At 38.7% G+C, this 72,089-nt stretch overlaps 1 protein-coding gene across 1 annotated transcript; it reads right to left on the reverse strand.

Annotated features, from left to right (window-relative positions):
* Positions 1 to 3,435: 3,435 nt before the first annotated feature.
* Positions 3,436 to 46,651, reverse strand: LOC126244045 (dynactin subunit 5). Its single transcript, XM_049948208.1, has 4 exons — positions 46,515 to 46,651; positions 43,469 to 43,656; positions 16,605 to 16,716; positions 3,436 to 5,168 (listed from the first exon to the last, which is right to left on the reverse strand). Exons 1-4 carry the CDS (start codon positions 46,560 to 46,562, stop codon positions 4,974 to 4,976), a joined length of 543 nt encoding a protein of 180 aa, XP_049804165.1. The 5' UTR covers positions 46,563 to 46,651; the 3' UTR covers positions 3,436 to 4,973.
* Positions 46,652 to 72,089: the final 25,438 nt, after the last annotated feature.

A 72,089-nucleotide genomic window follows, 5' to 3' on the forward strand; every position in this document is an offset into this window, starting at 1 on the left:
ATTTAAGTCAATAATTAACAAAAAACTACTGTTGGGGTCAATTATGACCCCAGATAGATTATATGTAACATTCATAGAATGTATAGATTATCAACTAACAATCTCTTTCTTAGGTATTTTGAGTTGGTAACACTGAATTCAGGTGTTATTCAGGTGTTACTCAGAACTAACCTCAAACGGGACGTTCGTTTGTACGTTTGTTGTTGCAGTGTAATTTCAGCATGGATGGAATACGTTTTGCTCCTGGCTATAGTGTAGAACAAGCTACGGAAGACTTATTTCGTAGCAGTAGTGATTCAGGAGGTAGTGACGCCGAAGACACAGGTAGACCAAAGTGATGAAATTTGTTTACATGAATTAGAAGAAAATGATATTCTTGCTGAAAATGATGACAGTGGAGAAGATGAAAGTGCAGTACCGGTAAGCAGGGATCGGGTTAGAATTATGTTTCCTGTTGAGTTGTTCATCACATTTTCTGTAAATTTCAAGCCATTGTGAAACATTTATGAGTGAAACAAATTATGACTTAGAGTAATATTGTAACTTCTGATATGTAATTACTCTGTCATATGTAATTTAATTCTACTACGTACATACCTGTTAAAAAAGCTGTGAAATTTGTCTAAATAATAAATAAAATGTAAACAAACAGTATTAAACGACAGTACGTTGTTCTCTGAATGATTAGTACACACAGTCAATTATATATTGATTGGGGTCATGTATGACCCCAGATGGAGTACTAAGGAAATTTTAGCAGAGTGAGTCCTAGGGTTAAAGCCTCGCACAGGAAACAAATTCTTAAGCCTCATTTACACCAGAGTGACAACAATTTGCCAATCTCCGTAACCATTCAGTCATATGCCTCCACCAATAATAACCATCATACTGATTTAACTCAGTATAACACTAGTCATAGCCATAATACAAAACTGAGATATTCAGACAGGATCATTGTACACGGTGAGTGCACAGTACCTGACAAAACGAACAAAATGTCAAAGTAAAAGAAAAATGCAGTTGTTTGAATTTGTATGTAAGCATGAAATGCATGCAGGTAGTGCACTTAACACTGAGTTTCACCTCCAGCCTTCCTTAATTTATTCTGAAACTTTACACACATGTCAGTTGATACTTTTTGCTGGCTTCTCATTACAACTGGCGAGGAAAATGTAAAAGTGGAACATCAATTACCAGTGAGCAACATAACCTGAAGAAAGGCTAGTTAGCATTTACACTATTAGCAACTGAAGACATCTATGTTAATGATTGTTTTGCATATCAGTAGTGATAAAAGATGTGTGTTCATACTTGTTTAATTTCAAGGAAATTCACTGTATTTATTTTTATTAAAAAGGAACAGCACAAGGTTTGCACTTATTTAGTCAGTTCCTGCCTGTAGGAGCATCTCATGAATTTATTTCTTTTCATTCAGCATGTTGCCATGGAGCTCTTCAGCCTCACAAGCTCTCATTGTATTCTTCTGTCACCAACATAACATTCCCTTCAAACCACTCAACCACTCATGCTACACGTCAACAATAGTTCATGCAAAAAACAGTAGACTAATGTTCTGCATGCTGTTAGCACTGATGCACAGAGGATGTGAACTTCCTTTGATGGCTGAAAGACTGACAATCAATGGAACATGAGTGAGAAACAGTGAATGCGAACTCAATACAGCTGAATGCTGTTTTTTCGCCTACAGTTTACAGCAGGTAAAATGCTCATTTGCTGACACTCATTAGTCTGTGTTTACTTCAGTGCAAACCAGGCTTTAATAACACCTACACAACACTGACAAAACAAAGAACACCTCAGTTGCCTCATACATCAAGTAGTACATAAGCATTTTTCTTACTGTTTAGTAACTCAATGCAGAATGCGCACTTTCATATTTTAATAACAAATGACCTCTACAATTACTATCTCCCCCCCCTTCCCCCCACCCCATACATGCCTTTGAGCACCAGTATAAAATATAATTGTTTTTGACAAAAGACAAGATTAAAGTTGGCAGACTAAAGCCCGTTAATCAATTATTTGAGTTAGCAAGCTGCTAAACTTACTCAGCACAAAGTATTTTTTTTATTTATAGACAATATTTATATTCCTGTATCTAATTTAAATCAGAATTATAATGTTTTATATGGTATTGTTTGAGTTATGAATCAGTTTGAGACCATAGCACGTGAACTAAAATGTAATGTATAAAGCGGATCTCAACACACACGTCTACATACGTATGTTGCAAGCCACCATACAGTGCATGGCGGAGAGTACTCTGTACCACTACTTGTCATTTCCTTTCCTGTTCCACTAACAAAAACTACGAGGGAAATGTGACTATTTACAGGCCTCTGCATGAGCCCTAATTTCTCATATCTTATCTTCGCAGTCCTTATGCAAAATGCATGTTGGTGGCAGTAGAATCATTCTGCAGTCAGCTTCAAATGCCGTCTCTCTGAATTTTCTCAATAGTACTCCTCGAAAAGAATGTTGCCTTCACTCTAGGAATTTCCATTTGAGTTCCCGAAGCATCTCGTATTACTAGTGTGTTGTTCACCAACTGGTAATAAATCTAGCACCCAGCCTCTAAATTGGTTCAATGTCTTCCTTTAATCTGACCTGGTGCAGATCACAAACACTCGTACAGTACTCAAGAGTGCATTGCAGTAGTTACCTACATGTTGTCTCCCTTACAGATGAACCACACCTTCCCAAAATTCTTCCAATAAATTGAAGCTGACTGTTCATCTTCCCTACCACAATCCTCACATGCTTGTTCCATTTCCTATTTCTCTGCAATGTTATGCCCAGATATTTAAACGACATGACTGTGTCAAGCAGGATACTACTAATGCTGTTTCCAAAAATTACAGAATTGTTTTTCACACTCATCTTCATTAACAATTTTTTCTACATTTACAGATACCTGACCTCCTTCAAACCAACTAGAAATTTTGTCTAGGTCATCTTGTCCCTCCTATAGCCACTCAACTTTGACATCTTGCCATACATCACAGTATCATCAGCAAACAACTGCAGATTGCTGCCCACTCGGTCCGTCATATCATTTATGTATACAGAAAATAATAGTGGTCTATTACATTTGCCTGGGAGTGTATATAAGGCATGGATTGTTTTATATAAAATTTTTTTCTATCATAACCATTGTATTTGCAAAAGCCTTCAATTTTATGACTATAGAGAAAAAAGTAAATAAAAGTTCAATGATCTGTGCTTACAAACACACAAAGACTGGCTGCTAAATAGTCGTCATTTGTAACATTTGAAAACTTTGTGTTCAAGCTCCTTAATATAACTTCCTTCAGTACCCATGGTCCTCCACATTTTGTACACTAAGAACACACACTGACTTCAGATCATAAGACTTTCTTTTACAATAGTACTGAAAGGAAAGGCTTCAGCATATATATAAAAAAAATGTTTTATATGTATGCTGCAGTAAGTAGTACAAATAAAAGTAGTATAAATATCAGTTGACTGTTTCATTTTATGATATTTCTAGAGCATGTATATGTGTCTGAACCAGTTTTTTATTCCACTAATTGATAATAATTTATAATGGAAAAATCATTCACTAAATACTCATGAGATGTTAATGGTATGATTCTGATAGAATATTAATGATATAGTTGTTAACATTGTCAGTTTTAGATACTTAAACAGTGTGATTTGGTATGTAAATCAAACATAAGCTCACCAGACAAAAAATTAATCACTCCAACGCACAGACACAGACGTATCGTCACGCCTTTACAGGTGGTGCAGCGGTTGAGTCATGTGCTCAACAGTGCAAGCACTGCCTCTCAGTGAGCTTGAGGTAGTAGTGATCAGTGAGACATTTATGTTTGAAGTGGACACTGTACATAAACATGGGTAAATGTAAGGGTATGACAGAATGGCAAAAAGGGGCAATTGTGTTTGGCCATGCCCATGGTCATATCATGTGTGAAGTTACTGAATTTGTATTTCACAGCAGACTGTTTAACATGCCTACAGGCAGTGGTGTAACAAGTGGCCACAAAACACATCAGAGTTGTGGTCACAGAACGATCCTGACTGAGAGGGATCGGAGACCCATTTCAAAGCTTGTGAATCAAAATGGCTTCCAAACCCAGCAGGAATTGCCTCAGGCAGTGAATGAAGGTCCATCCTAGTCTGTCAGTGAGAGAACCTTCTGACAAGAACTGTATGAAATCAACGTTCAGAGTCTGTCACCTCACAAGATGCCACTACTCACGCAGGCACATAATAATGACAACAGCACAGCACATCAGGCTGAAAGTGTGTGCCACTGGTTTTATGAACACTACCCCACACTATTACATCTCATCTGTCCTGTAAAGTCACCTAACTTGCATCCCATTCAAAATCTGTGGGCTATAGTACAGCACGTAAAATACCGACATCAGCATCCCCACATCTGGTGGAATTGCAAGATCAAATCCTCAGCAAGTGGCTTAACCTGGATGCTGTGTACCCACACAACCCCGTGGTCTCACCTTCTAATCAAATCCAGATAGTTTTTAGGTCCAGGCGTGGAATTAGAGGGTATTAAATTTTGCTTCTTTTGTCCAGTGAGCTTAGTAATCTACAGATTTCTTCCTGCGCCATAAACTGCTCAAAGAAGAAAAATTTCATAACTGATTGTAGCATTCTTTCACACACACCTTTCAGTGTGAATGGACATATGTTAAAGAAAAGAACTAAAATGAAACTACTACAAATAAAGGTAGAAAAACGAAATTGCTTTAACCTGTCAGCAGACAAAAGTATCACAAAATTTTGGTGCAAATTCCTTGTAAGGAGAACTTGCACATCATTCCAATGTAACTGCTGTTATTTACACTTCAACTGTACACTTGAATTATATGAGTAAATATCAACTTTGAAGCAATCTTGTAACAGAAAAAGTGTCACACAGTAGGTTTACACAAATACATGTCTTATTTTGCTGGTAGAAAATGCTGATAATAATTTCGTGTAAATTCTATCATTAAATCCTGTGTACATTCTGGCAATTCACCAACACAGACACCAGGTGATCCAGAGTAGCGCGTAAATGATGGAACAACTGTTTCTGGCGGTAGTACGGTGTCATCTTCAATCATGCAGCAGTCTTTGAGAACACATCGTCTGCCCTGTAGAACACAAACATGAACTTACTTTTCTGTCTTTCAAATTACATTTGCAAGTGAAATGATATACAGATAAAGCATACGTGTGATCAATCATATGAAAAAAAAAAAGATGCAGACCATTGTCACTTTAAAGATCATTGGACAGATGTACAGAGCTATAAGCCTAGACTTAGTATGTCAGTGTGATGTAGAATTATGGGATCACATATTACGACCTTTTTGACCTGCCATGGTAGCCGAGAGCACTAACGCGCCACTTCCTGGACTTGGGTAGGCGCACTGGCCCCAGATCAAATCTGCCCGGTGGATTACTGACGAGGGCCGGTGTGCCAGCCAGCCTGGATGTGGTTTTTAGGTGGTTTTCCACATCCCGTTAGGTGAATACTGGGCTGGTCCCCACGTTCTGCCTAAGTTCCACGGCTCACAGACATCTGCACACCTTCACACTATCCCATCGATACACTGGACACAGACAGATGGGGTAGACTAATTCCGTCCCGGGGGGTACCGGGTGGCGGCAGGAAAGACATCCAGCCACCCCTTAAAATTAACATGCCAAATCAGATTAACCATGGCCAACCCTGTATAACCGCGGAACATGGCTCAAGCGATAAATATATAGATATTAAAACCTTTTTGGAGACCAGAAATCTCATATGTGAGAATCAGCATGCACCTATCTTCTGAAACTCAGAAAGCCATTTTCAAGGGATCCAACAATCCAGTGGATAGTGGTGCCTAGGCTAATACCATGTTCCTTGAATTCTGAAAGAAGTTCCACACAATTCTAGTGAACAACATATTATAGAACATTGGATCAACTTTGTCACTGGATTGCTGAGTTCCTAAAAGATAGAACTCAGCACATTGTTCTTAAGGGGAAAATCATTTTATGTGAAGCTAGCTTTGCTTTTACCCAATGGACAGTTTAAAGCCTTTATTGTACAGAATATATGTAAGTCGCCTGGTGAACACAATCAGGAATTCTGCGAGGTCATTTGTGGATGGTGCTGTTGTACAGAAACTAGAAGACGTGCAGAGAACAAACACTTTGTGAATGGATTGGCACTTGACCTCGAATATTCACAAATGTAACATACCACACATAAATAGGTGCAAAGACTCATTATTGTCTGATTACGTTGCTTGAGACAGTCACAATGGTACAAGGCATCTTGAGCAATTTAAACAGCTGTAGAAATATAAAACCAGTTGTGGAAAAAGCACATGACAGACTGAAATTCAGATGGATTCTAAGGAAAGGTAATTCATATATTTTACAGTGCCCTTGTTTAATCAAATCTTGAATATTGCACGACACTTCGGGACCTTTAATGGGTTGGATTAACAGCAGAAAAAAAAAAAAATACACGTTTCATCATGGGTTTATTTAGGAAATGTGTTATCATTGCAAAGACACTCAAGTGGCTGGTTCTGCTCGAGAGGCAAAGTGCTGCTAAAATTCTGAGAATGCATATTACAACTAAGTAACATATTACTTTCTCCTGTATGTCTCTCACAGAAGGATCACATCAGTACCTACAGAGAAATTTGCCCTCAGCCGTGTATCACACTGACTTAGAAAGAGTATGGTCAAGGCTTTGAACTGTACTTCTTCAGTATTTTAACCATAACATGTCTTGATATCGTACGTAAATTAACCATAAGAAGAGCAGTGAAATGAGGTATACGGAATTGGTACTGATAACTGTAAATACAACAAACTAAAAGTATGTTGGCAGTGTAAGACCTGGCTGCCATGCCTTAGGTGTTACATTGCAATGGGTGCTGAATATTAAAAAAAAACTCAACATTTGCAGATTTTATTTTATTATTTTGTTAATTATGGATGGACACTTTTTACTGCAGTCAACACCAATACAGCAAAGTGTGAATATGTGTAATCAACAGAAATCATTTGATTAAAAGATTATCTATTGAACTTATAACAAACTAAAAAGTGATGTGAAATGCTGCCTTAAGTACCGATATTGAACTCACAATGAAATCATTTACTGACAACTGTAATGGCATATGTTAGGTTTACAGTAAATTACATAGATCAGTGTTAATCAGTCATCTACAGCACTGACATAGATCTGACAACAAAATCATCTACTGCACATTCAAAGGCCATCTTTAGGTTTACGCCAAGTGATGTGGTGCAGTGAGAGTCCACCAATAGAACTGCATTCAAACTGATCTTGTAATCTGCCACAGCTAAGAGGTAAACGTGCAAATGTCTTAAAACTTCAACAGCTGTCAACCAGACTATGGGCAAGACAGTGCTAAGCTGTTCTAACAGTCAACAGCACTCAGGACGCAGCAAGCTTAGACTACTATGGCAGTCCATTGCAGTAAAGTGGAACTAATTTGCAGCATCTGTGTTGAACACATACAGCTTGAATGAGGATCCAAGCAAATAGAGATATGGTACAAAATTCATTTAGTGTTGCTCTCCGAGTTTCTTGTGGCGGTGTGCATGACAATCTCTTCTTGGATTACGAGTTGTGTCACTTCGAATAAAAAAACTCGATGATTTATTCGAAATGACACAGTCTGTAATGCAAGAAGAGTGTTGAAATAATTACTGATGAAACACACTAATTTTGTGTATTACAGGTAACACACTCTGTATTCATTTTGTTAAGCCATAAGAGAGTGGGTTGCTGGGAGTAGAAGAAGCAAGTTCTATTCTGCACACAGACTGGCACAGGAAGAGAAATGGTTCCTGTCTCCCTCAAACAATGCCTGTACTTTAGTCTTGTATGGAGCACCTCATCTCACTTTTCGAAAAAGAGTTGCAGGTAATGCCCTCAATGGAGTAGGTACTGCTTCAGCATTCATTCTGGTAGTAAACATATTACTCCACCCGAACAGGCCTTGGAGAAGGTCGAATGATACTGACCAATCACCAAGTCACCCTCAGCCAACAGGCATCACTGGATGCAGATATGGAGGGGCATGTGGTCAGCACATTGTCCTCCCTGCTGTTGTCAGTTTTCTTGACCAGAGCAACTACTTCTCAATCAAGCAGTTATTCAATTGGCCTCACAAGGTCTACGTGCACCCTTCTTGCCAAAAGTGCTTGGCAGACTTGGACAGTCACCCATCCAAGTGCTGGTCAAGTCAACAGCACAGAACTACTACTGCAGTCCTCATCATGAACACTGATACAGCAATTTTTAAAATCAATGCACCACTGCCTCACTCAGCTTTCACCCTTTATTCCTTTTCCATACACGCCGCAGAGGTCCTGATACATTTCAATTGGTTTGCAGTCTTTTGCCAACAAAAACATGATCACAGAACACACCTCACAAATGGCAGGATTTTCTATTGCAGCGCATATTTTAACACATCACAAGTAGCAGAGACACAGACCACATGCTACCACCACTAGATGCGTACTGAGTGTAGGAACATTATGACATCAACATAGCGGCTGTAGCTCTGTCCAATGCCACACTTGAGCATATTGTCTGTTACTTTATGGATAGCCCTCATATTATTCTTCCATGGAACTGTGTTAAAGACAGAATTATAAATTTCAGCACACACTGGTCATGGTCTGTTTTGAACAAGAAGATATTTTTGCCCTGTTAATTAACTTTAAATAAGAGCCATAATTGTTGGGAAATTTTGAGAATTCAGTTCTGCTCTAGTGCACCAAGTACAGCTTTTATGCTATATTTGTGCCCCACTTATCTATTTAGACTTAATTTCTTGGCAAAACTTTGGTTTCTTTTCAGTTTGTGTTCATAGTAACTTTCTGATACTATCATTAAGCTTTCACTACAACAATTTTGTGATTGACATTTCAGAGTTGGGCACTAGTGACCAGCTACACACCATTCATAGTTGTTCCTCAGCCACCAAATGCTTGCTGTGTTTTGCATGTGCATGCAAAGCCTTGTCAAGTGTGACTGCCTGCATACTGGCAACACTGTCTCCAGGTACTGCAATCTGTCAGTCACAAACATATTTTATTCAAGATATAATTTGCAGTGAATCTTTCTGATTCAACATTGCCTTTTGTAACATACATCTGAAAGTTGGGCCCTTCACGTTTTCAGTCCCGTAGTTGAAAGTTTGTTTTTGGTTTTGTATTTACTAATAAGTTACTTGTTACATTGGATAAACAAAGCTATGTTCTGTACCCATTAGATACCTTTTAATCAAATTTACATTGAGAATGATAATCAAAATAATGAAATTAGAAAAATTCAGACCCAGAGTTCTATAGATGTTATTTCATCTTTAGCACCATTCAAAAGTGGAACAAGAAGAGTAAATGACAACAGTACACTGTACTTCCTGCATCACAGCCACTTGTTGACTTGCAGAACACAGGTGAAGGTGTAGATTAGCCTGTAAACTTTTTATTGACTGCTCCATTCCCAACTTCTAAATCTATAGAAGTTAGGAGACTTTGGTCACATAATGTTTTGTATCTAGCCACTGCCAGCATTGTCGATCAGGCAATGCTGTGTACAGCAGCCCTGTAATAGCCATTGTTGAAGGCCATTTTACAGTTTGCTGTGCTGTAATGAGTTTGGGCTGTTAGTACTGGAATAGGTAATGAAGCAGTATCAGTCCAATGTAGATATTGCCTACAACATTTTTTGGAAAACAAAGCTCATTATCCACAGTGAGGACAGAGGCTCAGTACAAAGTCAAACTACAGGCATTGCCTGAGAGAGACAGGAGGTGCTATCTCTGCACTATACCTCTGCCTGTGCAAGTCCTATGTGTAGGATAGGACATATTTCTTCCACTCCACTCCCTCTAATAGTATTCAACAAAAAATTACATACTGTATTTCCTGTCCTCCTCAGGGGACACCGCCTTAACGTAGCACTGTCCGTTCTCTGGACCCGGAGGGCTATCCAGCGTTAGCTTAGCTACCAGAAAAGTCACCCAAACCGGACAGGCCAAAGGGGAGGAGCCAGACAAAGTGTGTCCCACAACGGCCTATCGCTCCCCCTATCCTATCCCAAACCTGTCCTCACCATGTTCTTCTCCTGTCATTTCCTGTTATATGTATAGGACCTCAACAGCATCAACAGTGGAGAAAGAGTCCTTCGGAATGGTGAAGCTGCCGGAAGAGGCACCTCTTCTCTTTGGGTACAAAAAGAGTACAAGTAGCGACTGTACCCCAGAAGGGTGGCTACAGACAGCGTCTGACTCATAGTTTGTGGCTGATTTTGCGCTGGGCAACCTACTGCCTATGAGGAAAGAAATGAGAAACTACCCCATTACATTCCCAAGCAGTACATGGTATGGCTCTACATGTGAAAGATTGCAGAGTTAAAACTTCCCTCATTTGTATCCCGAGAGGGGAACACATTGAGAGTAGACATATTGAAAGGAAGAAAGGGACAATGAAGGAAGAAAAGATAAGGATTGGTACATGGAATGTGAGGACACCACTGCAAGCAGGAAAGCTAGAGAATGCAAAACAGGAGATGAAAAGGAACAGATTAGATGCCCTTGGTTTGTGTGAAATGAGATGGGGAGAGAATGGGGAGATAGAAAGTGGAGATTATAAACTATTTTACTCAGGGGAAATCAAGAGTGGTGAAAACGGAGTAGGAATATTGATAGGGCAAAAGCTGAAAAATATTGATGGAAGATTGATGACGATACGACTGAAGGGTAGTTCAAAAGATTTGATGTTAATACAGGTATATATGCCAACAAGCCAGCATAGAGAGGAGGAAGTGGAAGAATATTACAAGAAAATACAAGAACTCGCTGAAAAAGAAAATAGAAGTGCCTGCATTATCATCATGGGGGACTGGAATGCAGTGGTGGGTGTAGGAAGAAATGAAGATACAGTAGGAAAATTTGGATTAGGAATAAGAAATGAGAGAGGTGAATGACTAATTAGTTTCTGTAAAGAAAATTTATTAGCAGTGGGTAACACATTATTTGAACACTACAAAAGGAGACGTTACACATGGATATCAAATTTGAATAGGGAAAGATATCAGATGGACTACATCCTGATACAAAAAAGGTTTAGGAGCTGTTTGAAGAATGCCAAAGCTTATTCAGAAGCGGACATAAATTCAGACCACAACCTAGTAGTGGAGAAATAAAAGTGAAGTTGAAAAAAGGCTGGAGAGGTAAAGCAAAATAAAGACTAAACATAGAAAGACTCAAAGAGGTAGGAAAGGCATCAGATTCAGAAAACAGATTTATGGAAAAATGGGACAGAGGTAGTGTTGATCAGTGGCATAGCATGGTTGAAAAGGTTGGGGAGACTCTGCAGTAATTATAGGGAGACACAATGGTACAATACACAACAATTTAAACAAATGAAACAAAATGCATCAAATAAAACAACAACACAACAACAACAACAACAACTACTACTACTACTACTACTACCACTACCACCACTAATAATAATAATAATAATAATAACTTGTTCAAGAAATGATGAAAAATTTGTAGAACTCCAGCAGCAAGAGAAGAAGCACTTATATTTTCTTGTACACAAGTGCAATGCGCCTTTCTATTCTTTCCACAAATATGTCTATAACTCGGTCTACAAAGATATGATCACAGGATAGCTCTCCAAGAAGTGTCTTTTCTATTGCTAACATGCTCAAACACGACAGCCGGATGTTGGACATTGAATTCCTTAAATAATTCTTCACTCGTTTAAGAGTACTCATGCTTCATTTACTGCTTGTTGTAGTTGCAGGTAGGGTCAAAACCAAATGCAGGAGCTTCGTTCTCTCTTCATAAACGGAGTCTAAATAATTGTTGACAATGCACTTTAAGAGGATTCTTGGAGATAATGTTTTTCCTCATCAGCGTATATGTTACACCGTTTATTTTCAAGTTGTTCTTGTTTGAAAAAGGGTACTGTTCTAATAATTGAAGCAGTTTCAACTTTGGGAATTCTTTCTGATAGTTCAGGAAACACTTTCGTTCAAAAGTTCAACAAACTGGTTTTGGGGAAAGTTTTGAAACCTTCTTTCCATCTGAACAATTTGCAAATCCAGTATCTCATAAGTTAGTGTCCTGAGAGATGTCTTTTGACTGTCACTGAATGATAAGTTGCCATTCAAACACAAGCTGCATTTAATGCATTCATCAATGAATGTTTCCGTTCTTAATTGTCGTAAGTTTCTCAAAACAGTTCTTATTTCGACGTGGCAAGCAGTTATACAGACAGATTTTGACTGAAGAACATTAAAGAGATGATCAACATAAACAAAGCACCCTCGGTAGAAGCAAAGCAAGTAGACAAACGTAGGATCATCCATCCGTCGTTTCATTCCCACAGCACAGCTCAAAGATTCTGGGTCCCACTGAGAGTCTGTATCATCAAATATATAATTAAAAACACTATATAGCCCTGAGAAATGACTAGATGTTGTTGAAACTGCCTTAGAATGAAAGTTCCAGTGAGTGTTGCTCGCATGTGACAGTTTAAATCCTTTCTCAGTTAGCAATACAGTTCGTTTTGATGATTTGCTGAAAAACGAATGGAATGCAGTAAGATCACTTACAAACATGTGTACTTGTCATATGATTTTGGAGGCATGTAACAGTACCAAATTCAGTTGGTGTGCGTAAGAATGAATAAACACCGCATAGGGACAGAACTGCTTCACCAATTGTTGTAGTCCTCTTTCTCTGCCCGCCGTTACTGAAGCGCCATCATATGTTTGACTAACCACTTTTCTTCCACATTCCATTCTTTCAATACTGCATGAATAATGTTTGACAAACCTTCAGCAGTTTTATTTCCAGAAACATCGTAAAATTCAACAAATCTTTCCTCAATTTTGTCTGCAATACAGTACCTGAATATTATACTCATTTGACTCTTGCTTGACACGTCTAATGTTTCATCAGCCTGAATCGAAATGAAAGTGCAGTTCTCAATTTCAGATTTTATTTTCTCATTAACAGCCAGAGCTATCATTTCTATTACATCATTCTGTATACCTGGAGAAGTTCCTTTAAAGGTTGAAGATGATGACAGATGGTCTCGGATTAACTGCTCTCCTTGAGCTAGTAAATCCAACAATTTCAGATAGTTACCTTTGTTGCTGGAGGATTCGTCTTCTCGATGGCACGAACGGCTAGTTCTTGTTTACAATGAAATACAATTGCCTGAATAAGATGACCCAATACTCTCCTGCTGGATGAAACTTGTTTGTTGTATTTTATTGCTGTCAGACGAGCGGCTTCAGAAAGGGCGTGCTCAATTCTACTTTGCCCAATAACTGAAATGATTATTTCTTCTGCACATGACGTTTTGATATTTGATGAATTTGTGCTTTCCTGTCAAAGTTCTTTATTGTACAAATGCCCTCATTGCATCATTCCTTTTCACCACCAAACAGAAGACATATATAACAATATAATATATTATTGACGGCATTCGCAGTCAGCCAAGCATACTTTTTGTACCAGACTGTCTGAAAAGTGCGTTTTTGTTTGGCTTCACTTAAAACTTAACTGAGTATAGGAGTAGGTCATTTGTCCTTCGATTCTCACTTTTTTCGTACGTCAATGTAGAAAAAGGTGTTTTTAATAAAAATTCTATAAGGTGTTCAGTTGCTGGCTCACTCATGTTGGTTACACAACGAAAATATGCACTAAAATCATACAAGAATGACTATGAACACAAACTGCGCGACTTCACTTCTGTGTTAAAAGCCAGCATAGAAGCGGCAGAGACTAGTCTCGATACCTGCTAGCAAGTGCAGCGTACCAGCCTTTGTGGAAGAGGGGAAGTGGAGGGAAGCTGAGAATGCCACTAACGCTCAGGTGCGCACAGCCAGGTAAGGGAAGGGAGGCAGAGACTGAGAGCAGTCGAGTCTCAAGCAGGCAGATACACCAATACCTAGGGTGCGGTGGGGCGGGCTACAAAGCTGATATCTTCGCACATTTAGTGCTCTTAGTAGAAAGTTATTTATATTTTTGTTATGAATTACTATTGCATCTTTTTTAAGCATGAATACAGGGGAGACTAAGTCTCAAAGTCTCCCCTCACACTATGCCACTGGTGTTGATGAAAGTGTTAATGACAAATGGATAAAAATGAGGGAAGGACTCATGGACTCTGCCAAAGAAGTACTAGGAATTAGAGTATCCCATAGTACCAGGAAAGAATGGATAACAGAAAACATGTTGAAAAAGGTGGAAGAGTGGAGAAAGTGGAAAAATGTAGGAACTGTAGAAGACAAAAAGAGGTACAGGAAACTGAATAATGAATTAAGAAGAGAAGCTGAAGAAGCAAGGGGAAAATGGATGAAATAGAAATGTGACAAAACAGAGAAAATGGAGAAAGAGGGAAAGTATGAAATGATTTAAAGACTGGCTAGTGAGATAGATTTTGAATGTAAAAGAAAGAGGAATGAGGTGGAAATAGAAAGAGCGGATGGTACTCTAGCAGAAGAACCACAGGTGGTTTTGAACAGATGTCAAGAATATATTGAATGTCTGTATAAGGGGGATGAAATACAAAGCGAAATTAAGGCTGAAGAGGAGCAATATGTGCCGGAAGTTAGAAAGAGATTCACCATCTTGGAAGCAGAAGTAGAAAAGGTGCTGAAGGAGATGAAGAATAGGAAGGTATGAGGAATTGATGATTTGCCTGCAGAACTGTTGAAGAGTCCGGGAAACAAGGCAAGAAAAGAAGCAGTCTACCTCTGTAATGAGATATATGACAAAGGGGAATGGCCTGAGGACTTCCTTGCAACAGGTATGATACCAATAGAGAAAAAGAGAAACACTAAAAAATGCGAAGAGCATACGACCATCAGTCTAATGTCTCATGCAGCTACAGTGCTGCTGAGAATGTTGAATAGGAGGCTATATGGCACGCTGGATAGAGGGATTACAGAGGAGCATTTCAGATTTAAAAGAGGAAATGGAACAAGAGATGTTACTGGCCTGTTAAGAACTATAGGGGAAAGATATATGGAAAAAGATAGAGAAATCTTTGCTGTTTTTATATATTTAGAAAAGGCTTCTGATAGAGTTCAGTGGAACAATCTGGTGGATATTTTGAAGAGGAAAGGTGTAGATTGGCAAGAGAGACAACTGATACAGAATCTGTATCTACACCAGAAAGTAAGGGTAAGGATTGGAAATGAAATGTCAGAAGGACGCAGCACTAGACGAGCTGTTAGACAAAGTTGTTGCCTTTCCCCACTGTTGTTTAACACATATCGTGAAGAGATTATTGAGAAAGGCTTAGATGGGAAAAGAGGAATATGTATTGGTGGAAAGAGCATAGAATGTATAAGATTTGCTGATGACATGGTATTAGTGGCAAAAAGTGAGCGGACAGTGAATAACATGCTGAATGATCCGAATGAAGCTTGTGTGGAATATGGGATGCAAATAAACACAGCAAAAACAAAGAGTACGATCGTCAGTACAAGACACAGACTGTCCAACCTTAAAATAGGACAAGCTACCATTAGCCAAGTAAGTGCATTTACATATCTTGGACGCACAATAACTGAAGATCTGAGATGTCACCAGGAGGTGAAAACTCTAATTACCACAGCAAATGAGGCATTCAACAAAAAGAGAAGACTCTTATGTGGCAAATTAGAGGAAGGTCTAAGGAAAAGGCTTGGCAAATGTTTTGTCTGGAGTGTGGCACTATATGGGGCAGAAACATGGACTCTGAGACAAGAGGATGAAAAAAAGTTAGAAGCTTTTGAGATGTGGATATGGATGTGGAGGAGAATGGAGAGGATAGGCTGGATGGAAAGAGAAAGTAATGAAAGAGTACTGGAAAGGTTGGTAAGAGAAAATGTCTGCTGAAGGTTATAAGAGAAAGGTAAAAGAACTGGTTGGGACATTCACTGAGAAGGGAGTGCTTGCTAGCAGATGCTTTGGAAGGACTGGTTTGTGGGAGAAGACTGAGAGGATGAAGGAGATACAAGATGATAGATGACATAAAGGGAAGCAGAAATTATGCGGACCTGAAGAGGTTGGCAGAAGACCAGACGCCCGGAGAACTACTATGTGAAAACCTGCCTTTTGGCAGAACACTAATGATGGTGATGAATTTCCTGTAACATAAAAAAAATATTGTGTTTCATTAGTAATTATTTCAATATGGAATAAATATATCTGCTTAGATCTTCATTCATTCTATACATGTTAAAAACAAGTTTGATTGCAATGGACTGCCAGAGTAGTCTGAGCCCACTACATCCTAAGTGCTGTTGAGTGGCACAGCAGGTCAGCACTGACGTGCCCAAGGATTAGCTGACTGCTGTAGAAGTTTTAAGACATTATTTATTTATTTTCAGAAATACTTTCCAACATACACTGAATCCTTAGTTATGAAATTTATTGAAGTATGCCAACTATTTGGAAAACAAGCACTAATGTAAAACACTACGCTGTCAACTAATGTTTGTAACTTTATACCATACTCACAATAACACAGTTTTTGCCGATGTAAACATATGAACCAACATTTGCTGCATTTACCACTGAGCGTTCACCAACAAACACGTGATCACCCATGTGTATTGGGAAAAAGGCCACACTGTAATTAAAGTGGTATTTATTAGTTCACTGAATTAACAATGATTCACACACACATGTATATGCTATTGTTATAAACAGATGATCAAGACATACCAAATTTACAAAGATCTTAAAAGAATACAGAACATGTTTTCATCCTATCACAGTAGTGTTCAATATGACCAAGAAGTGAGGCCTTTTCGTGTTCAATGGCTATAACGTGCACATGACAATCTGTGTACCACTGAGCTCCAAATCAATTTTAACATTGTAGATATCTCACACAAGACATAATATATGTCACTGATAATGAGCTGTATGCCAGAATACCATTCTGAAAATTATATATATCTTACATGCACATCATGGTATACAGCAAGATGTCTTTTAACAAATACTTACAAGATGCAGCACACCAGGCATACAAGATTTTCATAATACGTATCATCTGGAACTAATAGTCTAAAGTAGTCAATCAGATGTCAGAACTTTGTCACACCCTTAGTCATCATATCAGTTGTATGATCTATTAAGATATTTTCCACAAATATTTTAGTTCAGTCAGTCTTCTCTCTAACAGAAAATGGTTGATGTGACCCTTATATCAACTTATTTTTGACAAATCTATCACTCCTTTATTGTCATGCAAAAGACGGATAGCACCATCTTCAAAAAATGGAGATGAACTCATTAATCTTTGCAGTTATAATGCCTTTAGACATGATGAAGTCAATGCCAGGTGCTGAAAGAACTACCGTTCGTTGTTCCTGGATGTTCCAGAACATGATTGCTCCATATTCTGTTGCATATTTTTCATCTTCAGAATCTTCTGCCCAATCTACATCACAATATTTAACCATGTGGAGGCCATCTTCTTTCATGACATGTTCTTTCATGTCTTTGATCACTTTGAGATAATCCCAAATCATCTACACTGCTCACCATACTAGGATTATTACTGGATGGACTTATAACAACAGCATATACACAAGATTCAGTCTGGTCACAGAAATGTGCATGTCTGAGATTACAAACAGGTTCTCTATAAAGATGATTCCTCATTGCTCCTCTTTGGTTTTCTGTTTTAAAACCAAATCAATGGGCAAGGGATTGATTTTTGCATTGTGGTACTGAGATAAAATTACAGTATTTCATCCTGCGCTTACCCAGAATTTGCTTCACATAATGAGCCCTCTCTCATAATGTCTTAGCAGCTTCCAATTTCCCCAGGATCCACAAATTCGAATTTTTCATCCAGCTTCTCTTGAAAATTGTTCTCCTGTTAGGAATCATTAAAAAAAAATCTGTGTCAACTGCAATGTGGACATTTTCTTTGTTCAATTTCCGTTATAAACACAAGGATCTGCACTTGATCTCTTGAAATTCAGAGTTATCAGTATTACGTCCAGCATAAGTCTCCAGCAATGGCTTCCTCGGTTCAAACCACAAATTACCTTTTTCAGTGTGTAGTCACTTATATCTTTAATTCTTTTAGTAATTAAACTAAATTCCATAATTTTCCCAAGAGCATGCAGCTCTACTGTATGGTTAAAAGATGATAGTGTCCTATTGGCTACAATATTCCAGAGGTAAAATATTTCCCAAATTGTATCTCCACGTGGGGACTACTCAGGAAGTCACTATCAGCAAAAGCAAAACTGGCATTCTACAGGTAGGAGCATGGACTCTTGGATCCCTTAGTCGGGCAGATAGGCTAGAAAATTTAAAAAATAAAATGGGTAAGTTGAAGTTAATAAGACTTGTGGTCTGGTGTGTAAATGGTTACAAACACAAAATCTGACAGGGGTAATGCTGGAGTAGGTCTAATGATGAATAACAAAGCAGGAATATGGGTAAACTCCTATGAACAGCAAAGTCAATGCATTATTGTAGCCAAGTCAAACATGAAGCCAACACCCACAACAAAAGTACAAGTTTGTATGCCGATTATATCCCCAGATTATGAAGAAATAGAAAGAATGTGTGATCAGGTAAAAGAAATTATTCAGATAGTTAAGAGGGAGGAAGATTGATTTGTGCTGGGGAAATGGAATTCGATAGTTGGAATAGGAAGAGAAGAACAGATAGTAGAAGTATATGGACTGAGTGCTTGAAATGAAGGAGGAAGCCATCTAATTGAATTTTACAGATCACTAACATCACTTGGTTCAAGGACCATTAAATAATACTGCATTTAAGGAAGGGCCTGGAGGGGTGGGAAGCTTTCAGATTGATTATATAATGCTAAGGTAGAGATTTCAGAACCAGATTTTACACTGTAGTACATTGCCAGGAGCAGATGTGGACTCTGACCACAATTTACTTGTTATGAACTGCAGATTAAAACTGAAGAAATTGCAAAAAGATATGAAATTAAGGAGATGGGACCCTGATAAACTGACAGAACCAGAGATTACTGAGAGTTTCAAAAGGAACATTAGGCAACATTTGACTGAAATAGGGGAAAGGACTAAAGCAGAAGAGGAATGGGTAGTTTTGAGAGCTGAAACTGTGAAGGCAGCAGAGGTTTACAAACATAAAGAGAGAAGGCCTAGTAGAAAGCTTCATATATTATAGGATTTAAATGACGAAAGGGAAAAATATAAAAATGCGGGAAATTAAGCAGGCTAGAGGAAAAATGCAAAACTATAGAAACATTTATAACTTGGAGAAAGATAGATAGCACCTATAGCAAAATTACAGAGTCCTTTGGAAAAAAGGAGATGCAGCTATATGAATATCCACAGCTCAGACAGAAAACCAGTACAAAGCAAAGAAGGGAAAGCTGAAAAGTGGAACGAATATATAGACAGCCTATACCAGGGAAATGAACTTGAGGGCAATTTTATAGAAAGGGAAGAGGAGGTAGATGAAGATGAGATGGGAGAAATGTAGTACAAGAATAATTTAATAGAACACTGAAAGATGGATGGAGAGCTAACCATGACAAAACTTTTCTACCTGGGGTGAAAAATTTGTACACAAAATACCCTCACAGGCTTCAAGAGGAATGTAATAATTCCAACTCCAAAGAAGTCAGATGCTGACAGGTATGAATATTACCGAACTATCAGTTTAATATGTCATGGTCACAAAATACTAACATGATTCTTTACAGAAAAGGAAAAAAACTGGTAGGAGCTGATCTCAAGGAAGATAAATCTGGATTCTGAAGAAATATAGGAACACACAAGGCAATACTGACCCTACAGCTTCTCTTAGAAGATAGGTTAAGGAAAGGCAAGCCTAATTTTCTAGCTTTGGACAATGCTGACTGGAATCGTTTTTAGATTAGATTAGATTAGAACTTGTTTCATAGATCATGAATAAGACACTTCGTAATGATGTGGAACGTATCAGGTTAATAAAAGGTGTCTATACAAGATATTACATTACACAAACTATTACGACACTCAATTTTTTTTTGTGGGGGTACATGACACTTAATATTTTTAATTTTTTTGTGGGGCGTAGGGAAATTAGTCCCCCATTCGGATCTCCGGGCGGGGACTACTCAAGAGGACGTCGTTATCAGATGCAAAACTATAGAAACATTTATAACTTGGAGTAAGAAAACTGGCGTTCTATGGATCGGAACGTGGAATGTCAGATCCCTTAATCGGGCAGGTAGGTTAGAAAATTTAAAAAGGGAAATGGATAGGTTAAAGTTAGGTATAGTGGGAATTAGTGAAGTTCGGCGGCAGGAGGAACAAGACTTCTGGACAGGTGAATACAGGGTTATAAATACAAAATCAAATAGGGGTAATGCAGTAGTAGGTTTAGCAATGAATAAAAAAATAGGAGTGCGGGTAAGCTACTACAAACAGCATAGTGAACGCATTATTGTGGCCAAGATAGACACAAAGCCCATGCCTACTACAGTAGTACAAGTTTATATGCCAACTAGCTCTGCAGATGATGAAGAAATAGATGAAATGTATGACGAGATAAAAAAAATTATTCAGGTAGTGAAGGGAGACGAAAATTTAATAGTCATGGGTGACTGGAATTCAAGAGTAGGAAAAGGGAGAGAAGGAAACATAGTAGGAGAATATGGATTGGGGGGAAGAAATGAAAGAGGTAGCCGCCTTGTAGAATTTTGCACAGAGCATGACTTAATCATAGCTAACACTTGGTTCAAGAATCATAAAAGAAGGTTGTATACCTGGAAGAATCCTGGAGATACTAAAAGGTATCAGATAGATTATATAATGGTAAGACAGAGATTTAGGAACCAGGTTTTAAATTGTAAGACATTTCCAGGGGCAGATGTGGATTCTGACCACAATCTATTGGTTATCAACTGCAGATTGAAACTGAAGAAACTGCAAAAAGGTGGGAATTTAAGGAGTTGGGACCTGGATAAACTGAAAGAAACAGAGGTTGTAGAGAGTTTCAGGGAGAGCATAAGGGAACAATTGACAGGAATGGGGGAAAGAAATACAGTAGAAGAAGAATGGGTAGCTCTGAGGGATGAAGTAGTGAAGGCAGCAGAGGATCAAGTAGGTAAAAAGACGAGGGCTAATAGAAATCCTTGGGTAACAGAAGAAACATTGAATTTAATTGATGGTAAGACAGAGATTTAGGAGAAAATACAAAAATGCAGTAAATGAAGCAGCTAAAAAGGAATACAAACGTCTCAAAAATGAGATCGTCAGGAAGTGCAAAATGGCTAAGCAGGGATGGCTAGAGGACAAATGTAAGAATGTAGAGGCTTGTCTCACTAGGGGTAAGATAGATACTGCCTACAGGAAAATTAAAGAGACCTTTGGAGAGAAGAGAACCACTTGTATGAATATCAAGAACTCAGATGGAAACCCAGTTCTAAGCAAAGAAGGGAAGGCAGAAAGGTGGAAGGAGTATATAGAGGGTTTATACAAGGGCGATGTGCTTGAGGACAATATTATGGAAATGGAAGAGGATGCAGATGAAGACGAAATGGGAGATAAGATACTGCGTGAAGAGTTTGACAGAGCACTGAAAGACCTGAGTCGAAACAAGGCCCCGGGAGTAGACAACATTCCATTAGAACTACTGACGGCCTTGGGAGAGCCAGTCCTGACAAAACTCTACCATCTTGAGAGCAAGATGTATGAGACAGGCGAAATACCCTCAGACTTCAAGAAGAATATAATAATTCCAATCCCAAAGAAAGCAGGTGTTGACAGATGCGAAAATTACCGAACTATCAGTTTAATAAGTCACAGCTGCAAAATACTAACGCGAATTCTTTACAGACGAATGGAAAAACTGGTAAAAGCGGACCTCGGGGAAGATCAGTTTGGATTCCGTAGAAATGTTGGAACACGTGAGGCAATACTAACCTTACGACTTATCTTAGAAGAAAGATTAAGAAAAGGCAAACCTACGTTTCTAGCATTTGTAGACTTAGAGAAAGCTTTTGACAATGTTAACTGGAATACTCTCTTTCAAATTCTGAAGGTGGTAGGGGTAAAATACAGGGAGCGAAAGGCTATTTACAAATTGTACAGAAACCAGATGGCAGTTATAAGAGTCGAGGGGCATGAAAGGGAAGCAGTGGTTGGGAAAGGAGTGAGACAGGATTGTAGCCTCTCCCCGATGTTATTCAATCTGTATATTGAGCAAGCAGTAAAGGAAGCAAAAGAAAAATTCGGAGTAGGTATTAAAATTCATGGAGAAGAAGTAAAAACTTTGAGGTTCGCCGATGACATTGTAATTCTGTCAGAGACAGCAAAGGACTTGGAAGAGCAGTTGAACGGAATGGACAGTGTCTTGAAAGGAGGATATAAGATGAACATCAACAAAAGCAAAACAAGGATAATGGAATGTATTCGAATTAAGTCGGGTGATGCTGAGGGACTTAGATTAGGAAATGAGACACTTAAAGTAGTAAAGGAGTTTTGCTATTTAGGGAGCAAAATAACTGATGATGGTCGAAGTAGAGAGGATATAAAATGTAGACTGGCAATGGCAAGGAAATCGTTTCTGAAGAACAGAAATTTGTTAACGTCGAGAATAGACTTAAGTGTCAGGAAGTCGTTTCTGAAAGTATTTGTATGGAGTGTAGCCATGTATGGAAGTGAAACATGGACGATAACTAGTTTGGACAAGAAGAGAATAGAAGCTTTCGAAATGTGGTGCTACAGAAGAATGCTGAAGATTAGATGGGTAGATCACATAACTAATGAGGAGGTGTTGAATAGGATTGGGGAGAAGAGAAGTTTGTGGCACAACTTGACTAGAAGAAGGGATCGGTTGGTAGGACATGTTTTGAGGCATCAAGGGATCACAAATTTAGCATTGGAGGGCACCGTGGAGGGTAAAAATCGTAGAGGAAGACCAAGAGAAGAATACACTAAGCAGATTCAGAAGGATGTAGGTTGCAGTAGGTACTGGGAGATGAAGAAGCTTGCACAGGATAGAGTAGCATGGAGAGCTGCATCAAACCAGTCTCAGGACTGAAGACCACAACAACAATGGTGGATGGATATGTGTGTGTGTGCGAGTGTATACCCGTCCCTTTTTCCCCCTAAGGTAAGTCTTTCCGCTCCCGGGATTGGAATGACTCCTTACCCTCTCCCTTAAAACCCACATCCTTTTGTCTTTCCCTCTCCTTCCCTCTTTCCTGATGAGGCAACAGTTTGTTGCGAAAGCTTGAATTTTGTGTGTATGTTTGTGTGTCTTTTGACCTGCCAGCACTTTCATTTGGTAAGTCACATCATCTTTGTTTTTAGATATATTTTTCCTACGTGGAATGTTTCCCTCTATATATATATATATGTGTGTGTGTGTGTGTGTGTGTGTGTGTGTGTGTGTGTGTGTGTGTGTGTGTGTGGCTACAGCGAAGATTTCTAGCTCTTTAAATAAGTGTCTGCAGAATGATCTTGGATGAGCTCCAATAATTATTCTGTTTACACGCTTTTGTGCAATGAACACTCTTTTACTCAATGATGAGTTACCCCAGAATATGATGCCATACGGAAGCAGAGAATGAAAATAGGCGTGGTAATCTAATTTACTCACATGTATATCGCCAAAATTTGCTATGACCCTAATAGCATAAGTAGCTGAACTCAAACGTTTCAGCAGATCCTCAGTGTGTTTTTTCTAGTTCAACCCCTCATCAATGCATACACCTAGAAATTTTGAATATTCTACCTTAGCTACCGATTTCTGATCGAAGTCTATATTTATTAATGGTGTCATTCCATTTACTGTGTGGAACTGTATATATCGTTGGTTGTTTGGTTGGTTCATTTGGGGAAGGGGACCAAAAACTGATTGGAATACTCTCTTTGTAATTCTAAAGGTGGCAGGGGTAAAACACACAGGGAGAGAAGGCTGTTTACAACCTCACAAAAACCAGATGGCAGTCATGAGAGTTGAAGGGCATGAAAGGAAACCAGTGGTTGAGGGTAGAGAAGGGAGTGAGACAGCTGTAGCCTATCTCTAATGTTATTCAATCTGTACACTGAGCAAGCAGTACAGGAATCCAAAGAAAAATTTGGAGAAGAAATTAATGTTCAAGGAGATGAAATAAAAATTATGAGATTTGCCAATGACATTGTAATTCTGTGAGAGGTATCAAAAAACTTGCAAGAGCATTTGAATGGAATGAAAGGAGTATATAAGATGAACCTCAACAAATGCAAAACGGGGATTAATGGATTGTAGTCAAATCAAATCAGGCATTGCAATGGAATTAAATTAGGAAATGAGACATTAAAAGTAATAGATGAACTCTGCTATATGGGCAGGAATCATCAATTTAGTGTTGAATGGAAATGTGGTGGGTAATAATTACGGAGGGCGCCCAAGAAATGAATACAGCAACAAGGTTCAAATGAATGTAGATTGCAGTAGTTGCTTACATAGGATATAATAGGAGCATGGAGAGAAGCATCAAATCAGTCTTTGGACTGCAGACCATAACAACAACAATTTTCATCAACAAAGTAACCATAAAGAATTGTAGTAATTACATGCTAACAATAACAGACCATAACAACAACAATTTTCATCAACAAAGTAACCATAAAGAATTGAAGTAATTACATGCTAACAATAAATACCTAAATCATATCTTATAGCAAGTCCAAACAATCTGAGTAAATTATACATTATCATTGGTGCATAGGTTTCATCAGATGCTAAACCTTTCTTTCAAGCACTTTCTTTGTTGATAAGATTCACTTTGCACTTTATAGCATATAACATGTCTTTGAAATCTTTCTTGGTTTTGAAAAATCAATCTGGCATTGATTGCGTCCCTTCTTTCATATGCACAGTTTTCTCCATTTGACACTAATTACTCATGTATTGCTTGAAGCCATTTGTCAGAATCTTCCAACTGTAAAGCTTCATCCAGCATCAATGAATCAAAGGCAGACAAATCACTAGAATAAAAAATTAAAAAAAAAAAAATAAAACCTACTCATCCCTTTTGATAGATCTTCCCAGTGACTAAATTAGCTGAGGTTACTCAACATTTTTACTATCTGAATTCTTCTGCCAATCACCTGCCACCCTACCAAAAACCTCTTTCCTCATTACCTTAGTCAGCTTCATCCTGACCCACAACTTCTTCACTTTTGAAGGGTAGACATACCAACAATTAAAGGGAACAGCCATGGGTACCAGGATGGCCACCTCGTACGCCAACCTATTCATGGGTCGCTTAGAGGAAGCCTTCTTGGTTACCCAGGTCTGCCAACCCAAAGTTTGGTACAGATTTATTGATGACATCTTCATGATCTGGACTCACAGTGAAGAAGAACTCCAGAATTTCCTCTCCAACCTCAACTCCTTTGGTTCCATCAGATTCACCTGGTCCTATTCCAAATCCCATGCCACTTTCCTTGACGTTGACCTCCATCTGTCCAATGGCCAGATTCACACATCCGTCCACATCAAACCCACCAACAAGCAACCGAACCTCCATTATGACAGCTGCCACCCATTCAACATCAAACGGTCCCTTCCCTACAGCCTAGGTCTTCATGGCAAACGAATCTGCTCTAGTCCGGAATCCCTGAACCATTACACCAACAACCTGAAAACAGCTTTCGCATCCCGCAACTACCCTCCCGACCTGGTACAGAAGCAAATAACCAGAGCCACTTCCTCATCCCCTCAAACCCAGAACCTCCCACAGAAGAACCACAAAAGTGCCCCACTTGTGACAGGATACTTTCCGGGACTGGATCAGACTCTGAATGTGGCTCTTCAGCAGGGATACGACTTCCTCAAATCCTGCCCTGAAATGAGATCCATCCTTCATGAAATCCTCCCCACTCCACCAAGAGTGTCTTTCCGCTGTCCACCTAACCTTCATAACCTCTTAGTTCATCCCTATGAAATCCCCAAACCACCTTCCCTACCCTCTGGCTCCTACCCTTGTAACCGCCCCCAGTGTAAAACCTGTCCCATGCACCCTCCCACCACCACCTACTCCAGTCCTGTAACCCGGAAGGTGTACACGATCAAAGACAGAACCACGTGTGAAAGCACCCACGTGATTTACCAACTGACCTGCCGACACTGTGAAGCTTTCTGTGTGGGAATGGTTGGTTGGTTGGTTGGTTGGTTTGTGGGGTTAAAGGGACCAGACTGCTACGGTCATCGGTCCCTTGCTCCAAAAAAACTAAAACCACCAAAAGAGACTAAAAAAACGAATAACAGGAAAGACAGCAGACGAAACAGGACTAGAAATACTCCGACAAAGAACAGACAAAACAAATTAAAATCACACCGAGTGTGACGGTGGTTGGCCGACCATAGAGAAAAAAGGGAAAAGCCAACCACCGAGAAACACATTAAAATAGCAGACTAAAATCGTAGGCCATAGGCCAGAATCAACACAAAAACACACACATTCACATTAAGCGATAAAAGCCCCCTGCCCAAAAAAAACAAACAAGCAAGTCTGCTATGACAGAGTCGTCAGTTAAAAGCGCAGGGAGCGTATCAGTCTGCCTGAGCACAGTTAATAGGGCGCACTCCAACAGAATATGGACCACCGTCAAGGACGCCCCACAACGACAAAGAGGTGGATCCTCACGACACAGTAAATAACTGTGCGTCAGTCAGGTGTGGCCAATGCGGAGCCAACAAAGGACGACTGAGTCCCTGCGGGTGGCTCACATGGATGACCGCCACACAGTCGTCATCTCCTTAATGGCACGGAGTTTATTGGGCGTGATCCGATCGCGCCATTCAGCGTCCCAAAGCACAAAAACTTTTCGGCGGAGGACTGCCCGCAAATCAGTCTCTGGGAGGCCAACATTCAGAGGTGGTTTACTCGTGGCCTCTTTCGCCAGGTGGTCAACATGTTCATTGCCCGGGATACCGACATGACCGGGGGTCCACACAAAGACCACAGACCGTCCGCAACGCGCAAGAGTATGCAGGGACTCATGGATAGCCATCACCACACGAGAACGAGGGAAACACTGGTCGAGAGCTCGTAAACCACTCAGGGAATCGCTACAGATAACGAAGGACTCACCTGAGCAGGAGCGGATATACTCTAGGGCACGAAAGATGGCAACCAGCTCAGCAGTGTAAACGCTGCAGCCGTCCGGCAAGGAACGTTGTTCGGAATGGTCCCCTAGAGTTAGCGCATAACCGACACGACCAGCAACCATCGAACCGTCAGTGTATACAACTCCAGAGCCCTGATACGTGGCCAGGATGGAATAAAAGCGGTGGCAGAAGGCCTCTGGAGGGACTGAGTCCTTCGGGCCCTGTGCCAAGTCGAGCCGAAGGCAAGGGCGAGGAACACACCATGGGGGTGTACGCAAAGTGGCCCGAAAAGGAGTTGGAACAGTGAAAACCCTAAGCCCAGAGAGAAGCTCTTTGACGCGGACCGCGATCGTACAACCAGACCGGGGCCGACATTCTGGCAGATGGACGACCGAGTGCGGGAACAGGAGACGATAGTTTGGATGCCCGGGCAAGCTAAAAACATGGGCAGCATAAGCAGCCAGCAAACGTTGGCGCCGTAACCGCAGGGGAGGGACACCTGCCTCCACTAGTATGCTGTCCACAGGGCTGGTACGGAAAGCACCAGTGGCTAGGCGTATCCCACTGTGGAGGATCGGGTCCAGCACCCGCAACGCAGATGGGGATTCTGAGCCATAAGCCAGGCTCCCATAATCCAGACGGGACTGGATTAACGCCTGGATAGCTGTTTGTATACGCGGCCATGTCGCAGTTCGTATTGACTGTTAATATGTTGTTTAAACGTTTTATGTGGGAGACATATCACGTTGTATGTAAAGCCCTCTAGTGGTTAAGTTCTTAAGATCGGTGCGCGCCTACATAACAGCCTGGCAGCTGACCCAACAGAGGGTGCTTATCATTGATCTGTCCTTTTTTCAGCTGTCATATAGACATTTTAGCTTTCACAGCCAATTTACAGGTTGCTACAGGCAATGTATTATGTATATTAATTGTTGACCATATCTTCACCATAAAAAGATCAGTCCTGTTCTCTTCATATATTTCTGTTTAATAAATTTATATGGGTAACTGTATCGCTATTGGTTTCCATGATAGTTATCAATTTTAAAAGTTGCTACATGTATTTTACCTTATGTGTTTGTATCAGATTATGTTTTCTTGCCTCCCCCTATGAACCATGGACCTTGCCGTTGGTGGTGAGGCTTGCGTGCCTCAACGATACAGATAGCCGTACCGTAGGTGCAACCACGATGGAGGGGTATCTGTTGAGAGGCCAGACAAACGTCTGGTTCCTGAAGAGGGGCAGCAGCCTTTTCAGTAGTTGCAGGGGCAACAGTCTGGATGATTGACTGATCTGGCCTTGTAACACTAAGCAAAATGGCCTTGCTGTTCTTGTACTGGGAAAGGCTGAAATCAATGGGAAACTACAGCCATAATTTTTCCTGTGGCATGCAGCTTTACTGTATGATTAAATGATGATGGTGTCCTCTTGGATAAAATATTCTGGAGGTAAAATAGTCCTCCATTTGGATCTCCGGGCGGGGACTACTCAAGAGCACGCTGTTATCACGAGAAACAGAACTGACATTCTACAGATCGGAGCGTGGAAAGTCAGATCCCTTAATCGGGCAGGTAGGTCAGAAAATTTAAAAAGAGAAATGGATAGGTTAAAATTAGATATAGTGGGAATTAGTGAAGTTTGGTGGCAGGAGGAACAGGACTTTTGGTCAGGTGAATACAGGGTTATAAATACAAAATCAAATAGGGGTAATACAGGAGTAGGTTTAATAATGACTAAAAAAATAGGAGTACGGGTAAGCTATTACAAACAGCATTGTGAACGCATTATTGTGGCCAAGATAGACATGAAGCCCACGCCTACTACAGTAGTAAAAGTTTATATGCCAACTAGCTCTGCAGATGACAAAGAAATTGATGAAATGTATGATGAGATAAGATTGGGGCTAAGAAATGAAAGAGGAAGCCGCCTGGTAGAATTTTGCGCAGAACATAACTTACTCATAGCTAACATTTGGTTTAAGAATCATGAAAGAAGGTTGTATACCTGGAAGAACACTGGAGATACTAAAATGTATCAGATACATTATATAATGGTAAGACAGAGATTTAGAAACCAGTTTTAAATTGTAAGACATTTCCAGGGGCAGATGTGGACTCTGGCCACAATCTATTGGTTACAACTGTAGATTAAAACCGAAGAAACTGCAAAAAGGTGGGAATTTAAGGAGATGGGACCTGGATAAACTGAAAGAACCAGAGGTTGTACAGAGTTTCAGGGAGAGCATAAGGGAACAATTGACAGGAATGGAGGAAAGAAATACAGTAGAAGAAGAATGGGTAGCTTTGAGGAATGAAATACTGAAGGCAGCAGAGGATCAAATAAGTAAAAAGATGAGGGCTAGTAGAAATCCTTGGGTAACAGAAGAAATATTGAATTTAATTGATGAAAGGAGAAAATATAAAAATGCAGTAAATGAAGCAGGCAAAAAGGAATACAAACGTCTCAAAAATGAGATCGACAGGAAGTGCAAAATGGCTAAGCAGAGATGGCTAGAGGACAAATGTAAGGATGTAGAGGCTTATCTCACTAGGGGTAAGATAGATACTGCCTACAGGAAAATTAAAGAGACCTTTGGAGAAAGGAGAACCACTTGCATGAATATCAAGAGCTTTGATGGAAACCCAGTTCTAAGCAAAGAAGGGAAAGCAGAAAGGTGGAAGGAGTATATAGAGGGTCTACACAAGCGCGATGTACTTGAGGACAATATTATGGAAATGGAAGAGGATGTAGATGAAGATGAAATGGGAGATATGATACTGCGTGAAGAGTTTGACAGAGCACTGAAAGACCTGAGTCGAAACAAGGCCTCCGGAGTAGACAACCTTCCATTAGAACTACTGACAGCCTTGGGAGAGCCAGTCCTGACAAAACTCTACCATCTGGTGAGCAAGATGTACGAGACAGGCGAAATACCCTCAGACTTCAAGAAGAATATAATAATTCCAATCCCGAAGAAAGCAGGTGTTGACAGATGTGAAAATTACCGAATTATCAGTTTAATAAGTCACAGCTGCAAAATACTAACGCGAATTCTTTACAGACAAATGGAAAAACTGATAGAAGCCGACCTCGGGGAAGATCAGTTTGGATTCCGTAGAAATGTTGGAACACATGAGGCAATACTGACCCTATGACCTATCTTAGAAGAAAGATTAAGGAAAGGAAAACCCACATTTCTAGCATTTTTAGACTTAGAGAAAGCTTTTGACAATGTTGACTGGAATACTCTCTTTCAAATTCTGAAGGTGGCAGGGTAAAATACAGGGAGCGAAAGGCTATTTACAATTTGTACAGAAACCAGATGGCAGTTATAAGAGTCGAGGGGCATGAAAGGGAAGCAGTGGTTGGGAAGAAAGTGAGACAGGGTTGTAGCCTTTCCCCGATGTTATTCAATCTGTATGTCGAGCAAGCAATAAAGGAAACAAAAGAAAAATTCGGAGTAGGTATTAAAATCCATGGAGAAGAAATAAAAACTTTGAGGTTCGCCGATGAGATTGTAATTCTGTCAGAAACAGCAAAGGAATTGGAAGAGCAGTTGAATGGAATGGACAGTGTCTTGAAAGGAGGGTATAAGATGAACATCAACAAAAGCAAAACGAGGATAATGGAATGTAGTCTAATTAAGTCGGGTGATGCTGAGGGAATTAGATTAGGAAATGAGACTCTTAAAGTAGTAAAGGAGTTTTGCTATTTGGGGAGCAAAATAACTGATGATGGTCGAAGTAGAGAGGATATAAAATGTAGATTGGCAATGGCAAGGAAAGCGTTTCTGAAGAAGAAAAATTTGTTAACATCGAGTACAGTTTTAAATGTCAGGAAGTCGTTTCTGAAAGTATTTGTATGGAGTGCAGCAATGTATGGAAGTGAAACGTGGACGATAAATAGTTTAGACAAGAAGAGAATAGAAGCTTTCGAAATGTGGTGCTACAGAAGAATGTTGAAGATTAGATGGGTAGATCACATAACTAATGAGGAGGTATTGAATAGAATTGGGGAGAAGATAAGTTTGTGGCACAACTTGACTAGAAGAAGGGATCGGTTGGTAGGACATGTTCTGAGGCATCAAGGGATCACCAATTTAGTATTGGAGGGCAGCGTGGAGGGTAAAAATCGTACAGGGAGACCAAGAGATGAATACACTAAGCAGATTCAGCAGGATGTAGGCTGCAGTCAGTAGTGGGAGATGAAGAAGCTTGCACAGGATAGAGTAGCATGGAGAGCTGCATCAAACCAGTCTCAGGACTGAAGACCACAACAACAACATGTTTTTTTGTGTAACTGATGGCTACATCTAAGCCCACAGTAGCGACATCTAGGGAGAATGTAGGCAAACAGATTTCTGGCAGCTACTGTATTTCAGTAGAAGTTGCAATAATGACTGTGTGGATGATGTGGCCTACTCGACACGTTAATTTTAGATATATGTGATGATGCTGTGCTGATTATATTTATATGTTTTGATGATGCCATTAAGCCTTATCACTTTAGGACATGGTGTAAAAAAGGTACGTTTTACCGTATTTTATCTATGCATTTCCCTGGTTGTATGATAGTATATTGTGATATGTATTGCTGTATTATGTTGAAAGACACACTGCTCACTAGGTGTATGTATTTGTATATTGTATATCTGAGGATGATCATTACGGACTGAAACCGGTCATCGTCTAAAGAATTGATATTGTGGTTAAAGACTGGAAAAATAAAAAAACATTTGACAGTATTGGATCGCTGTTTGTATACGCGGCCATGTCGCAGTTGGTAAGACTACTGATTAGTGATGGTTGTTAGTCTTGTCTTACTCCCTGAGAAGCAGTGATTTATCCGGCAGTTCACTTTAGACTTGAGGAAACATGACCAATCAGTCCTGTTTGTGTCAATGCCAAATTTAAATAAATATGCAGTGAAAAGAGTCAGGAACTTAAGACAAAACTGAATGAAACTTCTTTGTAATTCAGCAACCAGTGTTTAGTACACACTAACTACAAAGCTTTTGTATCGGAAATCAAGAGTATAATCAATGAATGTTTTCTTTTCATAACAGTTCGTGAAAAATCTCGTACAAAAACTCAGGTATAACTGAAGGCATCAACATCTCTAGCATCAGAAAGAGGAAATTTCACATGGAAGCAAAGACCAACTGCGATACGGAGTTTCTCATATATGTAAACAAATACAAAAGAATATTTGGCAAACTTATAAAACAGTCAAAGCAAATGGCAAACATTAAGCTCATCTCAAATGCCATAAACAAATCAAAAGCTGTATTGCAGATTGTCACAACTCAAGTAGGTACCAAGAAAACTGCTGATTTTAACCCTAAATTACAAACTGATGTGGAAACTGTGACAGACACCAGACAGATCTGTGCAGAATTAAATAGGTACTTTATAATTTCAGATAAAATTACTGATTTGACCTCCACCTCAAAGATAGCTACATCAGTACCTCCATCCATATCAAACCTACTAACTACCAGCAATACCTCCACTTTGACAGCTGCCACCCACTCCATACCAAGAAGTCCCTTCCATACAGCCAAGCCACCCATGGTCATCGCATCTGCAGTGACGAGCGATCCCTCTCGAAATATATCGATGGTCTCACTGAAGCCTTCACAGACCATAATTATCCCTCCAACCTTGTACAAAAACAAATGCCTCATCTTTCCAGTCTACCACCACCTCCCAAAGTCCTACTGTCTGCCCACAGAGGAGCATTCCCCTCGTAACTCAGTCCAGACAGGACTGGAGCTACTGAATTACACTCTCCGCTAGGGTTTTGACTACCTCTCGTCATGCCCTGAAATGAGAAATGTGCTGCCCACTATCCCTCCCACACCTCCCACAGTGTATTCCGCTGTCCACCGAACCTATACTCGTCCATCCCTACACAACCCCTGCTCCCGACCCCTTACCTCAAGGCTCATACCCCTGTAATAGACCTAGATGCAAGACCTGTCCCATACATCCTCCCACCACCACCTAGTCCAGTCCAGTCACAAACATCACCTATCCCATCAAAGGTAGGGCTAAGTGTGAAACCAGTCATGTGATCTACAAGCTAAGCTGCAACCACTTGTGCTGCATTCTATATGAGCATGACAACCAACAAGCTATCTGTCCACATGAATGGCCACCAACAAACTGCAGCCAAGAAACAAGTGGAGCACCCTGTTGCTGAGCACGCTGCCAAACACGACATCCTTCATTTTTCTGAATTGCACATGTGGGAACTTTCCCTGCAATATATCCTACGTTACTGTAACCCTCCTGGCCTCAACCTTTATTAGTCATTGCCCTCACCCATCCAGCCTCTTTCCTGTTCTCATTCCAGCACTACATAGCTGTCATTCCACCAAGACAAACAGTCTTTTTACTTCTCTCCTTTTCCACTACCCCCCCTCCTCCCCATCTCTCCACTGCCCGCCATCTATCCTTCCTACTGCACATAGCTGCCCTATCCTCTCTCCACCTCGTCCCTGTGTGCTCCCCAGAGCACTGCACTGTCTGCCAGCCCTACCCTACTATCCCCGCCCCAGCCTCCTCCTTACCCCCACCCAGTCACCATTCCCATCATGCACTGGTGCTGCTGCTCACAGTGTGCCTTCAGAGGTCTGAGACTGCAGTCATGTGTGTGTGAGCGGCATTTGCATGAGTGCGTGTGCGTTTGTGTGTGTCGTCTATTTTTGACAAAGGCCTTACTGGCCCAAAGTTTTATTTGTGACAGTCTTTTTGTTGTTCCTATCTGCAACTCAGCATCTCTGCTACATGGTGAGTGGCAACTTTCCTTTTTCATAATATTAGTTTCATAATATTTCATAATATAATTACATTCCATCTTGGGTTTTCCATTGTTTGATATCTCCACTCCTCATATAAATTCCAGTACAATGCAATACAGATCCATAGAATTTAAATTTACTCTTGTGTTCTGTCATGATGTGGCTAACATCTTAAATCTGTGGGCTGCGATAAAATTCCAACAGAAATAACACTAGCAGGATGTCATAATATTGCATCCCAACTCCGCCATGTCATAAATCAATTGTTTGATGAGGGCTGCTTTTCCGGCATGTTAAAATATACGGAAGTTTGATCTATCCACAAAAGGACAGACAAGATGAGAATTTCTGCCCAAATATTATTAATTTTTTTATTAAATATTTGAGCAAACAGTGTGTAATCAATCAGAAAAAAATAACAACTGGAAGAAGATACAAGCAGACATATCCCAGGGATCCATATTAGGTCCATAACATAAACAACATGCCATGTACAACAACAATGAAATAATTCTATATGCAGATGACTCAACAGCAGAAACACACTGTGAAGACAATGAAGAACTACCACAGAACACAAAACAAGCCCTTCAAGAACTTGAAACTTGGATAAATAATAATGCTGTCAAACTGCACATTACAGAAACATCTACTGTATATTTCAGGACCAAACAAACTTTGAACATATATCACAGTTAAAATCCAAGGATGAAGACCTGATCACTGCTAGGTCTGTTAAATTTCATGGAGTTACTACAAAGTTAGTTTCATGTTCCATGGATCATTTTGCACGAGATTGTAATGATGTAGAGAGAGTCATTTTACATTCACATCACAAATTAATTTGTACATTCTGAACATTTATAAGGTATTTTTTCCTCCCCCTCCCCCCTCCAAAAACTTGTCATAGAGTAATCATGTGGACTGCTGAGTGGAGCGATTAAACAGTTTTGTTTATGCAACAAGAGCCAAAACAATGTAACTGACTTAGCTGTTAAGAAAATTGTTTATCATGTTTATTTTATTTCAGTTGTTAGACACAAAATAATTTTTTTTTGGTGCTGAAAAAGGAAATCTCTTCAGAATGTTCTAGCTAAAAAAATAAAAAATAAAAAAAATTGAATTATGACAGAAACAAACAATAGCCAACCATGCAAACCATTACTCAAAAATCTTGACTTAATAACAATTGCTTGTATCTTTATATACAAACACTGCTCCTTGAGCTGAAAAACCCACAACATTTCGAAGGATGACATAATTATGACAATGTTGCGAGTGATAATTTACAAATGCTTGCACTTTTAACGATCATTTTTTAAATGTAGCAGAAGAAATAGGATTAGGTAAATGGTTCAGTCAAGAAGCAAGAGAATATATTAAAAATGTCATTCCACAAAACTTCAAACAACTAGAAGTACCGGTAGCACCAACATCTTTCACGGAAATTAATAGAACTATAAAAATTCTAAAAATAATGTCATTGATGGAATTTCAAACAGAGTTCTGAAAAGTTTTTATAACTTAATAACTCATGTTCTTAGTGATACATATAACACACACCACTAGCACAAGGAATTTTTCCAGACAGATTAAAATATGCAATTGTTAAACATCTTTATAAGAAAGGTGACAAGAAAGACTTAAATAATTATTGTCTAATTCCCTTACTGACATGTCTTCTAAAATATTCAAAACACTAATCTACTGAAGAGCAGTCTCATTTTTAGGGCGAAACAATTTACTCAGAATATCCCAAAACAATAAAATGTTGCCACTTGGAACTTTTTTATGATCATTCCAAGGTGTTTGATTGAGTAGATTATGTTACATACAACTGGTCTGATCACACTTAACAAACAAAACGCAAAACGTTGTGCAGAATAATTCAAACAATGTTGGAAGAGTAGAAAATTTTAGTAACTAAGAAGAAATCACAAAGAATGTCCAACAGTATTCAGTTTAGTTGCACTGCTATTTCTTATATATGTGAATGATGTTCCATTTAACATTCAACAAGTAGAATTGGTACTTTTGGCAGAAAATATTTGTGTTATAATATACCTCACTATTGAGAAGGCAATGTTGCTTTCCAAAGATTATTATGTGGTTGTCTGAAAAATGACTCTCCCTAAATTTTGAGAAAACACGCTATATTCAATTCTGTCCCTAAATAGTTGTACCAATATGTGATGTAGCACATGAACACAAGCCAGTAAACAGGGTAGAATGCTAACTGTTATGTTTATACTCATGCAGTCATCATTGTTTGTCATGAACAGCCAGCAGCCGTTTGTCTCAGCTTAGTCAAGCTCCAGCTGCCACTAATGACACACCAGAAGTGTAGCAAGTTACATATTAAGCTTTCTCTATGAGCCTCCATAGCTTAATTCTTAAATTCCTTGTGTGGTTTTGTATCTAAGAGGAGCAGTTTTGCATTTTAGTAACTGTGAACTGTAGATTCGTGGAATCTGTAGTGCAATTGTCATTTCTTTTGACCAGCCAGCTAAACACCTCAGTAACATGTTGGCTTCCATGGATGACACATCAGGAGAGTAGGAAGTTACATATTTAGGTTTCCCTGTGTGCTGTTATATTTAATTCTTACATGAGTAGTACTAGGATGGATAGGATGTGTGCATACTGTGCGAGGACACAGGAGGAGCTGGCCGCAGTTCGCAAACAGCTGAAGGTGCTTGTGGCCATTCTCATCTGTCTTCAGGCTGCTACCTCAAGACGTAGTGGTGGCTGAGAATCTGGTGCATCACAATGGACATCTCAGGTGTTGCTTGTTTAGCCCATGCACTCTGCTGCCAAGACACTTTGCAGTATCCCCGACGTGAGGATCCGCACTCCCCATAGGATGGGTGACAGGTTGTAACACATTCAGATCGCTCGAGTTGGACAGTCAACCCAGAGGCTGGTTGTCTGGCCTCGTCCATTCACTCCATGAGCAGACAGCAGTGTCTGAGCAGGCACACAGGGATAGGACATTGTTAATTATCAGAGTCTCCAATGTTAGGTCCATAATAGTGTCCCGGATCTCTAATGTTAGGTGCATTATGGAGCCCTTACGGAAATACCACCCAGGGTTGGGTTCTAAGGCCAACCTCTGTTCGTATGGGCAACTGGCAGAAATCGTGAAGACTGCCAGCCTTGCTCGTGGGATGCAAGCAGACTCACAACTTGCAACGACACACTATAGCAGGACACTCTCCTCTAGCATTTCTTTTCCTCAACAGTAGTTGTCAATACCAATATTATTTTTCGAGTTTTGGACAGGTCAATATTATCTCAGTTGCTTTTCTAAAAACTTTCATATAATTTTATACATCGTATGTTATATTTCAAACTAAAATTTATGAAAATGAATTACTTTATAAAATGTTTTAGTCTCGATGTTATAATCGATAAGTACTAGTTCTGAATGTACAGTTAAAAGTATTCTTTTAGAAACATTTGAAATTACAAACAACTGGCACACTTAAAATTTCTATTACTAATCATGCAATATTGTACTGTTGACTACATTTATTTCTGGATTCATTTACGAAATAATAATCAAAAGAAAGTAATAATGCAACGAAACTAGAAGAAATTCATTTGTTTCGAAAAATTGTAAACCCTTTGGAATATGGTTATTTCTGCAGAGTGTGAAAGTTGTAATCATGCCTTTGATGTGATCGGATGTATTTTTGTATTTTATGCAAACAATGTAATTTCGGCTTTGTTATTATGGAACAACAAAAGACTATATGATATACTAAAATGTCAAAAAATTTATTTACGTAAAAACAAAAATTCTTCAAATTTCATTAGACCAATTCAACCATGTGCATCTAAAATGTGACATTTTCAGCTTCAAGAATCAGACCCCTAGACAAGAAGAACTGGAGCCAACTCTACATGAAAAGCTAAGTAAACTAGAAAGTTTACTGTAATCTTCGCTCCTCTCAAATCTACATAAAAGACTAACGTAGACAATAGATGGAATAAGGAAAGAGGGAGGAGATTACAAGCTTCACAACCTGACAAAAAAAGTATTCTTAACAAAGATCCCAAATTTACTGCTATTCAGGAAAGTTGTCACACTCAAATTACTCTCAGAACCGAAAGCTGGCTGAATCACGAGGAAGAAAATGCCAAAATATTTAGATGGGCATGGAACTTATATTGTAAACACAGATTGGATGTCAGAGCAGGGGGAGTATTCACTGCAGTCGACAAAAATATTGTGTCTATCGAGGTCAAAATTGAGTCTGACTGTGAACTTATCTAGATGCGAGTAACAAGTCTAGGCAAACTCAAATTAATTATTGGATGTTTTATTGGCCACCCAATTCGACTGTGACAGTTTTAGAATCATTCAAAGAAAGTCTACACTGAATAGAGCGGAAATATTTAGATCATGCAATATTAGTTGGAGGCAACTTTAACATACCCAGGATAGACTGGAATGTCTATGGATTCATTGCAAATGGTATGGGCAAGCAGTCTTGTGGAGTAATTTTGACCACATTTTCCAAAATCTATCTCAAACAGTTAGTTTGACAGCTTACACACAATGAAAATATTTTAGACCTTGAAGCTATAAACAGGCCTGACCTTATTGACAATGTCAGTATAGAGACAGGGATTAGTGATCATGATGTCACCACAGTGACAATGCTTTTGAAGTTTATAAATTCATCAAGAAGGGTAGGACAGTACTTGTGCTAGAAAGAGCAGGTAAGTAGTTGTTAGCATTCCACTTACGCAATGAATGGATACCATTTAGTTCCAATATAATGGACATCTAGAGGAATTATGGGAAAAGTCAAACTGACTGTAAATTGGCTCTGGAGAAGCGTGTGTCAAGTAAATGGATTAAGGACAAAAAAAGCCCCACAGTGATTTAATAAAAAAATTCGGTAAATGTTGAAGAAGCAGAGATTGTTGCACTCTCCATTTAAAAAAAAGTGCAAATGCTAACAGGCAAAAGTTAGCAGAAACTTGTGCACCTGTAAAAAGACAGATGCGTGAAGCATACAATAATTTCCACCATGATACCATAGCAAAAGATCTTGCTGAGAAACCAAGAAAATTCTGGCCAGACACATGTAGCAATAGAAGACAGCAAAAAAGGAAAGCTGAAGTTTTAAATTTTGCTTTTAATAAATCATTCATGCAAGAGGATTGAACAAACATGCCATTGTTTGACCGTCACACTGGCTCACATATGGACAACATAGTAATAGGTATCCCTGGTGTACAAAAGCAACTGAAAGAATTGAAAACAAATAAGTCACAATTCAATTTTACAGAGAGTATTCTACAGCAGTAGCCCCTTACTTATGTTGCATTTACCCCAAAGCTCTCGTTCAGCACAAAGTCTCATGCATCTGGAAAAAAAGCATAGGTGACTCCTATTCTTAAGAAGAGTAAAAGAACAGACCTGCAAACATACAGGCCAATATCTACAACTTGGTTTGCTGCCTAATTCTTGAACATATTCTCTATCTGAATACAATAAATTTCCTTGAGACAGAAAAACTTCTGTCAACAAATCAGTACAGATTTAGAAAGTATCACTTGTGTGAAACTCAGCTTGCTCTTTTCCCCCATGATATCTTGCAGACCATGGATGAAGGGCAACAGGCAGATCCATATTCCCAGTTTTCTGGAAAGCATTTGACACTGTGATCCACAGCAGACTGTTAAGAAAGGTGCGAGCATATGGAACTGATGAACACAGTGAGCAGCACTCTGCAGCTGTTTGCTAGTGATGCTGTGGCAAACAGGAAGGTGTCCTCATTGAGTGACTGTAGGAGGATACAGTATCACTTAGACAAAGTTTCTCACTGGTGTGATGAATGGCAGCTTGCTCTAAATGTAGAAAAATTTAAGTTACACAAATGGGTACAAAGACAATCCCATAATGTTCGAATACAGCATTAGTAATGTGATATGTGGTACAGTCAAGTTGATTAAATATCTACAGGGTGTTTCAAAAATGACCGGTATATTTGAAACGGCAATAAAAACTAAACGAGCAGCGATAGAAATACACCGTTTGTTGCAATATGCTTGGGACAACAGTACATTTTCAGGCGGACAAACTTTCGAAATTACAGTAGTTACAATTTTCAACAACAGATGGCGCTGAAAGTGATGTGAAAGATATAGAAGACAACGCAGTCTGTGGGTGCGCCATTCTGTACGTCGTCTTTCTGCTGTAAGCGTGTGCTGTTCACAACGTGCAAGTGTGCTGTGGACAACATGGTTTATTCCTTAGAACAGAGGATTTTTCTGGTGTTGGAATTCCACCGCCTAGAACACAGTGTTGTTGCAACAAGACGAAGTTTTCAACGGAGGTTTAATGTAACCAAAGGACCGAAAAGCGATACAATAAAGGATCTGTTTGAAAAATTTCAACGGACTGGGAACGTGACAGATGAACGTGCTGGAAAGGTAGGGCGACCGCGTACGGCAACCACAGAGGGCAACGCGCAGCTAGTGCAGCAGGTGATCCAACAGTGGCCTCGAGTTTCCGTTCGCCGTATTGCAGCTGCGGTCCAAATGATGCCAACGTCCACGTATCGTCTCATGCGCCAGAGTTTACACCTCTATCCATACAAAATTCAAACGCGGCAACCCCTCAGCGCCACTACCATTGCTGCACGAGAGACATTCGCTAACGATATAGTGCACAGGATTGATGACAGCGATATGCATGTGGGCAGCGTTTGGTTTACTGACGAAGCTTATTTTTACCTGGACGGCTTCGTCAATAAACAGAACTGGCGCATATGGGGAACCAAAAATCCCCATGTTGCAGTCCCATTGTCCCTGCATCCTCAAAAAGTACTGGTCTGGGCCGCCATTTCTTCCAAAGGAATCATTGGCCCATTTTTCAGATCCGAAACGATTACTGCATCACGCTATCTGGACATTCTTCGTGAATTTGTGGTGGTACAAACTGCCTTAGACGACACTGCGAACACCTCGTGGTTTATGCAAGATGGTGCCCGGCCACATCGCATGGCCGACGTCTTTAATTTCCTGAATGAATATTTCGATGATCGTGTGATTGCTTTGGGCTATCCGAAACATACAGGAGGCGGCGTGGATTGGCCTCCCTATTCGCCAGACATGAACCCCTGTGACTTCTTTCTGTGGGGACACTTGAAAGACCAGGTGTACTGCCAGAATCCAGAAACAATTGAACAGCTGAAGCAGTACATCTCATCTGCATGTGAAGCCATTCCGCCAGACACGTTGTCAAAGGTTTCGGGTAATTTCATTCAGAGACTACGCCATATTATTGCTACGCATGGTGGATATGTGGAAAATATCATACTATAGAGGTTCCCAGACCGCAGCGCCATCTGTTGTTGACAATTGTAACTACTGTAATTTCGAAAGTTTGTCTGCCTGAAAATGTACTGTTGTCCCAAGCATATTGCAACAAACGGTGTATTTCTATCACTGCTCGTTTAGTTTTTATTACCGTTTCAAATATACCGGTCATTTTTGAAACACCCTGTAGGTATAACATGGCAAAGCAATATGAAATGGAACGAGCATGTAAATATGGCGAAAGGGAAGGGAAATGGTCAACTTCAGTTTATTTGGAGAATTTTAGGATAGTGCAGCTTACCTATAAAGAAGATCAGCAATAGAACACTAGTGTGACCAAATCTCGAGTACTGCTCGAGTGTTTGGGATGCCCATCAGGTAGTATTAAAGGAAGACCTTGAAGCAATTCAGAGGCGGTCTGCTAGATTTGTTACTGGTAGGCTAAAGCAGCATGTGATTATTATTGGGATGTTCAACATGTGAGTATTACGGGATTGCTTTGTGAACTTAAATCAGAATTCCTGGAGGGAATACGGCATTCTTTTCTCGAAACACTAGTGCGAAAATGTAGAAAAATGGCATTTGCAGTCGTCTACAGAACGATTCTCCTGCCACCAACATACATTTTGCGTAAGGACCTCGAAGATAAAAAAAAAATTTGAGTTCATATGGAGACATAGAGATGGCCATTGTTCCCTTGCTCTATTTGCAAGAAGAACAGAAAAGGTAATGACTAGTAGTGCCAGAACGTACTCTCTGCTGTGTACCATAATGTGGCTTGAGGAGTATGTATGTAGATGTAGATATTTTTGGGCACCCATACTGATGAAAACTTTAGCTAGAAGAAGCATAGTAATGAGCTTCCCAAATGATTAAATTCAGCTACTTTTTCTCTTCATATAATTACTAATCTTGGAAACAAATCAATCAACCTCTTGACACATTTTGCATATTTTCATCCCTAATGTCTTATGGAATCATTTCCTGGGTTAACTTGCCACTCAGAAAGAAAGTACTGATTACACAAAAGTGAGCTGTAAGAATAATATGTGGTGTTCACATGCAGTTATGATGTGGGTAACTCTTCAAGGAGTTAGGTATTTTAATTGCACCATCACAATACATATATTTGCTAATGAAATTCATTATAAATAATCCATCACAAATTGAGGAGAACATTGATGTCCATACCTACAATACTACAGGAAAGAATGACATTCATGACTCATTATTGAAGCTGTCAGTGGCTCAGAAAGGAGTTCCATATGCAGCAACAAATATTTTTGATCATTTGCCCAATAACATACTATGTCTGACAGGTAGCAAAGCAAGTTTTAAATATAATCTAAAATAATTTCTTCTGGGCAACTCCTTCTATTCCATGGACGAATTTTTATTTGCAAACTGGAAAAACATCTTTTTCAAGTGTATCTGCATGGTAGGACTAAAATAATAATGTGTTCCTAATATGATGCTAATCATGTACAAATATCCTGTAAAATGTTTTATCCCACATCATTTTGATAAAAGAATCATTCAAATTATCTATGGAACATGTAACTAACTAAATATGAAACAAAGCACATTTCAGACTATATGTTGCCTTGTCACTGACAAAGCCTACAAGGCTTTGAACTAAGCAATAAAATATGGTTGACGTTCATGCACAACAAGTCAAAAACTACAGATCCAAACATTGTAAAAGACTCAAAAAGCAAATGTTATTACAGTGTGAAATATTTTATAAATGAGGAAGACAAGTACCATTTTTACATTACAATCTCTGTGAATAGACATATCTTGTTTTAATAGATATAAGTGTTCTATTTACATATAACCAAAACTGCAAAAGCAAACACTGAAAATGCCATAAAAGGAAATTTTATTAATGTGGAAAATTTTAAGAAAGAGGAAAACATGTAATAGCCATTTTGAGTTTTACACTGTAATCAATATGTATTTGTGTGTGGATCTTTTTCACATATGTATATGTTCTTTATACATATTTATGTAGGTATAAAACTGCATTCATTGACAAGTCACCAACAATAAAGAATGGTTTCAACGTTATTTTTAATTCTTAACAACAATTATTTCAGCTAATAATCAATTTGCACTTACCCTTTACTGAATTTTTTGAATGGTGGTCGAATGACTGCATGCTTACTGATAATGCAATGCCGGCCTGCCCGTACATTAGCTAAATCTCCTCTAATTATGGCATCAGATTGAACAATTACTTTTCCGCTCAGTACTATGTTTTGTGAGCCACACAAAACTGTCTGCCTGCTAACCTTGTTTCCTGATGCCTGAAAGTACAAGAGGTCTTATGTGAGGTATTGAATTACCTTTGAATGGACTTTAACTATATTATCTCTTAGTTGGCAGTATGTGTTAATGTCGTGTCTCCACCATCCCTTTTAACTGTTCATATCTACAACAGTCTTCATTTTGTATTCAAATTCATTCATTAATTTTGCCAACTGCCAACCAAACTGTCACCTTCTAACCTAACTTAGACGACAGCCTGCACTACACATACATCTGTCACCACAACCATCATCTCGAATGTGGCCACTATCACACTCAAAACTTAGCCAGTAAACCCGCATGCTTCTCTAATCTTCAAGCAAGTAGGTCATTGGAAAGAAATGGACATGTTATAAATCTGCATGTTATTTCATCCTAATAAAAAAGGGAACAAGTTCAAGAGGAAATTCGGCAAGAAGAAAAGTTAATATACAAGTTCAGAAGGCAAATGGTTGAATCTATAATGACTGATTGATTCATCTGTTGAACAATACACATTGTAAGGCTGTTGTCAAATGTTTGTCAATATTTATTATAAAAATTATTTCTCTTACAGTTTTTATAGCTCATATACTTAGCCCTACTTTTCTAATAAAGTAATACATAGTACAATGTTCATTAAGTTACTATCTATAGTTACTTTAAGAATACATTTAGAGTATAGAAACTATTATTTAGTGAATTTTTTTCGCCTTTGGCTAAAGGTGTGGTATCATTTATGTCTTTTACTTCTTGTAGCAGTCTATTGCACAATTTTATTCCACGATATAATACACTATATTGAGTTTTTCAATTGTTTCCTCTGATTATATGCAAAAAGTGCGTGGATTTTGTTTTATGGTCATGTAGAGGGATATCTGTGGTGTTCAGATTTAGAATTTTTCTTATACAGGGTGATTCATGAAGATATGCAAGTATTTTAATGTGTTATTCTACAAGTAAAACTAAAGAAAAAAGTTCATATAAACATAGGTCCACAAATATTTACTTACGGAGTTAACGGGTAGCAACAGATTTTGCCTGAAATTTAGCAACTTCGCTAATGTGAAGCCATTGCAAAACTGTACGAAATTAAAGTAAAGCACAATTTCCATTTATTTTCTTGTTATTGATCTGGTGAATTCAATAAAACATGTCCCAGACATGTATATCTACAGCAGTTTTCCAGAACATCCAAAGAAGCAAAGACATAATTTTGTAATTTTTTTAATTTATTAACTACTTGGCACAACTTGTTTTTTTAAATTCCAGACAACTGCACAAAGTTTTGAACAGAAGAAGTAGAGAATTTAATTTTGAAAAAATGATGGTAATAACATTAACTGAAACAGTATGAATGTGTCAGATAATCTACATTTATTAATACCATAGCATATGTGAATTCATGTTAAACCGGAAAAAACAAAGCTTAGTGTTAAGGAAGTTGTACAGTGTACATACAAATTCACAATAAATATTAAAAAATGTCTCCATCGAGTTCAAGGCATTTAGCTCTATGTGTATGAACAAATTTTGTTGCTTGTTTCAGTTTCACAGGGTTGTTCTTAATTTTGTCTATTGCATTCATAATACAAGCAAGTAATGCAGATACATGTGTGGGACATGTTTTATTAGTCACCAAACCAGTAACAACAAAATAAATGTAAATCGTGCTTTACTTTAACCTAGTATAGTTCTGTGATGGCTTCATATTAGCGAAGTTGCTAAATTTCAGGCAAAATTTTTTATTAGCCGTAACTAAAAATTTGCGGACCTATGTTTACATGAAGTTTTTTCTTTAGTTTTACTTGTAGAATGACATATCAAAATGTTTGCATATCTTTGTGAATCATTCTGTGTACATTATGTTGTGATAGATGTATTCACACACAACTATCAGAATTTCTAGTTTTTTTGAATAATTATTTACAATGTGCCCTGTTTCTACTGTTTGTACAGCTCTTTTCTGTATCTTGAAAATAGTCTGCATGTTCCCAGCGCTTATTCTCCAAAATATTATCCCATAACTTATGATTGAATCCATATATCCAAAGTAGGCTACTTTGAGACATGAAATATGGACAAGGATTCGCAGAGCCTAACATGCTGATGATACCGTCTTTGAAAAACTTCCCACATATTGTCTACTTCCATCGACAATCTACATTCATCCCCAAGAATTTGGTACCAGTAACACACTCTAGTACATCACCGTTTACTTTTAGGGTAGTATCACTTGGCTTTTAACTTAATCAAAAGTTTATACAGTTTGTCTTCTTCACATTTAACGTTAATCTTTTTTTTTCGTGATTAGTTGTGGACGTCTCAGTGCATTTCATTGGATTTTTCTGTTAAATGTTTTGAATTTTTGTCTGTAATCACTGTGATGCTGTCATTAGCACACAGAAGTTTTTCTCCATACCTGACTCTCTATGGGAAATTATTCATATATATGTGAAAAGGAATGGGAATATAAATTAAAGAAACAAGTTTTCATCACTGGAATTGCTCTTGGAGAACGAGTTGTATGCTGTGTATAGGCTATGAAAAGCTCTGACTTCAGCTACATGGTCACCCTATCCTTAATATTGTGAGAAACATCAGCATTCAAACCGGACCTGCACAACATTATATTCCAAGCACTAATTTATATTCACGGATTTAATCGCAAAAGTGATAAATTAACTTTTGATGGTAAAAACAAATTCTTTAAAAACATGATTTTTCTGTTTTTTCGTCTGTACACAGTGTCAGTAATTGAAATATTTAGAAACAACATTCTTGTCTTTTAACCGATTAGAAACTGACAGTTGCCCCAGTCACTGAGGTGCAATGGAATAAGAAAACTACAGTAACACAGGGCAGACAAACTATTTACCGTTTCGACATATTCAGATTTGTTATAGTATGTATCTGTCAACTCCATTGTTGATGTTCGATTGTTCGACTTCAGCAATACAACAAATACACAGCCATCACTTCGACACTATTTACAGTCTTGCACTGACAGTACACATATCTCGATTACTAGAAAAATCGATCCATCGATGATCGCGATATTAATCGTGTATCATAAGTTGAGTCGATAGCAATCACAATGACAATAGTATCATAGTATAGATTATTTCACACGATTGACGATGGCCTGTTGGCCACAGTGACGTTGGTGTGTAAGCATATTGCTGCTACTGGACTGGTGCATACACGAAACCAGTATGTTCCAAAATGTAATGAAAATGGATTTTTCTTCTGTTGAAGAGACACATGAGGGGTCTAGTATTTTGGAATTGGCTAGCCCTTGACGTAGCGACCATTTGTATGCCAACAGTACAGGGGCAAAATTTAAATATTACAAGCTTTCTCCAGCCTAGTCAAACTGAACAAATCGGTGATTCCTTTGCATTACGAGTGATCCAGTGTGTGTCTTATGCATATAAAAGCGATATTTGTTCATGGACGTTTCTGAGAAAACTTCAAAAACGGTTTTTTGCACAACGGGCTGCAATTATATTAATAACTACCACAGCAAACGGCTCAAATTTTAACTTTATATTCATTAGATATTTATCTAGAAACGCTGTTTGCCCGTTTTCGAAAACCTTCACATAATTTAAACCTCTATGAAACTTTTTCTCGCTGACACCGTCCAAATAATGACAAAGGAAAAAAATTGTCCCCTGATACGTGTTCGCTGTTCATTAACGTATCGGATGTGACGTTCATTCGTTTCTTATTTACTACTACCTGTATTCGCGACATATTTTGCAGACTGTTCACATATACCACTGTATGTACCTGCAAAATTAAATCATTATACAACACACAGTTCAGGATATATGACGTCATAAACATTGTTAATAACCATAACCAGAAAAACGCTCCAGGGAAGTAGTAAAACTTGTACCAAGTTTGTTGTTGGCGCAATAGATATTTCTTTTTTGGCTATAACTTACTTAAATTCCAAGAGACTACTTTATATTTGCAGCATATCAAACTCGTAAATTAAAAGAGACTCGACAAGCTTAGTCTAAAGTTATTTGTTCACTGTTTGGTAAAATATTGCATCAGGCCTCGTGCAGCCCCACTGTGTTTGCTATCCTCTACATCTACTACATACGTACTCCGCAATCCACCACACGGTGCGTGGCCGAGAGTACCTCGTACCACAACTAGCATCTTCTCTCCCTGTTCCACTCCAAAACAGAACGACGGAAAAATGACTGCCTATATGCCTTCCTAGACCTGTGCCATTCCTCTGGCAGGGAATGAGCTAGATGTTATTCATAAGCAACCGGAAATCACCCTGACTACTGTCAAGTGATTGGAAGCTGCGGCAAATATGTGTGTTGGGAGGGCTGTCGAGAGTTTAAGAAGCTCACAATCTGCAGCACTGACCCTGGAACAGATTGTGCCCCCCCCCCCCCCCCCTGGTTTTTAGTCTTAGTGCAAGGGTTGAACCAGAGACTCTGAGTGTTCTGTGACAAGCTAAGCTGTGACTTCCTAGACCTGTGCCATAGGGATGAGAGTTGCAGAGTGCATTACAAATCAGAGGCAGCTAACCAGGCAGCTGACAGTGTGTGGGGGGCACACAAGGGTTTTATAGATTAGGTGACTCTCTATCCAATCCCGATAATGATAGCTGTGGGAAACCCAGAAGTATCAGTGTAAGAGCCAAAAAAATACCTCTCACAGATAAGAGTATAAAAATCATAGTGATTAACTGCTGAAACACTCACAACAAAGTGGTAGAGTGTGAAGGGCTCCAAGAAAGCATTGAATCTCGTGTAATATTAGGCACATAAAGCTGGTTAAATCCTGAAACTGACAGTAGTTAGACTTTGAGGAACATTTAAGTGCATATTGAAAGAATAGAGAAAAAGGAAGTGGTGGTGGTGTATTTGTTGCAGTAGACAAAAAATTCAAATCTACCGAGATAGAAATTGAAGCTGTATGTGAAGAGTGTTAGGGTAAGTCTCAGTATTAAGGATGGTCAAAGTATTATAATAGCATCCATCTACAGACCACCAGAATCTCATCCTGATGTTACTTCAGAGAAAACTGCAGTTAGCTTGTACAAAGTTCCATAATAATATTGTAATCTTCTAGGAGACTACCATCCAGTAGACAACTGGGATAATTAGAGATTAGTTAGTGGTGGGCATGACAAGACAGCCTGTGAAACATTACTAAACACCTTCTCAAAAAACTACGGAGAACAGACAGTTCAGAGCCCCACTCATGATGGAAATATATTACATACGAGTGTTGGAACTTAAATTGTGGCAACTATTTATTCACAACCAATATAAAAGAGTTAAATGTTTGTACCTGTTACTGTCCTTCAAAGTAGTCACTAGCGTTGTGTAGAACCTGTTGTCAGTGGTGTGGAAGGCGTGGTATACCGTTAGCAAATGGAGCGGTCTAAAGTTACGGTGATTCTCTAACGCATTACGTTCCTCCACGGCAGGCCGTTAATACACAGTATTACTGTTCATTTTTGGAGCATCCGACCAGGTTTGCAAAAGAAGTGGCGACAGTTTCTGCACAAACCACCGATCATTTTGCACGACAATGCGCGGACGCATACAGCGCAAGCTGTGGTTGCTCTGTTCAGTTGATGGCACTAGGAAGTACTGCACCATCCACCGTACTCCCCGGACCTTAAGTCCATGTGACTTTGATTTGATTCCGAAGATGAAGGAACCACTTCGTGGCATTCGCTTCAGAACTGTTCCAGAGATTTGACAGGCAGTAGACTGCTCCATTCGCGTCGTCAACAGAACAGGCTCTGCTAAAGGTATACTACACCTTCTACATCGCTGGCAACGGGTTCTACACAACGCTGGTGACTACTTTGAAGGATAGTAACAGGTGCAAACATGTAACTCTTTTGTAACAGTTGTGAATAAGTAGTTGCCACTAGCCTCATATAATGGCAACAGGGTCATTCCACGCCAAGAGGACCGAGAGTCCCCACTTGACCATCTCCAAATCTAATGAAATTTGGCATGAAGGCTCTATATGGTCTTTGGTGGCTACATATCAAATTTCAGTTCAGTATCTTCAGTGGTTGAATTCTTAGGGGATTTTAAATAGAGGCTACTCACCTCTGTATCATGTACGAATGTGTAAATGTGCCAACTTTGCTAGGATTTTTTAAAAAGTTCTAGCAGACATTTGGTTATTTGCTTTAATATACAGGGTCGTCCATTGATCGTGACTGGGCCAAATATCTCACGAAACAAGCGTCAAGCGAAAAAATTACAAAGAACGAAACTTGTCTAGCTTGAAGGGAGAAACCAGATGGCACTGTGGTTGGCCAGCTAGATGGCGCTGCCATAGATCAAACTGATATCAACTGCGCTTTTTTAAAATAGGAACCCCCATTTTTATTACATATTCGTGTAGTGCGTACAGAAATATGAATGTTTTAGTTGGACCACTTTTTTCACTTTGTGATAGAAGTCACAAACATATGACTCACAATTTTAGACGAACGGTTGGTAACAGGTACGTTTTTTAAATTAAAATACAGAACGTAGGTACGTTTAAACATTTTATTTCGATTGTTCCAACGTGATACATGTACCTTCGTGAACTTATCATTTCTGAGAACGCATGCTGTTACAGCGTGATTATCTGTAAATACCACATTAATGCAATAAATGCTCAAAATGATGTCCGTCAACTTCAGTGCGTTTGGCAATACGTGTAACGACATTCCTCTCAACAGCGAGTAGTTCGCCTTCCGTAATGTTCGCACATGCATTGACAATGCGCTGACGCATGTTGTCAGGCGTTGTCGGTGGATCACAACAGCAAATATCCTTCAACTTTCCCCACAGAAAGAAATCCGGGGACGTCAGATCCGGTGAACGTGCGGGCCATGGTATGGTGCTTCGACGACCAATCCACCTGTCATGAAATATGCTATTCAGTGCCGCTTCAACCGCACGCCAGCTATGTGCCAGACATCCATCATGTTGGAAGTACATCGCCATTCTGTCATGCAGTGAAAAATCTTGTAGTAACATCGGTAGAACATTACGTAGAAAATCAGCATACATTGCACCATTTAGATTGCCATCGATAAAATGGGGGACAATTACCCTTCCTTCCATAATTCCGCACCCCCGCCAAGGTCGCTGATGTTCCATTTGTCCCAGCCATCGTGGATTTTCCGTTGCCCGATAGTGCTTATTGTGCCGGTTTACGTTACCGCTGTTAGTGAATGACGCTTCGTCGCTAAATAGAACGCGTGCAAAAAATCTGTCATCGTTCCGTAATTTCTCTTGTGCCCAGTGGCAGAACTGTACACGACGTTCAACGTCGTCACCATGCAATTCCTGGTGCATAGAAATATGGTAAGGGTGCAATCAATGTTGATGTAGCATTCCCGCATCTCGTGGTCGTGCGGTAGCGTTCTCGCTTCCCACGCCCGGGTTCCCGGGTTCGATTCCCAGCGGGGTCAGGGATTTTCTCTGCCTCGTGATGGCTGGGTGTTGTGTGCTGTCCTTAGGTTAGTTAGGTTTAAGTAGTTCTAAGTTCTAGGGGACTTATGACCACAGCAGTTGAGTCCCATAGTGCTCAGAGCCATTTTTGATGTAGCATTCTCAACACCGACGTTTTTGAGATTCCCGATTCTCGCGCAATTTGTCTGCTACTGATGTGCGGATTAGCAGCGACAGCAGCTAAAACACCTACTTGGGCATCATCATTTGTTGCAGGTTGTGGTTGACCTTTCACATGTGGCTGAACACTTCCTGTTTCCTTAAATAACGTAAGTATCCGGCGAACGGTCCGGACACTTGGATGATGTCGTCCAGGATACCCAGCAGCATACATAGCACACACCCGTTAGGCATTTTGATCACAATAGTCATACATCAACACGATATCGACTTTTTCCGCAATTGGTAAAGGGTCCATTTTAACACGGGTAATGTATCACTAAGCAAATACCGTCCGCACTGGCGGAATGTTGCGTGATACCACGTACTTATATGTTTGTGACTATTACAGCGCCATCTATCACAAGGTGAAAAAAGTGGCCCAACTAAAACATTCATATTTCTTTACGCACTACACGAATATGTAATAAAGAATGGGGGTTCCTTTTTTAAAAAAAACACAGAGGATCTGCATCTCACTTTTGTAGATCAGAAATGGAGAAAGGAGGAGTTGCCACATTCATCAGGAACTGTCATAAATTTAAGAACATAGACATTCATAAATTTTGCCTAGAACAGCATATGAAAGCATGTGCAACAGAATTAGATTTTCACAAAAAATCCTTCATAATATTAAGTGTATATCGAGCACCTGCAGGTAACTTTAATCTGTTTGTAAACCACCTTGAAGCTGTACTGGCCCATTTAACAACCAAAAACAAAGAAATAGTGGTTGCTGGTGATTTCAATGTAGATTTCCTTACAGACACTCCCAACAAGAACTTATTTGAGTTAGTAACATTATCATTCAACTTAATTCCCACAGTAAAGTTCCCCACTAGGATAGCCACTTGCTCACAAGCAGCCATTGATAATATCTTTATAGAAAAGTCCAATGAACAAAATTATATTACAAAACCAATAGTCAATGGCCTCTCAGACCATGACATGCAGTTCCTTTTGTTAAATGTTAATACTGAACAGGATATAAAATCTGTTAAATCTGAGCTCAAAAGGGTAATCAGTAAGCCAAAAATTGATTATTTTAGGACACTCCTCAGAGACATTCACTGGACTGATGTTTACAGTGCTCATGGCATGAATGAAAAATATAACATTTTTGCTAATAAAGGGCTTACCTTATTTGAACACTGCTTTCCCCCAAAACTTACCAAGGTTAGAGCAAAGTCTACAAAGAAGCCATGGATTACTCAAGGAATAGGGGTATCTTGTAAAACAAAAAGAAAACTGTATCTGTCAATCCGAAACATTTCCAATGTTGATGCTATAGCACATTCGGTAGATGCTGCTATGGATTACCTTAGACCAGACATTTCAAGTAACTTCCATAATATGAATTTGACCCTCACTACCCCAACAGAAATAATGTCCATCATAAAATCTTTAAAATCAAAAACATCTAGTGGGTATGATGAAATATCAACAAAGTTAATTAAAGAATGTGATTCTGAGCTAAGTAACATATTAAGCTATGTGTGTAACCAGTCGTTTATCAGTGGAACATTTCCTGAATGGCTGAAATATGCTGGAGTTAAGCCACTGTTTAAGAAGGGAGATAAAGAAATAGCATCAAATTTCCGTTCAATTTCACTGTTGCCAGCATTCTCAAAAATTTTCGAAAAAGTAATGTACAGTCGTCTTTATAACCATCTTATCTCAAATAACATACTGTCAAAGTCACAGTTTGGATTTCTAAAAGGTTCTGATATTGAGAAGGCTATCTACAGTTACAGTGAAAATGTGCTTAATTCATTAGACAAAAAATTGCAGGCAACTGGTATTTTTTGTGATCTGTCAAAGGCATTTGACTGTGTAAATCACAATATCCTTTTAAGTAAACTAGAATATTATAGTGTAACAGGAAACGCTGCAAAATGGTTCAAATCATATATCTCTGGCAGCAAACAAAGGGTGTTATTAGGAAAGAGACATGTATCAAGCTATCAGGCATCATCCAACTGGGAACTGATTACATGTGGGGTCCCACAAGGTTCCATTTTGGGGCCCTTACTTTTTCTTGTGTATATCAATGACCTTTCATCAGTAACATTACCAGATGCCAAGTTTGTTTTGTTTGCCGATGATACAAACATTGCAATAAATAGCAAATCAAGTGTAGTCTTAGAAAGATCAGCCAATAAAATATTTGTGGACATTAATCACTGGTTCCTAACCAATTCTTTGTCACTAAACTTTGAAAAAACACACTACATGCAGTTCAGAACTTGTAAGGGGTGTCCCAACAGTATATGTCTAACATACGATGACAAGAAGATAGAAGAAGTGGACAGTGTTAAATTCTTGGAATTACAGCTTGATAATAAATTCAACTGGGAGGAGCACACCACAGAACTGCTGAAGCGTCTTAACAAATCTCTGTTTGCAATTCGAATTTTGTCAGACATAGGGGATATAAAAATGAAAAAGCTGGCATACTATGCTTACTTTCATTCCATAATGTCATATGGGATTATTTTTTGGAGTAATTCATCAAGCCAAGCTAAAGTTTTCCAGGCACAAAAACGTGCAGTAAGAATTATATGTGGTGTGAACTCAAGAACATCCTGCAGAAGCCTGTTTAGGGAACTAGGGATACTAACTACTGCTTCCCAATATATTTATTCCTTGATGAAATTTGTCATTAAAAATATATCACTTTTTCAAACCAACAGCTCAATTCATGGAATCAATACTAGGAATAAGAATAATCTTCACAAGGATTTAAAGTCACTTAGTCTAGTACAAAAAGGTGTGCATTATTCAGGAACACACATTTTCAATAACTTGCCAGCAGCCATAAAAAGCTTAACAACCAATGAAACTCAGTTTAAGAGAAGCCTAAAGGATTTATTGGTGACCAACTCCTTCTATTCCATTGATGAATTTCTTAGTAAAACCAACTGATTTGTATATAAGTACAACATAACTTCTGCACAATTTCAGTGCAGTAATGTGTTCATTGAAAATTTGTGTGTGTGTGTGTGTGTGTGTGTGTGTGTGTGTGTGTGTGTGTGTGTAAGTATAATCTAACTTCTGCACCATTTCAGTGCAGTAATGTGTTCATTGCAAATAAGTATTACAGTAATTGTATTACATGTTTATTACCTTATAAATAAATAAAAAACTTTTTTATTTTAAATTCATTGCATTAGTATTTGTAAAATGACTCTTAGTGTTCATTAAAAAATGACGATCATTTCACTTGGGACCTGTGGAATGGTACATTAGCTTATTTGTTTTAGTTGTAAATATTTGTCATGTATTGTTGTTTCTCTGACATGTTCCACATCCTGGAGGACCTCCTCACTACGGATCAATTGGAATGAAAGTAAATCTAATCTAATCTAATCTAATCCATTTGACGTATGGCAGCGCCATCTAGCTGGCCAACCATAGTGCCATCTGGTTTCCCTATCAAGCTAGACGAGTTTCGTTCTTTGTAGTATTTTCGTTTGATACTTATTTCGTTAGATATTTGGCCCAGTCACTATCAATGGACCACCCTGTACATAGACAACTTTTTATGCTGAATCACACCATGGCAAAAATTAGGGATTTAGCCTAACCAAAATATAGATAGAAGCCTCTGAAGTGGCTAAAAAATTCACCACACCATTCTGAAAGCCATGGTTTAACTGACCACTGCTACTTTTCATGTGAACCAATCACACCACAGAGTTATTCATATCTATGATGGCTATATATTGACCAAATTTAATTAACATTGGATGCCCAGATTAAAAGATATGCATCTGCAAAGTTGGCCAAAATTTTCTACTTGCAAAGTTCAAGGTATTTTTGGGGGTCCAATGTCTTAACTGTGTCTTCTTCAATCCTCTTTTTCTTTTTACAGCTGGAAAACGCATGCTTTAAGCTTCCAAAGAAATGTTGTTTAATTTCTGGATCTTTCAGTTTGGCGAGTAAGAATACGTTTCTAAAGTTATTATTTTAGCAGTTCGAGAAGATTGAAAAGTCTACTATTTTGTTCATTAAGCCCCATAATTAATTACTTTTATTTGAGTGTATACGTCAGTTTCAAACAGTAATTTAATGTGTGACATAAAAACAAGTATAGTTCCAAAAAAAGCAAATTGCAGAACAAAAATACTGAAGAGTCAGTTCCATTTTTAGTTAAGCACTTCTACAATTTTGTCAATGACAGATTCTTATATTGAGCAGCTGAATCATCACTGAAGTAACAAATGTTCTTAATGTTTTTAGTCTTTGTCTCTAAATATGCTATCAATTTTATTTGAAAGGCATGGACAGCAATGGTATTATAACAGAACAGTCGCTAACCATACGAATGCTAATACTCTGACATTCTTTGCCATCGAAATAGACATGAGATGGATGAAATGTGGCCTGACTATTCTCCCAATGGAATCGTTGCACAGTATCCAGAACAACAAATGAATAATTCTCAGCAAAATCTACCAATATAATTAATTTTCTGCAAGATTTCTTTTTAGCTGCTTAATATATAAATTTTGGTGTACTGACACAAAGTGACAGCTTTAAAAGAGTTTCCAAGAAAAGCCTCAACATTTGAACTTTACTGCTACTACTTGAAGTCTGGCTCACTCCAGCAGCTGTGGCAATTACCTTAGTAATGCTGCCTTGGGCTTTCAGATATTTGCACTTTATGTATCCTGGTGGGATAGTTCTTTTTGGGCATTTCATGTCTACATTTGGTACAAATTTTCTGACCAGGTTTAAAAACTTCAGTAGCAGTAGTCAGTAACTTCAACCTATCAGACATTACAGTGTTTACTGGCGGTCAAGCCTTCTTGGTTGTATGTTTTTCTTTACCAAATGGGTTGCAAAATTCTGCAGGAATCGAAATTTTGTCATCAACAGGGCATTCTGGTATGAACAAATTTGGGCATCTTCAGTAAAACCAAGCCCAGACTACACTGAAGAAGATCCCTGTCAATTGGTGACATTTCCTTAGCTGATTGCAGTTCCCTTTTGCCATGTTAGAATGGTGATGACTTCCGACAATACTCAGTGTTGTTTTTACATAAAATATACAAATTAGGATATTAAAACATACTGTTTTAGTGCTTATCTTCAGCTACAACAATGATTACTGATTATTCAAACACTCAGCACTCAACAATAAGACTGTACGGTGTCAACATCAAAGATTACATCACACAAAAGACTGAAACTGTGAAAATTCAGCAATGTTTGTCACTGCTGTGAGAATAGAGCCTTAAAAAAGCTATTGCTGCTTTAAAATACCAATGGAAACCGAGTGACAATGCATTGTAGGGTTAAAACCTTCTAAAGCAACAAAACATTCCATTATGATCTTCTAGATCTTATAATCTTCAGGGCACTTTCTGAGGTTTTATTATATTTATATTCTACAGTGTAAAATAATGTAAAAATACTTCTTATTAGCATAGTTACTTTCCCTAAACCACAGGAAATTCATATACTGTTAAAAGGCACTACACTTACACATTTTTTTATTTACAACTTCAAATTGTATTAATTTTTGCATTTATCAGTAATCCATTTACCCTACTTGTCATAGGTATTCTTACTCATTAATATGCAAGCTCCAGAAATTAAACAATATAGCTTTGAAAGCTTAAAGGATGCTTCATCCACCTGTGGCAAGAAAAAAGGATTGAAGAAGACACAGTTGAGATATTGCTCACCAAAAATACCCTAAAATTTACAAGTAGAAAATTTTGGCCAACTTTTAAGATGCATATCCTTACATCTGGGCATTCAGTGCTAATTAAATTTGATTGATATATGGACATTATAGGTAAGAATAGCCACCTGAAGTTTTGGCGTGATTGGTTCATACAAAAAGTAGCAGTGGTCAGTCAAATCAAGGCTCTCAGAATAGCGCAACAAATTTTTTAGCCACTTTAGTGACTTGTATCTATATTTATTTATGATTAAATCCCTAATTTTTGCCATGGTGTGATTCAGCGTAAAAAGTTGTCTGTGTATATTAAAGCAAATGACCAAATGCTTGCTAGAACTTTTAAAAAGCCTAACAACGTTGGCACATTTTCACCTTTGTACATGATGCAAAAGTGAGTAGCCTCTCTTTAAAATCATCTAAGAATTCAACCACTCAAGATACTGGTCTGAAATTTAGTATATAACCATCGAAGACGATGTAGAACTTTCACACCAATTTCATTAGATTTGGAGATGATCAAGTGGGGACACTTTCTAATATTGGTCCCTTTGACGTGGAATGACCCAACAAACAGACCTGACCTCTTTGAGGAAGTCCACTCTGTAACTGGTATCAGTGACCATGAAGCAGTCAGAGCAATAGTGAGTACCAAAACACAAAGGGCATCTAAAATAAGCAGAAAAATTTATATGTTCAGAAACCTAAAAAGAGTAACAGTAGTGTCATGCTTCAGTGAGGAACATGAAACTTGTAGCTCAGGACAGGAGCATGTGGAGGAACTATCGCCCAAGCTTAAAAGAACAGTTGACCATGCACTGGACAGATACATACTCAGCAGAACCGTTTATAATAAGACAGATGCTCCATGGTATTCAGTCACTGTAAAGAAAGTGTGTCTACTGCTTAATGGGTAAAAAACAAAGCATAAGATAGAAAGATGCTGAAAGAAACATGTTTGGCTGTCAAGAGAGCAATGCATGAAGTCTTCAATGACTGACATAGCAGAATATTGTCAAACAATCTTTTGCAAAACCCGAAGAAATTCCGGTTGTATGTAAAGGCTGTTAGTGGCACCAAAGTTAGTGTCCAGTCACTCATGGATGAGACTGGAACTGAAATTGAGAGTAACAAAGAAAAAGCAGAAATGCTTACCTCTGTTTTCAAATGATCTTTTACAAAGGAAAACATTGAAGCACTGTCACCAACTTAATTATGTTACTACTGAAAAGAAGAGTGAAATAGATATTAGTGTCAGTGGTATTGAGGAGCAACTGAAATCGTTAAAATTGAACTAATCCCCAGGGCCTGGTGGATCCATATTAGGTTCTATATTCAATTCGCGATGTAATTTACACCTCTGATAAGTATAAAATATCATACAAAAAACTGTGCCTTTTACATGGAAGAAAGCGCAGGTCAGACCTGTCTACAAGAAGGATAGCACAAGTGATCCACAAAACTACCATAAAATATCCTTGACATCCTTTTGTTGTAGAATCTTAGAGTACATCCTGAACTCAAGCATAATGGGGTATCTCAAATAGAATGACGCTCCATGCCAACAAGCACGGATTTCGAAAACATATATCACGTAAAACCCAACTCACACAATGGAAAATCCAGGTCTGAGGTGCGTGACACAATTGAGGCTGCTACCGAGGTAGCTGACTTCGGTAGGGATGCTCACTATCAAACAATGGAAAATCCAGGATGGAATGTAACAATATTAGGGAAGGAAAGTTGCTACTCACCATATAGCAGAGATGCTGAGTCGCAATAGGCACAACAGTAGACACACACACACACACACACACACACACACACACACTGACGCAAAAGCAACTTGCACAAATGTCTGCAGTCTCAGAGAGCTGAAACTACACTGCGAACAGCAGCACCAGTGCATGATGGGAGTGGCGACCGGGTGGGGGTAAGGAGGAGGCTGGGGCAGGAGGAGGAGGGATAGTATGGTGAGAGTGGCGGACAGTGAAGTGTTGCAGTTAGATGGGGGGCAGGAGAGAAGGTGCAGAGGGAGGAGGGGGTAAGCAGTGGAAAGGAGAGAAATAAAAAGAAATTAAAAGACTGGGTGTGGTGGTGAAATGACGGCTGTGTAGTGCTGGAATGGGAACAGGGAGGGGGCTGGATGGGTGAGGACAGTAACTAATGAAGGTTGAGGCCAGGAGGATTACGGGAACGTAGGATGTGTTGCAGGGTAAGTTCCTACCTGTGGAATTCAGAAATGCTGGTGTTGGTGGGAAGGATCCATATGGCACAGGCAGTGACGCAGTCATTAAGATGACGGATATCATGTTTGGCAGCATGTTCAGCAACAGGGTGGTCCACATGTTTTTTGGCCACAGTTTGTTGGTGGCCATTCGTGCAGACAGACAGCTTGTTGGTTGTCATGCCTACATAGACTGCAGCACAGTGGTTGCAGCTTAGCTTGTAAATCACATGACTGGTTTCACAGGTAGCCCTGCCTTTGATGGGATAGTTGATGTTAGTGACCGGACTGGAGTAGGTGGTGGTAGGAGGATGTATGGGACAGGTCTTACATCTAAGTCTATTACAGCGGTATGAGCCGTGAGGTAAGGGATTGGGATCAGGGGTTTGTGTAGGTTCGGTGGATAGCCGAGTACCACGGTAGGAGGGATGGGAAGGATAGTGGGCAGGACATTTCTTATTTCAGGGCATGACGAGAGGTAATCGAAACCTTGGCGGAGAATGTAATTCAGTTGCTCCAGTCCCGGATGGTACTGAGTTAATAGGGGAATGTTCTTTTTCTCTTTATAAGTCCTGGTTTGCTGAATACCTCTTGTAGTTGGAGCTTGATATGTGACTATGCTGTATTCATTATTATTTATCTCGCTCTTCTTCTCTTTCATTGCCTGTGGAATAAAAAAACTTTTGCTAAATAGTGGGGAACTGCTCGTACTCTGTGTGAAGTCCATGTTGGTTTCCTTTCTGTTTTTTCAACTTCTGAAGTTGTTGGTTGTATGCTTTGAAGTATTTCACAATCTTTTTGTGGTGCTGTGTGTGATGGCTCCTTTATTACATTTAATCCACTGTCAGTTGTTTCTGTTGACACATTGTGATCTTCTTATTTTTTACAGTGTGTTTGCTCCACTGATGCTGTTAATCCTGCATCTGCTTCTATTTTTGTTGATTCAGTGTGGTCTATCTCATTGTTGGAATGTGTTGGTCCAGTTTTTCCACATTCCTGGTTTTTTTGATTCTACAAAAGATTTTCCTACTTCTGGCATGATGGTTGCTACTACGTTGTTTCTCATTACTGTGGTCTGCTTTTTGGTTGTCACTGCAAATTTAATTCTCTGCATAGTTCTTTCTTCCTCTTTTGTTGATATTAAATCCTTGCCATGTGAATTCTTGTCTTCTTAGGAATCGGTTTACATCAAGTACTGTGGCATGATTGTATTGTTCACCTGCTTTTACAATGTACTTGTTCAACTGATATTTGACATAATTTGTCTATACACTATCTTGTTGGTATGGAATTGTACACAGTACCACCCTTGTGTGTAATGTATTCTTAATTAACTCTTCTACAGCATTTCTGAAATTATAGGTCTTCTTCCAGTTTATGCTGCCACTTGATCAAGCACATACTACTGCAGACATAATTAATAGTAACCTTAGACTTTTCACAAGTGATGCAGTTATCTACAACAAAATATAATCTGAATGAAGCTATACAAATAGTCAGGCAGACCCAAGGTTTCAAATTGTTTCAATGATTGGCAGCTTGCTGTAAATGTACAAAAACATAAAATTGTACACTTCAAGAAATTAAAAAGAGTTGGGATCCTGTGAATATAGTATTAGTGAGTTACAATTGGAATCTGTAAACTCATACAAATACTTGGGTGTAACACTTAGTAGGGACATGAAGTGTAACAATCATGGTTAAAGCAGGTAGCAGACTTAGATTTATTAGTAACATACTAGTGAAATGCAATCAGTCTACAAAGGAGATTGCTTTTAAAGCACTTGAATGACTCATCTTAGAACATTGCTGAAGTGTGTGGGATCCACATCAAATAGGACTATCAGGGGACATTGGACGTATACAGAGAAGGGCAGCACGAATGGTCACAGTTTTGTTTGACCTGTGGGAGAGTCTCACTGAGATTTTGAGGAAACTGAACTGGCAGACTCTTGAAGATAGACAGAAACTATCCCAAGAAAGTCTACTAACAAAGTTTCAAGAATCAGCTTTAAATGATGACTCAAGAAATACCCTATGTATTGCTCCCATAGCAATGGGATAGGATTAGATTAATTTCAGCACACTCAGATGCATTTAAACAACCATTTTTTCCACGCTACGTATGTGAATGGAATGGGTAAAAGCTCTAATAACTGTGCAGTGGTTCAAAGAGTATAGATGTAGATGTAGAAATAGATATGTACATGGGCAACACTAGGTACTCAGCTAGTATCAAAATAAAATGAAACTCAGCTGGGCTCAAAAACATTTACTTGCTTTCTATGGGACAATTTTAGGAATGGTAGGTTGTGTAGTAGTCTACTTCTTAAAATTAGCTGCACATTCGGATAAATGTCCAATAGAATTAATCATTTTGAAGCACAATTTTGGTTATGGGTGATGTCTATGCAAAATTTACATGCATTTAAGATATGCCTTCAACTGAAATAATGGAAATAGATGAGCCACTAGTTGCATGAAGTTTTCATCACATATTAATATTTTGTTATTGTACTTCTAGCAGGTATTCTAATATGCCTGAACTGCTACTGGTTTGTCAAAAATGCCCTAAAAAGGACCATAACATGCCTGAAAACAACTCAAATTACTGCCAAAAATTATGTAAAACTGAAAAGACTGTAAATTCAGTAAAATAATTCTAATAATATTTTACTCATTTAAGATACAAATCATAAGCTGGGCAATTATGATTAATTACAATCAATGAGCAAAGCAAACAATTTTGTTTTAAGCTTTTATTATGTGCACTGGTACCGAATTTTAGTTTACATGTGTCAAAGTATATAAATAAACTGTCGAAAGTTAGCTGATCTGTATAATTCATTTTATAGAATTAGTGCAATGTACAGGGGGAAAAAAGGAAACCAGGGGAAAAATGCTCCTGTTACAGCACAAAAAGCTGAATACAGACAGAAAAGTGGGGAACCAGCTGTCTCAATCCTCATTCCCCCTTCCTCAACAAATATTTTGGCACAGAAACATATTCACATTTTTTTGTGCTGAAATAGAGTAGACAGTGGTAGTGCAAGAGTGGTAGTGCAAGAGAGAGGAGTCAGTGCAGTGGCAGAGAAAGAGAGAGGAGAGAGTGACAGTGGGAGAAAGAAAGTGGAAGTTTAATGAGAAAGAGAGATGAATGAAGACAATAACAGTCGCAGCCACATAGAGAGGAGATACTGATGGTCAGTGAAAGATAGCGGCAGTAAAAGACAAAGAGAGATGGATGGAAACATTAGTACTGGGAGCAAAAGAGAGAGGAGACAATGGGAAAGAAAACCAGAGATGAGTGGAGAGCATACATAGGCTTGGGGTCTGGACTTATCCAGTCCAGTGAACTCTTACCAAATAGGTATAGGGAAAAAAGTAAGTTGGAGCCCCTCAGAATTTTTGAGCTGTCAAAGTATAGTGGAGATGGTGGCAGTCGGTAAGAAAATGGAGAGCATGTAAATGAGAGAGGAGACAGTGGCAGTGGGATATTCTGAAGGGCAGAGGGAGCCAGTGTAAGTGAGAGAAGAGACAGTGCCAATGGGAGAGAAAGGAACAGTTTCAGACAGTGTCAACGAAAGAGAGGGGGCTATGTTTCCACCAGTCATCAGTTTGGGGGCAGGCCATTAACTTTTATCAATTTTCCACCATCAGCCTATAACCACAGGGCAGCACAGCAGACTGTAAGTGAGAAAGATAGAGACAGTGACAATGGGGGAGGAAAAGAATGGAAGAAAGATGATGGCAGTGGAACAGAGAGACAGTGAAAGTGCAGAGGAAGAGACAGTGGTAAGTAAGAGTGGAGGAAACATGAAACCGATGACAATGGAAGAGAGAGACAGGAGACAGTGCCAATGGGAGAAAAAGGAGACAATGTGTGAGAGACACATATAAGCAGTTGCAGTCAGAAGTAAATGCTGAGTATGAAGACTTAACTACAAAGACAGACTGGGTAAAAGGCTTTTTGGAGAGGAAGGCAAAATGAGGATTGAGGCAACTAGTTCCCGACTTTTCTGTCAAGATCTTTTAAAGAGGAATATATTCACCTTTTTTCTGTTCCAACAGGAGCATTATAGTTAGTATGCATGGCACAGAACACTGTGTGTGTGTGTGTGTGTGTGTGTGTGTGTGTGTGCGCACGCGTGTATGCAGTATTAACAATCGTATGTTATATTTTTTAGAAAAGAATGCAGATGACATCTCTGTGTACATCAACATTCATACTCTCCAAACTACTGTCGTGTGCACTGCACAGGCTACTTCATGTTAGGGTTTCTTTCTATACCATTTGTGACAATTTCACAAGAAGAATCACAGTTAAAATTTTTCCATGCTGTAATGTTATTGATTATGATGTAATTAATGTGATGTAATCTCACCTTTGCTGTCCCAATGGAAGCACTATTATACATTGTGATACAATCTATGATATGAACAATAAAATAAAGAGAATTAGTGAAAAGGTATATATTATTATTGTTGTTGTAGTTGTTGTCTTAGGTGCAAATACTGGTTTGCTAAGGCTCTCCATGTAAGGATCTTTATTTCAGCATAACTACTGCAATCTACAGTGTGTTAGCGTTAACCCTAAAACACTAAATGCGGGAGACGTTACTGTGGTGCTAAACCATTATAAGGTTTACTAATCCACATTTTATTCAGAGTAAGTCATAATTGATACGTTATGCATTAGTTACTTACCATTATTAGATCTCCAATGTTATGTTACATACCACATTAAGTACAAAGCATCCTGTTTTATACCCTACTGAAATTGTAAATTTTACAAGGGTTTGGTTGTCAAAGGTTAAGTGGATCCACCTCCCACCATATGATGGTATGTAATGCATCCAGATACATTATAGAACATGATCATTTTGTTGGTCCAAATTTTATGGTGTGTGGGGAGGCATACTGACCTCCAAATCGTTGAACGAGGTACGCTCAACAGTCAACTATATTGCACCACTGTACTCCTTTCCCCTGTGCATCTTTTCAGGGGTGCATTTGATCTGACTTCATTTTTATCTGTGGCCACATCAAACAGCACATCACATCACATGTGTAGGACCTCTGGGATCGAGGCGATATTTGGCAAATGGACTGGTGTGCCGGTTCGCCCCCCTCACTCTTCCGCCCCTCCAACTTAAATCCCATTGAGTACATGTGGGATGCATTGGGGAGGTGGACTGCAGCACATTCACATGCACCAATGACCATTGTCAACATTGGCAGAGGTATGGAACACCCTACCACAAGAACTCTTTACCAATCTTGTAGCCATGTTGCAGAGCATACACAGCTGTCCGAAATAATCACATGCCCTACTAAAAACCATGTTCTGCCGTTTGTTAAGTCCAGGGGACCATCATGAATCACAGTGTCTCCAGTTTAAATATTGCCTTCGAATAAAAGTGTCATTTCTGGTCATCTCATTGCATATTTCTTTCAGTTACTTTCTATGCATACTATGTATAGCCCAAGTTTCATCTAGCTGTGTTACTTGGCAGTGACACATCATACAAACTTTACTTTTCTCCTTGAGTTTTGCACACCAGTGTAGTTGTACTTCACTGTATTTGTACTCTTTCCTTTCCTTGTGATAAGTGTATGCAGTTGCTGCAATTAGGACCTTTGTTAAACATATCAATACAAAAGATGTCTTCAGTTCATTTACAAACAATATTTATGTGATTTTTTACTTCCATGCATGACTTCTGCATTTGTGGGAGCATGAACTACAGTTTTTGGTGCCAGCACAGCAGTGTTCAGGTGTGGCCTGTTCCCTCTGCACAGCTCCTCACCCTGTACTGGCCAATGTTGGGGCAGGCTTACTTCTTCTGCACCCCTCTCCTCCCTTCTGAAATCAACCAACTTACTATTAACACACTGTACATCCTTTTGAGTCCACCTCCAAAGCTGAGTGGTCAATGTAGATGGCTACTTCCTCCGTGGAAGTTCTGGCATGGCACATACTTAGTTTCATGATGCAAACTGATGAGCTACTTGACTGAGAAGCAGTGGCTCCAAAGTCTGATAAGTTGGCAACACCACCAGAAGTTAACCAAACACAGGTAACAACAATATCGGTCTGCAGTTTTCCACATTATTTCTCCCACTTCTTTTTAAAAGATTCGGGTAACTCATGCCTCTTTCATACCATCGGGAAATTTACCTGTCATCGGCGATGAGTTGTAAACATTAGAGAGGGAGACAGCTAATTTATTTATTCAGTTGTTTAAGATAAAGTCTGGAATGCCAACGAGTCCAGGTGACAGTTTGTTTTTAAGGATCATAATGGTTAATGTATTTTCGTCAGCAGTAGTTTCCCAGAACAACATGAATCTATGGAAGTTTTTATTTTTTGTCTATTTGGTGTGGATGAGGTTGTAGACCTGTTCATACTTTGCAGTAGTTGCTTTACAATACTTCCATAGTAAGTGTTGAAAATATTTGCAACATCTTGTGAATTAGTAGCTTTGGAATTGTTTTGGGTAAGGGATGTATTTTCATTATCAAGAGGCACTTTATTTGTTTCATTACATATGATACTCCACACTGTCTTGGCTTTGCTTGGGGATGTTGCCACATAGTTGTAATTTTCCATTTGTTTGACCTGAGCTGTGACTTTGTTAAAGATTTTGACATAGTGTTTAATATATCTCTCTTGGGAGGGATGGTGGTCACCATTTTTGAAGTTTTTCAACATATCTCTCTTCCTTCTGCAAAGAATCCTTATGCTGGCTATAATCCATGGCTTCTTTCTGGATTGTTTTGATTTAATATGTTTCAGTTTGAGAGGGAAAGCAATATTGAAGTGATACAGGAACATATTTAAGGAGGATTCCACTTCTAGTCTGTATCATTTGCTTCGTATACCTCATTCCATTTTCCTGCTGCTAGGGAATGTTTGAGTGTTTTCATATTTTCGCTGCTATAATTTCTTACTTTAGTTGTGTATTTTTTGTGCAGCTTAGAGGGAGGACATTTGTAAGGTGGAGAACTTGGGCATTGTGATCACTATTGCCTGAATCCAGAGGTTCTAAAGCCCGGGAGTGACAGTTTATAAATATCAGATCTAGAGTGGTTTTTGTGTTATATTTGCATCTTGTGGGGAAAGTTACTGTAGTTTTCAAATTCAAGGAGCTTGTGAGGTTCAAATAGAGATTCTTTCATATGTCTTGGAGACAGAAAATCAACATTGAAGTAGCCACAGAAAAGCAGTACCATTTTTGTTTTTCTGGAGTCTAACAATATTTCAAGATTTTTGAGGGAGACATATACTGTGCCTGTTGGGGAGTGGTAAAAGCATCCAATGGTTATTTTTTTACTATACTTTCAGTAGTAGCTATTTCAAAATCCTTGTCTTTATTTAAATAACCAAACTGTTGAAAACTTTTATATTTTATGGAATTTTTTATAAATATGGAAGCACCTCCACCTTTCTGACTTTTTCTACAGTAATGAGATGCTAGTTTGCATCAGGTATGTTAACTGAGCAAATCTGTGCTGTCTTTAGCCAGTGTTCTGTAATGCATATAACATTTACATATTTTAGTCTGTTGTAAATAAGAGTTCAGTGTTTGCAAGCTTGTTTGTTATTGATTGTACATTGTGGTGGTGCACAGAAAAGTTATTTCTCTTATACTTCTGGTGGGTGTGGCATACTAAATTATTGGTTGTGGTTCCTTCGCTATTGATTCCCTTGATAGAAGGCTTGCCCACCAAAAATTTTTGAGATGAAATGTTCTACTCTCATTTGCATTTTAAGTATGTCTTACACTATTTATCTTTGGGTACAATGTTTTCCTTACTGATGATTGGTTCTCTATAATTGAGTGATATTATGGGGCCACTTAGTGCTTTTCCTTTCTTTACAGTCTCTGATATGAAATTTGTGATTTCTATCCTCCCTAGTTTGTTTGAATGAAACCTGTATCATTACAAAAGTCTCTGTGAAATTCCGTTGCTTTAATTATTGTAATATTTGCGAACTTTGAACATAATTTGTAGGTCTATGAATTTATGCTGGTATTTTTGTGTTTACGCATGACCTGTTTGAAAGGTCATGTCTGAAAGCCATGTCCACTAAAATCACTTTCTTCTATACAATGTATTGTGATTTGGCTTTTAATGTTTTCATGTTGGCTGTTGTTGCAGGCAATATCGTTTGTTCCTGTTGCAATTACTACAATATTGGAGGTGCATGTTTTGGGACTGTTTTTATTAACATTTTCTAGTATGAAACTTGCATTGGGTTGTGGGTATTCATAGCCTAAACATTCAACCTGTATCTTCACTTAAAAATCTAGATAAACTGCAGTCTTGGCTGTCACTCAAGATGATAGCCTTGAGCTTTTGGCTACACAATTTTTGTTTTTCATGAAATTTGGTGTTTACTTCCGCTTTGTTTTGGGAAGTACTGATAGGTAACATTTGGTTGTGAGTGGTTCTGGCATCATCTTTGAATTAATATTAGATTTAGACAACAATAGACATTGTTGCACTTCACTGTTTGAGCTGCTGGTGATACACACATTTTTCCTGGAGTTCTTGATTGAAGTACTATAATGCTACACATGTGGCTGAAAATCCTACTTATCTGCTGGGAAAATGCTTTTAGTACTCTGTTCAAAATGCCATCAGTTCCATGCATGCGTTTACATTTGAGTGGATTTTGATATTTTTCCAATTTCAGTACGCAAGGAGGAGTGAATTTCAATTTATCGAACTGCGTAGGCATTGCCTCTTCCATATACCTTTCAGCCACTATTTTTGTCTCGCCAATGAAATAATTTATTTTTGAATTTTTCTTGACCAAATTATTTATCCCAAAATGTTTTCTAAAAAAAATAATAAATTTCGAAAATGATTTTTGATAAATATAATGTCATTTGACACCATTGTGTCGGTATGCCGGCCGAAGTGGCCGTGCGGGTAAAGGCGCTGCAGTCTGGAACCGCAAGACCGCTACGGTCGCAGGTTCGAATCCTGCCTCGGGCATGGATGTTTGTGATGTCCTTAGGTTAGTTAGGTTTAACTAGTTCTAAGTTCTAGGGGACTAATGACCTCAGCAGTTGAGTCCCATAGTGCTCAGAGCCATTTGAACCATTTTTGTGTCGGTATGGGTACATATAACTAAAGAATGCAGTTAGCAACTTTTTGGTACAGAAATAATGTCAAGTGACAAAATTTATTGCGATGGATTATTTAATGTGAAACTTAGCAATTTATTTTTGTTCACACAAAGTGTTACATGGCATCTGGAACACTGAACTCGACTTCTGCCAGTGCATTTTTTTCTAATTTTTTCATCTTCGCTTCCTCCCTTCTACGTAATGTGGCCAATGAGAAAACCCATCATATCTGGCATCTGAAACTGGCCTCACCTCTCTTTGTGATGTTTTTACCATGTCCGATGTGGGTTCTTCATGTTCAAACTCATCTTCAGTCAATCGTGGACATCCTCTTTTCCTCAAAGTGGAGCTGCTCTTCTTCTCCATTAGAATTAAAGCTTCAGCTACCTGGTTTCTAAACTTCAGCAGATTCATTTTCTCTTTACGTCCTTTTCCTTTGGCATCCAGATCTCTCAGGTATTGTAGCCATGAGTTGCATTTGGAGACATCGACCATGTGAAAAATTATTTTTACAGGCGACTTCTTATTTGTTGTGTGTATTCTGTACAGAGAGATCAAAAAATCTATTTTATCAACGCTGTCCATAAATGCACGGTAATCCTTTACGATGGCTGGTCTTAGGACTGTTGCTTCTGCACTGCACTCCACCTCTTTACTTTATCAATAATGTCTGCACCCACATATGAGGAAATGAGAGTGACAGCACTATTATCAAGCCAGCAAATGACACGGAGATCTTCTTCTGTGGTCACACAGGCATCGACAGACCCTCTTTCTTCCTTATTCAGTTCAGTCTTGGATTTCAGTGGGCACTATTGTAACCGTTTAGTTCTGATGGTCCCAATCGAAAAGATCTTCTTTTTCAACAGTCCATGCAACAGTGACATAGATGTAAAATAATTACCAAAATATAGTTTGTACCCACAACCAGGTGGAATGTGTTCACTCAAGTCGCATCACAATGGAACCATCAAGGCCCAGGTGCTTGTAGTCACTTAGAATTCCCGTACTTTTGTCCTAATACATTTCAAAATCATAGACAATTCTGGAAAGTACACGTCAAATTTTTTAGACCAACAAATTGCTTCATTACAGTCCTTTCTATGGAAGGGATCATTTGCTCATCAATACTTTGCCTTTCTACTTGTTTCAGACTGACAGGTGAGACAAGTTTCCCTGATTCTATTTAGCAGTGGTCTCACCTTCCAGAGTTTGTCTTCCGGAGGGCCACTTTCCATATTGTCAATTAAATGAAGATGATTTCTCAGTTTGAATATTCAGTTTACAGAAAATATGTCTGCAATCGAAGGTATTCTTGCAAGGGGCTCCCAATGCATACGAAATCAGGGAAATCCTAATGTACCCATCAAAATATGTACACCAATCAGTTTTTGTACTTCAGAGCTGGTACATTTTACTGGCACTCCATTTTTCTGCACTGAATATAAATTTGTTTGTCATGAAAGCAATTACAGAAAATCATTAATGAAGTATTTTGAAAAATATTCAGCAGGACTTCTTACTTCTTCATCAGCTGTAATATCTGGACCACTGAAAGTAGTGTCAGTGCATGTGAAAGGCATTTTTCCATTTGAAGTTACCTAGCGGCTGTCCATTTTCTGCTTGCGAAACTTCTTTTTCGGGTTCTAGAGTGTCTCTTTCATGTTGTGAGGTCCGGCACTCCTATTGTGCTTCTTCATTCCTTGTGTCTGCTGTATCTCCAATAGTTTCAGGTCCAGACTCTTCACTGTCTGAGAGCTCTGAAAGCTCACTGTCATCGAGCTCTAGTAGAACCTGCTCAATTTCCTTGTCGGATAGTTTTGCCATATTAGAATCTGAAAAATTAAAATATTTACCGAAATGAGCTATATGATGTGTGAAAATAGGCCTAATCATAATATCCATTAAAATGTTAAGAATGATTAGCTTTTAAAATTATTTCAACTGAACATCAAAAATATTACCTACAAAAACGAGAATGTCCGTGCAACATGAACACACTCCTTCACAATGGTGTCAAATGACAACAACCAGATTTGAAGAAATGTAGCCATCAAAGTAACAAAAACATATTCACCAAAATAACATGCACACACAATAACCTTACCTTTAAGAAATGTAACACCTTTGTCTTCTATAAATCTTCGACAGTCTCAAAACAGAAAGGAAAAAATGTGAAGCATGTTCCACACACTACAGCGCTTGTAACACAGCATGACAAACATTTGACTGTTGATTTCTTACATTTTTCTTGAAGTCTGAGGGCATTTTGCCTCTCGTATATTTTGCATGTCAGGTGGAAAAAGTTTTCATGGTATATTCTTCCTAGGATCTCACTAATTCTGAGGAAGTGTCTTCTGCTACACGTGCCTTGGTTTGACTTGCTTTTCGGCGTTCTGTCAAATTTTTCTCGCAGTATTATATATCCCATCTCATCTACTTCCTCTTTCCTTTGTATAGCCCTTCCATATATAGTGTCCACCTTTCAGCCTTCCATTTCTTGCTCAATACTGACTTTCCAGCTAAGCACTTGATGTTCATGCAGCTTCTTCTTTTTTATGCAAAGGTTTCTGTAATTCTTCTATAGTCCTGCATTCAACAGCTTTGCATTGCCCCTCTAATTATTGTGGCTCTGCCATTTTGCACATTCGCCCAATCTCATTTTCTAGACATCTGTATCCACTTTTGCCTACGGTGACAAGATTTCCAAAACCAAGAAGAAGGACACAAATTAGAAGTTGAAATGAATCAACATTTGGTGAAAAGTTTTGTTAATACTACAGCCATATAGCAGTTTTGTGTTAAAATACTTGCTTTATGCTACAACTGCATAGATCATCATACTTTTGTTAAAACTTGTTCAATTCAATTCAATTCAATTTATTAGCATCCTTGTAGTACATCATCGAAATGATATAGGACTTGTCAATAAACACTACAATTTAAAATACATATACATGAAAATTTGTAATTGAATTTACTTGTCACTAACACATTACAATTTTAATAGAACTTTTAGAACATTAACATAAAAATATACAAGTAGGATAACAACGTACAAAAAAAAAAGTTAGTGATTCTCACATCAAAGATTATTTACATTCTTACATTAACAGTTTCACACTTTCATAGAAACAGCAAGTATTTAAATGTGAGCAATTACACATATTTATTATGTCAGGGAAATATTAACTGCGCTTTTATTGTCAACGATTCACAAACTCTTCAATACTGTAAAAACTATTGCTCAATAACATGTTTTTTAATTCTCTTTTAAATATGTACAGTTTTGGTATTATTTTTAGTTCTTTGGGGAGAGCACTGTAGAGGATTTTGGGTTGGTATAGTACACTTTTGTGATACATAGCTGTTTTATGAATTTCTCTGTGGAAATCATTCCTATTCCTTGTTTCGTAGTTGTGAAATTCTCTGTTTAATGTAGAAAATTCCTCGTGTTCTTTTAAGAAACATATGCTTTCATATATGTATAAAGATGGTAGTGTCATGATTTTTAATTCTTTGAAAGCTTGCCTACAAGAGTCTCTATATCCTATACCTTTTATTATTCTGACTGCCTTCTTTTGTAGTCTAAATCAGTGTTTTGTTAGACTGATGTTCCCCCAAACCTGTACGCCGTATCTTAATAAACTGTGCATGAATGAGAAATAAGCACATAACACTGTTTTAATATTAAATGAGCTTTTAAGCATTCTAAGTATATAAC

Source organism: Schistocerca nitens, chromosome 1 (assembly GCF_023898315.1).
Source record: "Schistocerca nitens isolate TAMUIC-IGC-003100 chromosome 1, iqSchNite1.1, whole genome shotgun sequence".
Lineage (NCBI taxonomy): Eukaryota > Metazoa > Arthropoda > Insecta > Orthoptera > Acrididae > Schistocerca > Schistocerca nitens.

Bases quoted from the DNA above. Each gene is read 5' to 3' on its own strand.
- LOC126244045 (XM_049948208.1), bottom strand. From the start codon at position 46,562: ATGGAGTTGACAGATACATACTATAACAAATCTGAATATGTCGAAACG. The intron at 43,657-46,514 runs GTAAATAGTTTG...TTGTACTTTCAG, and splicing joins AATCTGAATATGTCGAAACG to GCATCAGGAAACAAGGTTAG. The intron at 16,717-43,468 runs GTAAGTGCAAAT...CTTTAATTACAG, and splicing joins TTCAAAAAATTCAGTAAAGG to TGTGGCCTTTTTCCCAATAC.